The sequence below is a fragment of the Capsicum annuum genome, chromosome 3, assembly GCF_002878395.1.
Source record: "Capsicum annuum cultivar UCD-10X-F1 chromosome 3, UCD10Xv1.1, whole genome shotgun sequence".
Lineage (NCBI taxonomy): Eukaryota > Viridiplantae > Streptophyta > Magnoliopsida > Solanales > Solanaceae > Capsicum > Capsicum annuum.
Window position 1 is genome coordinate 158,300,020 of NC_061113.1, and position 72,089 is coordinate 158,372,108.

Below are 72,089 nucleotides of genomic sequence, written 5' to 3' on the forward strand. Positions count from 1 at the left end.
ATGAATCCATAAGGTTAAATTCAACATCACAATTTAAAAGTTCAAGAATAGTTCAACTCCTATATTTCTCATAACTAAAAACCAATTTCATATTATGAGGTTAGGGTCATAACCACTTCAAAAGTTACAAGTTTGGAAAAAAATAACAATTCCCTAGTTCATTCACCATACCCCTGCACCCACAAGTTCAAATCCATAATTAAAGCTTGAAAATCACATGTAAATCATTGGAAAATATTTTTTTACATTAAGCATTCAAAACTCTTAACCCTTGTTATAAAACCAACATAAATATCTCATGAAGAATAATTTAAATTATGTGGCTTTAATAAATTAATAATGAGATGTCATAACCTAAGTTTTCAAGTCATGATGGTGCCTACCAAACCCCACCAGTAGCTAAGCAAAATTGTAGTCCAGAATGGCTAGTAACGAACTACTCAATAATATAAGAAAAAGGATGCAGAATAAATCAAATAAAGATCAATACATAATAAAATATCAATACCTGGAGGTATCAGTACAAGATCTTCTAATATATAAGAGTACAAAAGTGAGATATCAAGAGAGTTACACTAATAAAACTTATCTTTATATACAATATAGAGATTAGTCTAATACATAAGAGAGATGAGTATTACTTCGAACGTTACAAATTCACTCTAAGTCTCTGAACCATGGTTGCTACACATGATGCACACATAAACGATGATAACCCATACTATGATCTGTAGGTTACAGAAGTATAGTATGACTACTAAACAAATGGTACTCAATAGGCAACTACCAACTGAGTTGTAATACCCCATACTTTTTCTAGTTCAATTTAGCCTTGAGAATGTCAAGTATTGGCTTCAACAGAGAATGACATTACATAAATGTAGAATTTTTCAAATTTAGACCCTCTATTATGTAGGAAATTGAATTAGCTTTCCAACTATATAAGATTTGCTTAATCCGATAACCGAATGAGAAATTATGGCGATTTTAAGTTCCAGTCATAAAACACTATCATTTCGGTCACTAGCACATCGTGGAGACAGTTTAAATGACAATTATCAATTATCAATAGGATTTCACAATTCCATTGCATCGCGGTGATGTACCATTTCATAATTGTCACTTTTCAGTGAGCCTCCGTGGTTGTAGATCATTACGGAGGTGGCCAAAATAGCAATCCAAAAGTATACCACGATAGCTCCACATCGTAGAGATTTTCCAAGTTCCAGTTGGCAGTTTCCAGTAGGTCACCGTGAAAACGGTGCGTCGCGCCATAGGACAATTTCAGGAATTTTTCCCAGTCTAAGTAAAATTTTAAAAGGGGCTCTTTGGTCTTTTCTCTAGACCCAAGTCATGAATAACAGATCATTTAACCCATCCTAAGCATATTATACCTACTTTTCACCAAAATACTCTTAAACAAAACCCTAGATCATCAAAGCTTACTCCCTAAGAAATCTAGTTCCTCCATTAATTCTCCAAAACAATTCAAGATTAAGGATTTCCTAATTCAAGAACTCTAGTAAATCATCTCCAAAGACATAATAGGAGTCCAAGGTTCAAGATTTTCATCTAAGATCATCAATTAAGGTATATGGGATTTTCAGCAAGTATCATCCTTTCATCCTTGTCCCCAAAAACTTATTTTAATTACAAATTCATTGAATATTTATGATTTCCCATGAAATTAGAGTTAGGGTTGTAAATATTATTATTTACAAGCTAATGAGATTTCCAGTGATTTCAAAGTTGAATTACATGATTATGTTTATATTTCCATGCATATTGTAGAAATTTTCAGATTTTAAGTTGATTTATAAATGTTTACATTACCAAGAATGAACATTATGATGTTTTAATCTGAGTTTAATTCATGGGTCACTAAACCCTAATTAAAGATTTCTATTTCAAGATTTGTTGTGCTATAAGTATCCTATGACTAGATTACTTTTCAGATTATTGATATAGATTTGACCTTTTGATCTTAGAATAGCTGTGAAATCTACTTAACAGATTCAGATTAAATATTTATCTCTACAGGTATACTGTTGGTTTTCCTTATAAGCAGTTATACTTTTTAAAGTGGATTTCCATCAAAATAAGCATATAGATTTAGTGGGAGTAGTATTTAGCATCGAGTTGGGTACGTTACTAGAATTTCATACCCTAGAACTAACATAGTATTTAGATTGTCCCCACTTCTATGTGGATAATAGATATGTGATCACTTAGATAGGTTAGACTCCCTGGAAAGAGTATGAATCCTCTCCCCAATATGAGGATTCCTCCTTACGGGAACAAGAATGTTGAACTCCATAAATGCTCACATGGTTTATGTTTGTTAGAAGAGCCTCCTATGCAGAATATGCTTTTAGATTTCTAAACCCTTAAGATAAAGTATTTTCTCTACAGCTTTAAAGGTCTTGAGATTAAAATATTTCTTTAAATAAGCCTTCAGATACAGACTTAGAGATTTCACTTAGCCTGTATATTTTGAGAATAAGAACAGAATACAGATTTCAAAACTAAGTGTAATAGCTCGCGAGTTTTATACTATATAATTTATAGCTCATGATTTATGATCTTCAGTTTTCAAATTACTCCAGCCTTTGTGAGTCATTTACCTTTAGCATGCATAATTTTATAAATTGTGATGATATTTCTTACTTATTGCATTCACCCCCATATGTTCAGTACATTCCCAAAGTACTGATCCACATATATGTCTATGTGCTACATTGTCTCATAATGTAGTTTCAGGTGCTCAGTCTGAGCAGCGTGAGTGATTTTCGAGCCTCTCATCTACAACTCTGTAGTTGGTGAGGCCTCATAGTTTAAGGACTTAGCTATTTAGATTTCTAGATTATTAGTAGCTGATTCAGTATTCATTTTAGATAGTTTGTGTCAATTGGAGCATGTCCCAGTGATTCTCTAGATTCAGTCAGTAGAGGTTTGTCTGACTATTAGATTCAGTTTTATATTTTAGTTGCAGTATTCAGATTTTTAGTATTTTCCTTGTTAGACTGATGAGATTAGTATTTTTAGATATGCTTAGATAATTTGATAGTTTTTTGCATTTATTATGATTTTATATTCGTATCCCCCTTATTTTGAGATTTAGATTTAGTAAAAGGTAGCCAGGGTTAGCTCAAACTACTTGAAGTTCGGAGCATCGTGTGGCATCTCACGAACTAGATTTCGAGATGTTACAAATTTGGTATTAGAGCCTAAGGTTTAGAGAGTCCTAGGTAGTAAGAAAATCCACGTTACATAGAGTCTTAATTATCGGTGTGAAGTACGCCGCATCTATGAGCAAGAGGCTAAGGAGCATTTTAGGAAATCATTTTTTCTTTCATGATCTATCATGCATTCAGTGTCTCTATCTGCTTCTAACTTATACTTTCGCATAACAAAATATTCCTCCTCGTTGAGCTAATGTACGTAGAAACAATAACCAGTCACCTCATCCCCTAGATCATTTGAATGAGAATGTGTCATATATAGAGTTTCGAGCTGCCTTTTAGGCGCTATCCCAAGCTATGAAAGCTAATGTTCAGGGCAACCATCAGGATGCAATCCTAATTTAACAAGACAAGGACTTAGCCGCAGCTATAATTCAAGATTTTATGCGAATGAACTCGTCAAAATTCTTTGATTAAAAGCAGGTAAGAACCCACAGTTTTATCTAGATGAAGTAAAGAATATCACCCACATTATGCATATTTTTTAAGAGGAGAGTATAGAATTGACATCCTATAGGTTGAAGGATGTTGCACATGATTGGGTAGTATATAGAAGAAAAGTAGAGGGGAAAATGTAGATCTAATGACTTGGAAGATATTTTAGGATGCGTTCTTAGACAAGTTCTTCCCATGTGAGATAAGGGAAGCTAAGATGGAAGAGTTTATAAACCTGCGGCAGGGATTAATCACATGAAGTAGTATTGCCTCAAGTACCAGTTGTCTATGTATGCCCCTGATCAGATAGCTGACCCTAGGTCAAGCATGAGTAAGTTTGTGGCTGGTGTGTCTGGGTTGGTATTTAATGAGTGTAGGACTACTATACTTATTGGATACATGGACCTACTAGATTGATGATGGATTCTCAGTAGATTGAGTTAGACAAGTTGAAGGAAAGAGAGAAAGTAAATAAGAAGACTAGAATAGGGCAGTTTAAGTATGGTCAGGCTATATCTCAAAGAGGAAATCATTTACAGTTTTAAAATTGTTAATCTATGTTTGTACCATCTTCAACTAGTTTATATACACCCAGGAATAGACAGGAGCAGTGGGGTAGGTCATCGAAGTATAGATCTTAAAATAGTGTGAGTGGAAAGCCCAATCATCCCTCATATGCTAAGTGTGGTAAGAATAATGCGGGTGACTATTTTGTGGTCAGAAAGGTTGTTATGGTTGTGTCCATATGGTTCATGGGGTTAAAGAGTGCCCACATACAAGATAGGGAAATAGAGATGATCATCCTCAGACTCAGTCTAATAGTGCACCAGCCCCTCTAGGTCACCCAGCCCCTCCTCAGGCGCATCATCTAGTACCGGTGGTGGTCAACGCCAGAATAGGTTCTATGCTTTACCATCCATCTAAGAGTAGGAAGATTTGCCATATATTGTTACTAGTATGCCTCGTGTCTTTCATCTTGATGTTTATATGTTGCTATACCCTGGGTCGAGTTTCTCTTATATGACCCCATTAGTTGCAATAAATTTTTAGATAAGTTTTGAAAAGATCCCTGAGCTGTTCTTCGTGTTTATCCTAGTGGGTGAGTCAGTTATTGATAAACATATCAATAGAAAGTGTCCTATCACCTTTCTTCATAAAGTCATGTTAGCTGACCTAATAGAGTTATATATGGTGGACTTAGATCTTATTCTTAATATGGATTGGCTCCATTCTTGTTATGCCTCTATAGATTGTCACACCTGAGTGGTAAAGTTTCAGTTTTTAGATGAGCCAATCTTTGAGTGGTAAGGTAATTCAGTGTATTCACATGGACATTCTATCAAAAACTTTGGGAGCACAACTTCATGCACATAATCATGGATAACATATAAACATGGCAACTACAATGCCCAGCTTATAATTCTGTGGGTTTAGCATGCAATTCATATAATTCCCCATAAAATACCAATATAATTTTATGAATCATATAATAATCATGGATTAAAACCCAATTAACATATTAGACACATTAATCACTTTGTAAATTCAAGGGTTTATCAAGATAATCATATATTCATCACACATGCTATTCAATTTTATGAAACTTGCACTTAAATCATGGATTGAAACCCAACTACTATCATGAACATGAAGTCAATCAAATTCAAACATAGAAATCATAAATTTGATATCTTGTATATTTAAAAAGGGATTTTTAGACTCTATGGGTGAATGAAACCCATAGATGAACACCTAACATACCTGAGAAGAAAAGTTCTTGAAGGTTCTTGGAGAGATTCTTGAGGATTGATCTTGATTCTTGAACTAGGGTTTGTTTTCTTGAGAGAGAAATACCTTTTGATTTTTGGAGAAAAGTAAATAATGAAGGGTTTAAACATTTGTAAGGCTTAAATCCCATATATGGGTGGAATAAAATCATCGAAAAAGACTATTTTAATCCTGGGCACAACTTTAATTTTTTGTGAAATTTTTCTGATCTGAACCCTGGCACGACGCTTCACTATCACGTTAGGCCACTGGAAAATGCCGACTGGGAAATTTCATGGTGGTACAATGAGATACAATCGCATTGACACTTGGACACGACCTAGAAGTTCACCACGACGCGGTGGTATCACGTCGAAACACTAGAAAAAGACAATTCAAAAATTGATTCTTTGCGCGAAGCACCAATATCATGGAGTCTCATTATTTTTTAACAATCACCATTTTGGCTAGCTCTGCGATGCACTGATGGCTCAGGTGGTACACTATCTTACAAAAATGGCTCTAACTCTTCGCTCGAGTGTTGGATTTGGGTGAAATTGTTATCGATGGAAAGCTTATTCAATTTCCCAAATAATGAAAAATCAAAACCTTGAAAATTACACATGTATAAAAGTCTATTCATCTTTAAATTAAGTCTTTAACTTTTTTGGGATGAATTTAAGCTAGGTAAAAGTACAGTTTGTTACAATATCTCCCCCTTGGACTACTAAAAGACTGAGTTTATATATTGTACATGCATTTCTGATGCAAGGAATACATGATAGAACTGATTAATAAAGTCATAAATAAATATGCAATGATAATTGATAGTAAGATTATGGTTGTAACTGAACATAAAACTGAGTAGATCTAAGAAAGACTATTACCTTAAGCTGAGAACACCGATAAGCCTAAGATTATTTATTAAACATGTATGAACGGGAATAGAAGAACATGAATGAGTCTGAAACATGATACACAAACCTAATATTGTGAACTAAACTGAGCCCTTGAGTACATAGCTTACTACTAAGATTGAAAGTAGAGGGTCAACTATGAGGACCAATTACTACAACTAGATTTGTTACATAAAGAGAAAATGAAAGGTTTAGATCATGATAGCTAGGGGTTATAGAGCATCTCCCCCTTGGGACACTATGTCCCTCGGGAAAGCTAACTTGGCTGAGATACTAAGGAAAAGCATGAGAAGATGAATGGAGCACCTATGAACTGAATCATGACTAAATATCTGTGATTTTAAACTAGGTCATGATACATAAACTGGAAGAAACCCGAAACTACTAGGATGTTCCATTTTGGGATAGGACAACTATATGGAAGCATGGGAAACCATCTAAATTTGTCTGCCTGACTACTAAACTGAATTGCTAGCTTTATGAACTAATTCATACCGAAAACATATACTTAATTGGAGTATTCATGAAACATTACTTCGAGGAAGTTCTAATGGCCTTATGGAGCAAGGGATCTTTGCATGAGCTAAGCAAAACATCTGAATAAGAAATCGCAACATGGCTAAAATCCTATAACATGAGGCGACGCCTACGCCACCTCATCTTAACATAGAGTGATGGATCCTTATGCACTATACCTATAAATTTTTCAAGCTTAGACATATTCGTCGAATACTCTCTTAATAATACACCACACCCTAGTATGGCACTTCACTTGTGAATCCTGAAAATATTTATATGGGCGTTGTGAATGAATGCTTAAACATACTAACTTATCTGATTAACTGAATGGCTAATAACGGAGTACTAGGTATATGAGAGTGAACTGTACTTAGTCTGAATAACTGGTCTAAAGCTATAGAGTATTATGAATATGAGGAAGGGATTGATTGAGTAACATGAGATAAATGAACATGAATTCATGAGAACAGTATTATTTAAAAATGCAAGACCAACCATATAACATGATTCTAAAATAGTCTATAAATGGAGGTGCTAATCTGATTACTGGGTTAAGACTATGACTGAGACTGTAATTAAGACTGTACTGGAACTTAGTACTAACTAAACTAGGACTCCTTATACTAGGAACTGTAAGCATGTATGGTTTTTGGTAATGTGCACGAATATGATCTACGATCATAGAGCTAACATATAAGGCACAAGTATTGACATTACAACTAAAATTTGAATGATCTGTGGATCACTTAATAAACTTAAAACTAAACTGTCACCACATTACTTCAAAATCTTGAAAATTCTATATTTATAAAAGTTTATTCATCTTTAAAGTAAGTCTTTGACATTTTTAGGATGAATCTAAGCTAGGTAAAAGTATGGGGTGTTACACATATACTTAGTACATCCTTAAAGTACTGATCCACATATATATATATCTATGTGTTATATTGTCTCATAATATAGGTACAAATTGTAGTATGTACAGTAAGAATTACATAGTTGCAAATTCCAGCCAACAAATGATGAGTTCTCCTACTTTGGGGACTTTAGTTAGATGTTACTTATGTATTTTACTTTCTTATTCATATGCATTGATTAGCAATAGTTGGAGTCACATCCCAACTATCTGTAGTCAGTATAGTAGAGGCTTCATAGATGTCAGTTAGAGTCAGTTATGTAATTTCAGTCCCTCTTTTTAGACTTTATCAGAATGTACAATTGTATTTGTATTCTATTTTCATATATTCTATCATTATTATGTTTTCACATAGTTAATTCAATCATTTTATACATATTTAATCAGTTGCTTAACATAATGCCAGTTCATGGGTTAGTTGGGATCATTTGGTCTTAAGCACCAAGTGATATCTCGGGACCTTATTCTGGGTGTTACAAACTTGGTATTAGAGCACAGAGTTCAAATATCCTGGGGTGTATGTGAATATGTGTCTAGTAGAGTCTTGCATAATAGTATGGAGACGTCTGTACTTTTCTTTGAGAGGCTACAGGGAATTTAAGAAAAAGTTTCCCCTCTTTCCTACTCTAGATTGTGTAGTAAAGTTGTTCTCTTAGAATCTCCTATCTATTTGTGTGTTACCCCAAAATTCCTCATTTATGACTTATTCTTAAGATAACACGATTATCAAGTTCCAATTTCCTCCCCTAATAATGCTCTTAAATTTTCTAGCAAAAGTTTCAGAAGTTACACAAAGGGCTTGAGAGGAGGTCTCTAGTGTGTCATAAGTAATTTGAAAGTTATGTACTCATCCTTATGAGTTATTTTGTTGAGAGAGAATTAGATATGTATTCAGATTTCCCATTAATCATCTTAATACAGATAGTACTCATGAGAAAAGATGGTATAAACCTAGACTGTTAAATGTAGTGTGCATTCGAGGGATATTATGAACTTCAGTATTATGATTTATGAATAGTAAAACCTTATTATAGTGGAAGTATGATTATAGAAGAGTAGTGATAAGAAAAGTAGAAATGACGATTGATAGAAAGTATAGAGATAAGGTTATGCATATTATCGAGATGTATTCAGGTGATATGAGCTTGTGTGTTCGTTTAGTTAAGGGTGAAGAAGGTGTTATTAGTTAAGGTGAATTGTTGTTTCCTTGAAGTACGGAAGGAGTAATTGATGGTTTTAATTGAGTTTGAAAGGTATAGGATATTAATAAAGTGTTTGATGGTTTAGTATCATTAATATAGGCTTTCCTTGAGGTTACAAAAAGGAGTTTTAGTTGGAACTTATGGAGCTACGATAGTAATCTATGTGTATAGAAGGGTAAATAGTTATGATGTGTAGAAGGAGGTTCTGTCAATGGATTGTAAATAAAGATAGGCCATACAATTATGATCTATTATTGTTGTTATGAAGTTTTAGTGGAATACTATTTCTTGATGTTTTATTTTATAGCTTCCAAGTGAGAATTATATATAAGGTAGGTTGCTAAATCATGGTTAGCACTAGACATTAAGTTTGAACAGTGGATGGTCATCAAGGTGGATGTAATAATTTCTTGGTTACTATGGCTAGTCGTATGAAAAATGGTCTAGTAGGCCTAAATAGTGCATATAAGAGTTTAAGTTCAAATATTCATAATTATGAATGATTTTGTAAGTATGATGTTGAAGTGTGAATGATTTTGTAAGTATGATGTTAAAGTGTGACCAAAGTGATATAGGAATTGAATTTTTTTCCAAGTTTATTAGGTGTTGAGTGGTTAGTGGTTAGTAGTACCCTTGAATTGATAAGTATGAATGAGGCTATGTGTTGTATGATGTTCTTGTCAGTTAACCTATGAGTTATAGGTTGATGATGTTGGGTATAATAGTGTAATATTAAAGGTGTGATATTAGTAGACTATGAAGGATGTTAGTATGGTTCATCAAGGGTTTGGAGATATCTATGTTAAGTGTTAGAATCTAAATAGGTGAGAGTTTAAGTTGTTATATGATGACGTTTGGGGCTATAGAAATCTAAGAGTTAAATCTCAGAAGGAGGTATTAGCATTGGGTGTTACACGTGAAGATACAGTCCCTCAGGGTAAGTTTATTTTTATGTGTGTTGATTATATGGTAGACTCTAGAGTAAAGTGATTGCATTTTAGATTAGAGTTTATTTAGTGGTTCACAAACTTAAGTGATGGATTAAAGCCAAGGGGGAGATTATAGAATAAGTAACCAAGTCAGACTTCCACATTCTAGTAGTGATACCAGTGTAGTGTAGAAAACCCAATATGGGAGGATGATGCCAGACCCAATTCTCATCTCCATTCAAAGTTTTGTATTTTAGCTATCACGATATCTACTTATGCCTACATGACGGTTCCTTGGCCATCGTTTATATTTTAGCATCTTATCGAAAAATCATGTTCATTTCCAGTTCCTAGCATAAGCAGATCCAGTTCATTCAACAGTATGAATTATGTTGCATGAAATAATGTATTCCAAACTCAGATCATGCAGATCACGACTCATGTACTCATGCTTTACACTATATTCAGTTCCAGGTACTCATGCTACACTTCGAATCATCATCAAAATTTATATTATGTCATAGGTGTCCTCAGTTTTGACCTCCTTAATGAATTCCTACATTTGACACCTTATTCCTTAGGCCTCAGAAAAATGCCAAGTTATACATAGTATCCCTTAATGTTTCAGGTCCGCATGTTCTAACTTTTAAGTAACCTTTCCTTAGTTAATATTGTGTTGTTGAATAGTTGTTTAGATAGGAGAGGGTAAATGGTTCTTGCTGATAAAAGATTATTGTATGCTAATTTTAGCTACGACAGTAAGTGTGAAGTAAGATTAAGACCAAGTCTTTGATACATGTCATGGCTAGACAGTATAATTTAAAAAGAGAATACAAGAACAACTTTTAGAACTAAATGTTATGACTTACTAGATTTATATAGCATGATTTGTGATTCATGATTTTAGATTTTAGTATTTCAGATATTCCAACTTATGTAAGTCATTTACATTTAGCACGCACTGTTTTAAAAATTATGATGATGAGATGATGTTTACTTATGCATTTTACCCCCATATACTTAGTACATCCTTAAAGTACCGATCCATATATATGTCTATGTGCTACATTATCTCATAATGTAGGTACAAGTTGTAGTATGTACAGTCAGAATCAGACAGTTACAGATTTCAGCCACAGATGATGAGTCCTCCTATTTTGGGGACTTTAGTTAGATGTTATTTATGTACTTTACTTTCTTATTCATAAGTATTGACTAGCGATAGTTAGAGTCACGTCCCAACTATCTATAGTCAGTATAGTAGAGGCTTCATAGATGTCAGTTAGAGTAAGTCATGTAATTTCAGTTCCTATTTTTAGATTTTATCAGAATGTACAATTGTATCCATATTGTATTTTCACAGATTCCATTATTATTAATTTTTCCGCACAGTAAACTCAGTCATTTTATACATATTTAATCTATTGCTTAATAGTATGCCAGTTCATGGGTTAGCTTGGGATCACTTGTGGTCCTAAGCACCGTGTGAGGTCTCGGGACCATCTTCGGGGTGTTACAAACTTAGAATTAGAGCATAGCATTCAAGTGTCCTAGGTTTTCTGTGAAGACATGTCTAGTAGAGTTTTGTAGAATGGTGAGGAGACGTCTGTACTTTTCTTAAAGAGGCTATAGGGCATTTAAGAAAAAGTTTCCCCTCTTTCCTACTCTAGATCGTGTAGTAAAGTTGGTCTCTAAGAATCTCCTCTCTATTTATTTGTTACCACAAACTTCCTCATCTATGACTTATACATGAGATAATAAGATTACAAAGTTCGAATTTCCTCCCCTGATAATACTCTCAGATATGCTAGAAGAAGTTTTAGAAGTCACACAAGGGGCTTGAGAGGAGCTCTCTAGTGTGTCATAAGTCCCTCAAGTTGAAAGTTATGTCCTCATCCTTATGAGTTTTTTAGTTGAGATAGAATTAGATATGTATTCAGATTGCCCATTAACCATTTCAATACAGATAGTGCTCGTAAAAGGAGATAGTATAAACCTAGACTGTTAAATGTAGTATGTATTCGAGGGATATTATAAACTTCAATGTTATGATTTATTAATAGTAAAACCTTATTATAGTTAGAATTATGGGTATAGAATAGTAGTAACAAGAAAAGTGGGTATGACGATTGATAGAAAGTATAGAGATAAACTTATGCATATTATTGAGATGTGTTAAGGTGATATGTCCTTGTGTGTGTGTTTAGTAGAGGGTTAAGAAGGAGTTATTAGGAAAAGTGAATTTTTGTTTGCTTGATGAACAAAAGGAGTTATTGATGGTATTTAATATGTTTGAAAGGTTTAGGATATTAATAAAGTGTTGGTGGTTTAGTATCATTAATATAGGCTTCCCTTGAGGTTACAAAGAAGAGTTCTAGTTGAAACTTATGGAGCTATGATAGTAATCAAGGTGTAAAGAAGGGTAAATAGTAATGATGTGTGGAAGAAGGGTAAATTAATGGATTATAAATAAATATAAGCCATATAATTATGATCAAGATTGTTGATATAAAGTTCTAGTAGACCAGTGTTTCTTGATGTTTTATTTTATAGCTTCCAAGTGAGAATTGTATGTAAGGTAGGTTGTTAAATCATATTTAGAACTAGACATTAAGTTTGAACAGTGGATGATCATCAAGGTAGATGTAATGATTTCTTGGTTAGTGCGGCTAGTTGTATTAAAGTGGTCTAGTAGGCCTAAACAGTGCAAATAAGAGTTTAAGTTCAGTTATTCGTAATTACATATGATTTTATAAGTATGATGTTGAGGTGTGACCAAAGTGATATAGGGATTGAATTTTTTTCCAAGGTTATTAAGTGTTGAGTGGTTAGTGTTTAGTAGTACCCTTGAATTGGTAAGTATGAATAAGGCTATGTGGTATATGATGTTCTTGTCAGTTTACTTATGAGTTATTGGTTGATGATGTTGGGTATGCTGGTGTAAGATTAAAGGTATGATATTAGTAGACAATGAAGGAAGTTAGTATGGTTTAGCAAGGGTTTTGATATATCCATGTTAAGTGTTAGAATCTAAATTTTTGAGTGTTTAAGTTGTAATATGATGACCTTTGGGGCTATAGAAATCTAAGAGTTGAATCTCATAAAGAGGTATTAGCATTGGGTATTACACGTGAAGATACAGTCCTTCAGGGTAAGTTTAGTTTTATATGTATTGATTATACGCCATACTCTAGAGTAATGTGATTGTAGTTTACATTAGAGTTTATTTAGTGATTCACAAACTTCGAGTGATGGCTTAAAACCAAGGGGAGATGATAGATTGAGTAACCAAGTCAGTCTTCCAGATTCTAGTAGTGATGCCAGTGTAGTGTAGAAAAACTAGTAAGGAAGTAGGATGCCCGACCCAATTCTTATCTAAGTACAAAGATTTGTACTTCAGTTATCACGATATCTACTCATGCCTTACAAGTCGGCTCCTTGGACATCGTTCATATTTATGCACATTAAACAAAAATCACATAGACTTCCATTTCCTAGCATAAGCAGTTCCAGTTCATTCAACAGTAAATTATGTTCCATGAAATCATGGATTCCAAACTCAGATCATGCAGATCATGACTCATGTATGCATTCTTTACAATATATTCAGTTCCAGGTACTCATGCTACACTCCTAATGATCATCGAAATTCATATTATGTCATGGGTGTCCTTATTTTCGATCTCCTTAATGAATTCCTGTATTTGATACCTTATTTCTCATGCCTCAGAAAAATGTCAAGTTATACATAGCATCCCTTCATGTTTCAGTTCCTCATGTTCTAACTTTTAAGTTACCTTTCTTTAGTCAAGATAGTGATGATGAACAATTATTAAGATGAGAGAGAGTAAACGATTCTTATTGATGAAAGATTGTTGTATGCTAATTTTTTCTAAGGCAGTAAGTGAGATTGAGACCAAGTCTGTGATACATGTCATGGTTAGTTGAAATTTTATGTATGTCTTCTTAAGAATAGTAAAAAAATCTGTTGTTGATAGAGGTTGAGAGAATATGAGAAGTATGCCTTTATGGGCATTTGCTCGGGTATTCATATGTGGTTATATGATAGGCTTGACTGTCTTGTTTGTTTATATGTGGATAGATGCATTGCGCGTTAGTGAATTCCTAGTCAAGGGTTGAATGTAGTGGTTGAAGTAGAATGTATAGTATGAGTTAACCTGTTTAGCCAGTAATTCAGTCTAGAAGCCATACAGGCAAGTTTCTATGGTTTTCAATCTTCTCGTCTAGTCTTATAGTCATAAGAGGAAATTAGTTCGCTTCATATACTTTGTGAATTCAGCCCAGTTCATGCATCATGCATCATTTTTAGATTTAGATATTAAGTCATTATTTAGTTCGTAAGTATTCTATGTATCATCTCATCTTTTCCTAGTATTTCGACCAAATCAGTATCATTCGGGGACGAACGATCCCAAGGGGGAGATATTGTAATACCCCTAGTTTTCATGTCATAAACCTCTCATATTTTCCCCATGAAATCTGATTCAGCATAAAGTAATAGTTACTCATAAGTTGACTCTATCGTTTCTATTTCAACCTTATAACCATTCTCTTGTCTATGCATGTATTCAAGAAATCAGCTCAGTCATGATATTCAGTTCATGTATCATGTTTCAAAATCAGTTAAGAAATTATATTCCTAGTCATTCATGTTCAGTATGGGATTTTAGTTCGTCAGTACTCTCATTTTGACCAGTCTCATTTGAGGAAGAATGTTCCTAAGGGGGAGATACTATAATACCCTGTTATTCTCTTAGCCTAATTTCACTCCTAAAATTTCAAAGGTTAGATTCAAAAATGAATACCTTCTTATGCAAGAGAAATTTTCCAAATTTAGACCTTCCATGGTGTGGAAAATTGAATAAGCTTACCATCGATATCAAATTCGCCCCAAAACGATACTCGGTTGAGAAGTTAAGGCATCTTTAGTGTCGACAGTGTGCCAGCTGGGCAGTCACCACGTCTCTTTGAAGGGTGATTTCCCATTCACCATTTTCAAGTGGACCTCCACGATAAGCTCACATCATGGAGAGGTCCAAATTACCAATTGTTAATTTCAGTGGCACAACACGATAGCACCGCATTGCACCAGAGTGCAAAATTGCACTCGTCCTTTTCCAGTAGCTTAATGCAATTTCACCACATCGCGGTGAAGTTGTAATTTTCCAACTCTTGATCCATAATTCGAATTCTTGTATCATGAATTTAATCCTAAGTATGTGAAGTTCTTATTAGGTGAATAATGTTCATAGAAATCACTTAGATCCAAGTGGAGCTAAGAACATTAGATTCGTCTAAAATTTGACATTCGATTCTACAAGGGTCAACTTTAAACATGTATAACTTTTTATATACATGGAATTTTTTAGGTCAAGATCCATCAAATTATACATAATAGAATTAGCTTTCCAACGATACCAATTTTTCCTTAATCCGACACCCGAGAGAAAACTTATAGACATTTTTATAGGAGGTAGTGAGCTGCCACATAGTACGGCGTCGCAGTGAAGAGCAAAATCGGGATACGAGTTACGAATTTTTGCTTTAAATGAATGAGGGGAAATGGGTATTTTCTCTCCTTAACCCAGGTCGTAATATATCAATGATAGCCACCATTGAGGTATTATTTTGCCCCCATTATCCTACTTTACTCTCAAGATCAAACCCTAATCAATTCTCTTCAAGATTCATCCGTTCCATCACCTTCTATTCAAGAAAACAATCAAGAATTAAGCTTTCTATTCCAAGAAGTTCAAGAAAATCATTCAAGAACATTCCCAAGAACATCAATTTGATTCATCTTCTTCAAGGAACAATTTTCAAGAACACAAATAGGAATTCAAGTCAAACTTATTCATCAATTCTCTCTCAAAAAAAACCCTAAATCTCAAACTTACTCTTCAAGAAATCCAATTTTCCTCCTCAATTCGCCAAGATAGTTCAAGATTAACAATTTCCAATTCAAGAACTCCAAGAACTCATCTTCAAAAAGCATCATATGGATCCAAGATTCAAGCTTTCTCATCTAAGATCATCAATTAAGGTATGCAGTGTTATGAACAAGGACAATCCTTTCTTTCTTGTTCCAAAAACTATCTTTTTAAGTTAAATTCATATGATTTGCAATTATAGCTCATACCAAAGTTTTATTATTTGAAGATCATGAAATTTCAAGTGATTGAATGTTGAATTGCATGACTATTTTCATATAATTATGTGTATAATGTAATTTTTAATATTTTTCCAATTGAGTTTAAGCATGATATTGAGATTCATGATTTTATTATTTTGATATTGTTGAAGTATTTTCAAGAAGCATATGGAGGATGATGTTTTGCTATTATTTTACATGAGTTTGAAGCATAAGTTAATAAGCCCTAATGAATATTGTTATTTCAAGATTGATTTTGCTATGAGAACTTTATGACTAGATTCTTTTCAGATTATTGATAAAGATTTAAGCTTTTGGTCTTATAATAGATATGAAATAAAATTTACAGATTCAGATTAAAGATTTAGCTTTACAAATATATAGTTGGTTTTCATTATAAATCATTATACTATTTTAAAAGTGGATTTCCAACAGAATGAGAGTAGCAAATAAAAAGAGAGTAGTATTTAGCACTGAGCGAGAAGTGTGGTTTTAGTATATTCTACTTTCATAAAAATACGTATCCAATGTAAGTACATATTATCAGATTATTCTCATTTCTATATGGATGACAAACTTAGCTTTTGATTAGTCACTTGGATAGCAGGTTATACTCCCTGGCAAGAGTATGATACCTCTCCCCAATTTGTGGTTTCTTCTTTAAAGGATGAGACGTTGGACTCCATATAGCTTGCATTGTTTATATCGGTAAAGGAAACCTCCCTAATAGTAAAGACTTTCAGAAAAAGATTAATAGAAAAAACTTTTAGAAAACTAAGTGTGAAGACTCACAAGTTTTACTCAGATTATGCTTTGCAGGAAGATATTAACTACAGATTTCAGCTTTTAGATTTGAAATTAAAGAGTGAGTCCTTTTTACACTTAGACAACATGATTTAAAGAGAGAATGGAAGCACAGATTTTAGAACTAAATGTTATGACTCACTAGACTTATAAAGCATGATTTGTTATTAATGATTTCAGATTTCAGTATTTTAGATATTCCAGTTTATGTGAGTCATTTACATTTAGCATTCATTGATTTACAAATTATGATGATGAGATAATGTTTACTTATGCATTTCACCCCTATATACTCAGTACATCCTCAAAGTACTGATCCACATATATGTCTATGTGTTACATTATCTCATAATGTAGGTACAAGTTGTAGTACGTACAATCAGAATCAGACACTTGTAGATATCATCCAACAGATGATGAGTCATCCTACTTTGTGAACTTTAGTTAGGCATTATTTATGTACTTTACTTTCTTATTCATATGCATTGATTATGATAGTTGGAGTCACATCCCAACTATATATAGTCAGTATAGTTGAGGCTTCATAGAATTCAGTTAGAGTCAGTCATGTAATTTCAGTCCCTCTTTTCAGACTTGATCAGAATGTACAATTGTATCCATATTGTATTTTCATAGATTCTATCATTATTATGAGATCTACCTTTTTAGACAAAATTTATTTGAGATCCAAATTTCTGAACAGTAATCCTCCATTATCAGAATAGTTTACAGATATAATAGAAAAATCGGGAATAAGTCTAAGCAAAAAGAAAGCTGAAATTATGAAAAACCAGATAGAATTTTTAGGAATACAAATAGATAAATGTGGAGTAAAAATGCAACAACATATAGTACAAAAAATAATAAATTCGAAAGAAGAATTCCACATAGTAAACTCAGTTATTTTATACATATTTAATCAGTTGCTTAACAGTATGCTAGTTCATGGGTTAGCTTGGGATCACTTGTGGTCCTAAGCACCATGTGACGTCTTGGGACCTTTTTTAGAGCGTTATAAAATTGGTATCAAAGAACAGAGTTAAAGTTTCCAAGGGTGTCTATGAACCCATATCTATTAGAGTCTTACAGAATGGTACAGAGACGTCTGTACTTTTTTTCGAAATGCTACAGCGCATTTAAGAAAAGTTTCTTCTCTTTCCTACTCTAGATCATGTTGTAAAGTCATTGTCTTAGAATCTCCTTTCTATTCATGTATTACCACAAAATTTATCATCTATGACTTTTTCTTGAGATAACACGATTAGCAAGTTCCAATTTTCTCCCCTGATAATGCTCTCAGATTTACTAGCAGAAGTTTCAAAAGTCACACAAAGGTCTTGAGAGGAGCTCTCTAGTGTGTCATAAGTCCCTCAAGTTAAAATTTATGTCCTCATCCTTATGAGTTCTTCAATTGAAATAGAATTAGATTTGTATTCGGATTATCCATTAACTATTTCAATACAGATAGTGCTCGTGAGAAGAGATAGTATAAACCTAAACTATTTAATGTAGTGTGCATTTAAGGGATATTCTGAACTTCAGTTTTATGATTTATTAATAGTAAAAGATTACTATAGTTAGAAGTATAGGTATAGAAGAGTAGCGACAAGAAAAGTAGGAGTGACGATTGATAGAAAGTATAGAGATAAACTTATGCATGTTATCAAGATGTGTTAAGGTGATATGTCCTTGCGTATTTCTTGTGTTTCCAAGGTATAGGAAATTAATGAAGTGTTTAATGGATTAGTATCATTAATATAGGCTTTCCTTGAGGTTTACAAAAAACAGTTTTAGTTGAAATGTTGGAGATATGATAGTAATCTAGGTGTATAGAAAGGTAAATAGTGATGACATATTGAAGAAGGGTGTTAATGGATTATAAATAAAGATAGGCCATATGATTATGATCTATTATTGTTATTATGAAGTTCTAGTGGACTAGTGTTTCTTGATATTTTATTTTATAGCTTACAAGTGAGAATTTGAGGTAAGGTGTGTTGTTAAATCATGATTAGCTTTAGACATTAAGTTTGAATAGTGGATGTTCATCAAGGTAGTTGTAATGATTTCTTGGTTAGTGTGGCTAGCTGTATGAATGTAGTCTAGTAGGCTTGAACAGTGCACAAAAGAGTTTAAGTTTAGTTATTCATAATTACGTATGATTTTGTAAGTATGATGTTGAGGTGTGACCAAGGTGATATAGGGATTGAATTTTTTTCCAAGGTTATTAAGTGTTGAGTAGTTACTGGTTAGTAGTAACCTTGAATTGATAAGTATGAATAAGGCTACGTGGTATATGATGTTCTTGTCAGTTAACTTATGAATTATAGGTTGATAAGGTTAGGTATACTGGTGTAAGATTAAAGGTATACTATTAGTAGACTATGAAGAAAGTTAGTATGGTTCAACAAAGGTTTAAAGATATCCATGTTAAGTGTTAAAATCTAAATTGGTGACCGTTTAAGTTGTTAGATAATGACCCTTGGGGATATATAAATATTAGAGTTGAATCTCAGAAGGAGGGATTGGCATTGGGTGTTACACGTGAATATGCAATCGTTCATGTAAGTTTAGTTTTATGTGTATTGATTATACAGCAGACTCTAGAGTAAAGTGATTGCAGTTTAGATAAGATCTTATTTAGTGGTTCACAAACTTAAAGAGATGGGTTAAAGCGAAGGTGGAGATGATAGAATAATTAACCAAGTTAGAATTCCAGATTCTTGAAGTGATGCCAGTGTAGTGTAGAAAAAGAAATAAGCGAGGATGATGCCTAACCCAATTCTCATCTCAGTACAAAGTTTTGTACTTCGGTTATCACGATATCTACTCATACCTATATGTCGGCTCTCTGGCCACCGTTCATATTTATATACCATATAGAAAAATCATGTACGCTTCCAGTTCCTAGCATAAGCAGTTTCAGTTCATTCAACACTACGAATTATGTTGCATTAAATCATGGATTCCAAACTAAGATCATGTAGATCATGACATGTTCTCATGCTTTACAATATATTCAGTTCCAGGTACTCATGCTACACTCCCAATCATCATTAAAATTCAGATTATGTCATGGGTGTCCTCAGTTTCGATCTCCTTAATGAATTCCTGCATTTGATACCTTATTTCTCAATCCTCAAAAAAATATCAAGATATACATAGTATCCCTTCGTAATTCATGTCCTCATGTTCTAACTTTTAAGGTACTTTTACTTAGTTAATATAGTGATGATGGACAGTTGTTTAGATAGGAGAGAGTAAATGATTCTTGCTGATAAAAGATTATCGTATGCTAATTTTAGCTAAGGCAGTAAGTGTGAAGTAAGATTGAGACCAAGTCTTTGATACATGTCATGGTTTGTTAAAATCTCCTATATGTCTTCTTAAGCATAATAAAAGAAATCTGTTATTGATACAGGTTGAGAGAATATGAGAAGTATGCCTTTATGGGTATTTGCCTCGGTATTTATATGTAGTTATATTATAGGCTTGAATGTCATGTTTCTATATATGTGGATAGATGCATTGCGCGTTAGTGAGTTCCTAGTCAAAGGTTGAATGTAGTTGTTGAAGTAGAATGTACAGTATGAATTATGTTCCATGAAATCATGGATTCCAAACTTAGATCATGCAGATCATGACTCATGCAATCATACTTTATAGTATATTCAGTTCCAGGTACTCATGCTACACTCCTAATGATCATAAAAATTCATATTATGTCATGGGTGTCCTCAATTTTGATGTCCTTAATGAATTCCAGCATTGGATACCTTATTCCTCAGGCCACAGAAAAATGTCAAGTTATACATAGTATCCTTTTATGTTTCAGGTCCTCATATTCTAACTTTTAAGTTACCTTTCCTTACTCAAGATAGTGATGATGAACAGTTGTTTAGATGGGGTAGAGTAAGCATTTCTTGCTCATGAAATATTGTTGTACGCTAATTTTAGCTAAGGCAGTAAGTGTGAAGTAAGATTGAGACCAAGTCCTAGATACATAAGATTAAGACCAAGTCTTTGATACATATCATAGTTAGTTTAAATTTTATATATGTCTTCTTAAGCATAGTAAAAGAAATCTGTTGTTGATAAAGGTTGAGAGAATATGAGAAGTATGCCTTTATGGGTGTTTGCCTGGGTGTTCATATGTTATTACATGATAGGCTTGAATGTCATGATTGTATATATATGGATAGATACATTCCGCATTAGTGAGTTCCTAGTCAAAGACTGAATATAGTTGTTGAAGTAAAATGTACAGTTTGAGTTAACCCGTTTAGCCAGTAATTCTGTCTTGAAGCCAAAAACGCAAGTTTCTATAGTTTTTAATCTTCCTATCTAGTCATATCATTCTAAGAGGAAATTTTTTCGCTTCATGTACTTTGTGAATTCAGCTCAGTTCATGCATCATGCATCATTTTTAGATTCAGGGATTAAGTCATGATTCAGTTAGTAAGTATTCTAGGTATCATCTCAGTCTTTTCCTAGTATTTCAACCAAATCAGTATCATTTGAGCACGAACGATCCGAAGGGGAGATGTTGTAATACCCCAAGTTTTTATGTCATAAACCTTTCATCTTTTTCCTACGAAATCAGATTCATCCTAAAGTAATGGTTACTCATAAGTTGACTCTCTCCTTTCTATCTTAGCCTTATAACCATTCTCATATCAGTGCATGTTCAGTATGAGATTTTAGTTCCACGGTACAGTCATTTTAACCATTCTCATTCGAGGACAAATGTTCCCAAGTGGGAGATATTGCAATACCCTGTAATTTTCTTAGCTAGTTTCTCTCCTAGAATGTCAAAAATTAGCTTAAAAAATGAATAACTTCTTATGCAAGTGAATTTTTCCTTATTTATACCTTCCATGGTATGTCAAATTGAATAAGCTTTCTATCTATACCAAATTCGCCCATATCCGATACTCGGTTGAGAAGTTAGGGCATTTTTAGTGTCGACAGTGTGCCACCTGGGTAGTCATCGCGTCGCGGTGAAGGGTGATTTCCTATTCGTTATTTCCCAATAGACCTTTGTGATAAACTCGCATTATAGAGAGGTCCAAATTACCAAATGTCAATTTCCAGTGGCGCAATGTGATAGCACAGCGTCGTGTCAGAGTACAAATTCACACTCGTCCTTTTCCATTAGCTTAACGTAATTTCACAGTCTCGTGGTAAAGGTGTAATTTCCATGTTATTGATATATAATTCGAATGCTTGTGTCATGACATTAATACTTAGTATGTGAAGTTCTTATTAGGTGAATAATGTTCATAGAAGTCACTTAGCTCCAAGTGGAGAGAAGAACATTAGATTCATAAAAAATTTGGCATTTGATTCTACAAGGGTCTACTTTAAATGTGTATAACTTTTTATATACATCGAATTTTTCAGCTCAAGAACCACCAAATTGTACATAATTGAATTAGCTTTCGGAAGATACCATTTTTGCCTTAATCCGACACCCGAGCAAAAAGTTATAGCCATTTTTGTGTGAGGCTATGAGCTGCCGCAATGGTACCTAGTCGCGGCGAAGAGCAAAATCGGGATACAGGTTATGAATTTATAATTTAAATGAATGAGGGGAAATGGGGTATTTTCCCTCCTCAACCCAGGTCGTAATATAGCAATGTATAGCCATCATTGGAGCATTATTTTACCCCCATTATCCTACTTTACTCCCAAGAACAAACCCTAATCAATTGTCTTCAAGATTCATCCATTCCGTCACCTTCTATTCAAGAAAATAATTAAGAATTAAACTTTATATTCCAAGAAGTTCAAGAAAATCATTCAAGAGAATTCCCAGGAAAATTAATTTCATTCATCTTCTTCAAGGAACAATTTTCAAGAGCAAAAATTGGAACTCAAGTCGAACTTATTCATCAATTCTCTCTCAAAAGAAAACTTTAAAGTTCAAACTTACTCTTCCTGAAATTCAATTTTCCTCATCAATTCTCCAATATAGTTCAAGATTTAGAATTTCCAATTCAACAATTCCAAGAACTCATATTCAAAAGCATCATAGGAATCCAAGATTCAGGCTTTCTCACCTAAGATCATCAATTAAGGTATGTGGGGTTATGAACAAGGACATTCCTTCCGTCTTTTTGCCCAAAACTATCTTTTTAATTTAAATTCACATGATTTGAAATTAGGGGTCATACCCAAGTTTTATTATTTAAAGATTATGAAATTTCAAGTGATTGAATGTTGAATTGCAAGACTATTTTCATATAATTATGTGTATAATGCAATTTCCAAATTTTTCCATTTGATTTTAAGCATGATATTGATATTCTTGATTTTATTATTTTGATATTGTTGATGTATTTTCAAGAAGCATACTGAGCATTATGTTTTGCTATGGTTTTACATAAGTTTGAAGCATGGGTCATTAAGCCCTAATGAGTATTGCTATTTCAAGATTGATTGTGCTATGAGCACTTTATAGATTCAGATTACAGATTTAGCTTTATAGATATATAGTTAGTTTCAATTATAAACCATAATACAATTTTAAAAGTGGATTTCCAACAGAATAAGCATAGCAAATAAAAAGGGAGTAGTATTTAGCACCGAGCGGGAAATGTGATTTTAGTGATCCTACTTCCACTGAACTACGTAGCCAACGTAGGTACAGATTACCAAATTATTTCCATTTCTATATGGATGATAGACTTAGCTTGTGATTGATCACCTGGACAGTAGGTTTGTAATACCCCAAACTTCCTTTTAATCAAATCTAGTCTCCAGAAGAGTTAGTGATGGATTCCTAAATGATTAATGTTTAAATCAAATAGAATTTCCCCAATTTTGACTTTTTATCATGTAGGAAATTAAATTAGATTTTCAATAATACCAATTTAGTTCAAATCCGATTTCGAAGTAAAAGTTATGGATATTTTACAAAGAACTGTAGGAACTGGCTAGAAGTGATGGTCTGGCTAAAGGACTGTCGGGCTAGCAACGGACCATCGCCCAAGTCATCGCGACTAAGGCAGTGAACCCGACTTCTGGTCAAGAGCGACGGTCAGTACCGATAGACCTTCAAGCTAGCAACAGACCATCGCCCAAACCATCAAAGACGAGTCAAAAAGTTCAGGTTCTGGCCAAGTGCGACGGTCAGGATTGACGGACCGTCTGCCAATGATGGACCATCGCCCAAACCATCGCCACTTCTGATCAGTGATTTTAAACCATTTTTAAAAGGGTATTGGGTCTTTTTTTCATCCGTTTTAACCCCTAATTATACCAGACCAGAGCTCATAACTTTATTATTCCTCCACAATACCAAATTAGGGTTTTTCTCAAAGATCAATCCCCAAGAGCAAAAAACTCTAGGTGTTATTTCCAAGTCAAGAATTCAACCTTTTCTCCACCAATATTCAAGAAATCATCCACCCAGGTATGTTTCGTGTTGATTCATGGGTTCCTTTCACCCATGAAGTTCAAGAATCCTATTTTAAAATCATAAATTTTAAAACCATGTTGTGGATTGATTGTAATCATATTTATGTTGGTGTGCGACTTCCAAGTTGGAAGCTTTAATATGTTTTCATGAAATTTTGTTAATGTATGGATTGAAATTGATAAAATTAAGTTGAATAATGGAACTTGATGTTTTAAATTGATGTTAATTCTTAAGCCCTAAGTTATGCATAGTAGATGTTTGATAAAATGCCTAAGAGAGCAAGATTTATGAGTATTGACTCAATAGGGCCTAAATGATGAATCTATGCTTTATCCTTATGTTTCAAAATAACTCTCATGCTATTGTGAAGCATTGAAATTATTTGATGGAATGCTCATGAGACTAGAATTATGTAACCATGATATATTTGAATGCATTCCTATTCATGTACAAGAGTATGAGAAGCAAGTGCTTCATGAAATTCCCAAGTGATTGTACTATGAATTATTGATTATGGTTATGCGTTCAAGAATTTTCATGTCTTATCAGTTTTATGCTATCGAGTCCTGGGCGTACTTGTACCCAAAAATTTAGCTGTGTGCCTAGAGCCATTGTCAATTTAATGATAATCTCAGTCAAGCCATGATCAGTAGAATTCAGTCAGTTACATGACTCAGGAAAACTCAATAAATTTAATAGTTCAGTAATCTCAATAATATCAGTAATCTTAGTCAGTTACCAAATCTTAGTAATATTTCATCAGTCAATGGAAATCAGTGAACTCAGTCTAGTATATTCAGTTCAGTGTCTATTTAGAAGGGAGTAGGATTCAGCATCGAGTGAGCCCAAGGATGGGAACTCACCTATTAGTAGAGGGTGTGATTCTTAGAAGCAATTCTTATGCTACATAACTATGTAGTCAGCATAGTTTAAGGCATCAAACCTGCTAGGTGAGGGTAGATGAGGTGTCTTAACCTATTAGATGAGGGTCCCTCCATTCTCATTAGAGCACCTACTAGATGAGGGTCACTCACAGCTTATCCTTACTAGTGGCGCGGTATTGACACCCTTTTAATTGGGGTTACAGATTGGACCTTAACTCAGATATAATAGCTTATAAGGGGCATGTCAGCTAAAGAACTACTTCCTAGTCTCAATCTCAGATCTTATTAATAGAACTCAGATAGTTCTATAGAATTCAGGACTGTTAGATACAGTCACCCGGTACAGTACAGAACTCAGCTAGTTCTATCAAAATCTAGAATGTCAGATACAGTCACTCAGTATCAGTTACATCAGTTATCAGTAACTCATGATATCAGTATTCAGACTTAGTAGTCAGTATTATCACGAATTTAGTTATACTAACTTATTCAGGCATGTATTCTCACTTTCATGTTATACAGTCAGTTAGTATTGTTCATGCATATGAACCCTTTGCATTCAACCTACCTCACTAGCATACCAGTACTTTCAATTATTCTGACATATTTTTGCTATGGTGTTTTATACCATAGGTTCAGAAGTACGAGCTCCAGAGCATCAGTAGCATTCCAGTTTCAGCAGTCAGTGTCAATAGTGAGTCCTCATCATTCGAGGATGTTATGATTTGATTACTTCACTTTTACAGTACTTAGTTTATTTCAGTAGTTGGAGCTTTTGTTTCATTAGTTGGAGTTAGTCAGGGACATGTCCCACCAACTCCATATTTAGATAGTACAGTGCTAGATTCTTTCAGACTATAGTATGCTCAGACAGTTATTTCAGTTGATTTAGTATTGATATACTGTATTTTTAGATGTTGTGTTTTATCAAATATTTGAACCTTATGGCCTTTCAGCCTTTTATTCTGTATTTATGCAGTATATTATGCTAAATTGGTGTTTTGGGTCAAAAGTAAGAAATTAAATCATGAATTCAAAGTATTCTTACCTTGAATTTGAAGATATTTGTGATAAAAGATGATAATCAAGCTCCCAAGTCACCCACTATAACCAATTTATGATTAGCACACAATATTAGGGTTTCTAGGTCTTAACGGGAGAATAAGATGGCCAATTCTCATCCAAAATGGCCTTTTAAAGACCCATCCCAAGCCCCCGATCCATACAATATCCATGACCTCACTGCAATCGCCATGGAGTGATCGTCGTCCCCCTTACCACGATAATCGTTGCACAAGAAAACATGGAAAATTTCCAAGTTTCCAACAATACCTTGTGATTCATTCAGAATCTGATTTTCGCAAATGAAATATGAAACAACATTAAATTTGATATTCTAGACATGTTCGCAAAGTTAAATTTTCAATCAGAGGTCATTTTGATCAAAAGTGAGTCCCACACCTATACCAAATGTTTATCGAGCCTAGAATTAATATTTCGGAGCTACTGGCACAGTCAGAATTTGAATTCGAGATCGTTTCACTAAAGATTTTGCCTAGGGCCATTTGGAACCAACGAAGACTTTTAAATAGAGAATCAGTTCTCAAAAATAAACGAATTGCCAGGTAACCAAACTGTCAATCCCAGTAAGTCATAAATAACTTGGGGCAGCTATGGAGAAGCCCAAATAGCAAAAATATGCATAAACATAGAAAATGACTTAAGGGGTCATTACATTATCCACTACTAAAGTACTTTAGTCCCTAAAAGTCAACGGATAGAAAGAATCCCAAAAGCTTGAATGGATAAGTTCCTGGGCCTGCATGTTCCCAACATGACTTCTCAGGTAACCTTAACAAAGTGAGAATACTTGTATGGGATTTTGCCACATGTATCCCTTTTTCAACTAGCACTCTCACTCTACTTCCAAACAGCCTAAACTAAACTTAACTACTAACTGGCCTCAAACTGAACCAACAAGGCTAATGCATACACTTCTAAAATACAACAGGCTGATACCATCTTTATATACGCATATATAAACAAAGGCTCGTCCAAGTCAATTCCAACCTAAGTCATGATTTATTCCACTAAATCCAAATCCAACTATACACTCCTTTTACCATTTTGAACCACCTATCTACTCTTTGCGAGGACGAAAATCACTTGAATTTCACCCACACAATCTCATTATGAAAAACACAAAGAACTGAAGATGACCCACTGAAATCCTATACGACAAACATGAGAAAAAGCATATTAGGCATTGTCTGGGTACACAAATAGAGATAATCAATGAATGAAATCTATGAAATGCTGCAACCAGCCCAGATAAAAATCAAATTAAAATCCCAAAATCCAAGGTATAACTACTCATCATTGAATATTCGACTCTAGGATATCTTTTCCACCAAGAATGAAGTCATACTGGATCTAACTTGAGTATATTACCCCCATTGAGTGAATCAACCAAAGTTCCCAAAGAAAACTGAAGGCTTACGGTCAAAGGTAAAAGAACCAATATCGGGTCCATAGGCTGTCATTTGAATACTTATCAACCATATCCCATCCGAAGTCGAGGAGATCGAATAGGAACTCTATGGAGTAGGATCAACTAGCCTATAAATGAAATCAGAACAAGGACATGTCTAAGTAAAAGATGAAATCTCAATACCAAGGTTGAACTGCTCGGTCTCAAGTATCTAAACCAAAACTAAAAATAGATAGACATTAATGCTCCAAATTCATTGCATTTCAAATCATCGTTCCAAAGCATCAAGTGAAAAGTTAATCAAGAAGCGTATATTGTTACCAACTATTCAAATTAACTTTAGTATCCAAATCTGACATATCAGAGACCAATCATTCTAATCCACAGTCGAGATATATCTGAAGAGAAAAATCAGAATAGGGATAACCACTGAAAGAAAACACAAAATACCAACTGTATATTAGCTAGAGGGCATGAAATATAGAAAGAAAATAGAAATCATGCAAAAGGATGAATCACTAGCTAAAAATACAATTAACCCACTCCATATTCGCTGGATGGCATAAATTATCCAAATATACTCAAGAACTTTCCAAGGCTAAAAACTGCACCAGTAATGGTAAAAACTCAAGCAACTTGGAAAAATACAACTTAGACCAAAAACTAACTAATCCAATGCTCCATCTCGGCAAGAAATATCCATAGGTACTGATAATGCTCAACTCACTCCCATGATTAAGGGGTGAGGCATTCATTGTCAATAACCCAACTAAAGTTCGAGTCGAATCCACAAAGAGCGAATTATAAATTTTAAGTCCTATGGGTGCTCTATTTACTAAAAGGTTATCCGAAATAATAATAAACAAGACATGTAAAATAAAATAGGGGGGGTTGATTTGTAATAAGTTTTGACAACCAATGCACGAATATGACACTTTTGATTTGAGATCAAGATTTGAGAAGATTTTAGGATTATATCTACTTAAAGGTTAAGCAAATGGGTTGATAATTGGTTAACATGAAACTTAGCTGTTAAGTAAATGATAGGCTAGGTATTTAATAATTATGGCCAATCTTTCAATAAAACCACAAATATTTCACCCATTGACTCTTTCGAGAACCTATTAAGTGTACCAGTTATAATCACCCAAAATCTCAATCAAGCATCCCTATTTCTAGGATGATGCTCTTGACATGGCTTACACTCTATTCACACTTATTTCTAAGATTGCAAAAGGTAGTAAACCATAGACTTAATTGTCCACCATTAACTTATCTCTCTATAACCCTCTTTCAAGGATGTTATGGATTACCATATATTCACCTGCATCCCTCCAAGGATGATAGAGGGTTTCTAGAGTTTGGGGTTTTCACCCATCAAACCCATTTGTAGATTTTGGGTTTTCACCCATCAAACTCTAACTCATTAACCCAAGCAATGGTGGAATCCATACTCAGCAACTAAAAATCATGCAAACACAACAGCACCCACACACAATTACACTTTAGTTCAACATAATCACTAAACTAAATTACTTATCTACTCATGAAGAAAGTAAAGAGAGATATACCATAAGGATTATACAAAAAATTCATTCTTCACAAATTACTAAGAAACTAAGCCTCCAAGAGTAGGTACACACTTGCCCAATTAGGGTTTCTTCCTTTTAATTAAAAATACCTATCAGGTAAGCAATACCCAAAGAAGAAAAGGTATTTTCCTATATATGATTTGGGATTCATCTATGCAATTTTACAAAACTTCCCTGGGTCACATTCCCACTGAACCGCGATTGTACAGGTTTGACCGCGATCACAGCTAGATGACTGCGGTTGTGCTCTGTAATCACATTATGCTGACCATCTTAATTGATCACAACTGTGGCCTAAGGACAGCAGTTGTGGTAACTGAGGTTGAACTGCTATAGGTCTCCAGCTGCACTCCTTTTGCTTCCATTTGACCCCTTTTTAGCTTCGATCCATATTTTTTCACCTTCTCAACTATATACCTGCAAAATATGGTTAATAGTGCATTTAAATCATGATGATGTCTCATTTTCTTATACAAATCATAGTAGTGTGCACAAATGTTTGGTGCAAAGGAGTGGTAAAATCACCACCTATCAACACCCCCAACTTAATAATTTGCTTGTCCTCAAGCAACACCACCCTTTTCTATGAGACAATTTCACATGTATGCCCTCATTCCATCACCGAATTATAAAGATGACTTAACTTGATGGCTATCACTAAAAGCTTTTTGCATATGGGAAAATGGTTTCAACAATGCCCCTTAATAAAATGGAATATTTGAAAGATGCATTAGACTTTGAGAAGGAACCATGTAACAACCACTAACACTCTAGAAATGACTCACTTGTTGACTACAACAAAGTTTTGCCCCGTTTATCTCATTGTGGGGAGGATAATAGATACACCTACCTCAACTCATTCACATGCCTTCTCACAAGAAAGAAGATTTCACACATCTTGTTACTAATAACACAACAAGGAATTTTAAGTGAAAACACACTCTTTGTCTCAATAAATTCTCCACGCTAACAAGTACCTTGCCTGCGGCTTCCCCTATTTTTCAATCACCACTACAATGGCCACACTCGGTTGGGAATCACAAAAGACTTTTTTGAGCATGTAATATAGGTTTAGGGCAAGGTAGGATATCAACTTAGGACAATAGGTCTAAGCCCTCCTTGAAATTCTACATCATACTCTCTTCACTTTTTTTCTATTAGGCCACTTCTTTTTCTTTTACTAATTTACCTATTTTGCCTTTTCTTTGTTTTCCCACTTTTCTCCTTTTCCCTCTTTTTTAATGTGCATAAATAATGTTTTTCATTCCTTTGTGGAATCTTTTCTTTCATCAAATCAAAATGCTTTATTTGCTTAAGCACGTAGGCATCTTTTTATGATTTCACGGCCCAACTACATTTCTTTCAATTTCCACCACCCCCAACTTAGACTTTTAGCCTCAACTTGTGTCCTTAAGTTCAAGGAGGATAGGGTTCAAAAGAGGACAAATAGAAAGCTCACGGCTAGTAATGTGTTTGCCAAAGAAAAGTCCAAAGGCTCAAAGAGGGTGACTAGGGCTAACTCCTATGTATTGGTAGGTTTTTCATACTAGCATGGGCTTCCAATATCACAAAATGGCCAATGGTCATTTAACCAACCAAGCACAATCAAATTTAGCTTTGAAAGACTAATGAGGCAGGTTGTAGATGATACAAGTACACATGAGATGTAGACAATTAAGCTCACACACATAGCATGCAAACTCGTCAAGGGGGTTCAATTTTTCATCCCGGTCGAGACAAATATAAAGTATTCACTATTATTCCAAAGTCAATTTTTAGAGTCATAGAAAGAGGAAAAGTATTGTCACATGGTTGCTTACGTCCATGCCCGTTTGTTTTTCATCCGTATCACACATAATTTGCTAATCACAGCAACAACCCAAGTTATTGTCTCACATTGTGGCTCTAATACTGGCGAACCACCCATATTGCTACTTAGACTTCGCCAATGGGTATGAGTGCAATCCTTAAATCATCAATGTCACAGGTACTTAGACTTCCCTTGCATTGACCTTGATGCCACGGGTACTCATACTTCCCCTACATCCATGGTTAAAAACCCAATCACGATACTTTACCTTAAGAATCTCGTCACTCGGTCTATCACGGGGAAAAACTTGTCGATTAAAATTAAACTAAAGTAGCAAACTAAGAACAAAGTAACTAATCCATGAAAATATGGACACTATCAGAATGCTCGAATATTACAACACAAATAAAACTAAGAATCATCCAAAAGAGCAGAAAAGTATGCAAAAATATCAATAATACAGGCCCAAATCAAATGAATAAGGAGACACCCCTAATTGAATGGATAGCAGTGTACCCACTGTATAAATAATCAGGGATAAAAGAGATAAGGGTGCTCTCTAAAACCGCATCAAGGGTTGCTTTCACTCTCAGATTCTGCATCATCCCTATTCTCCTCAAGATCAGTCCACTCGACTAGGGCCTTATCATCACTCTTTACACAAGAGGAAGAAATTCTATCTCGAGGTTTTTAAGACCTTTCATAAACCCTTTACCCTCTTCCATATCTTGATAAAGAACTCATCCCTCTTCTTCTCTCTTGTAACCAAATTTTATATTCAATCACGAGGTCTCGGTATGACTCTGCCAAAGAGGAGTAGGCTTTCTCAAGCTTAACAATGGTAGCCTCTTGCTTTTTTTGGTCCTCTCTATACTTCTCATAATAGGCATGTGACACATATGAATGATGGGTAGTGGAAAGCTCTTCAGGTCCTTGGGGAAAACTAGACACAAGCTCCCTAATGGTTGTAATATCAACTTCAATCTCCATAAGAGGTACAGTAGTGGTTGGCCTATGATACCCAGGCTCAATACATGCTAGTTTTTCCAAATCAATATTTTGCTTCTTTCCTTTGTCAGGTGAACCCTCTCCTTGAATCCTTAAGGGTAGATGGAGCACCAGGACACACCCACGTATCACTAGCATACTTTTTAACCCCCGCTCTCTTATAAAGCTTAGTAATCAAATAGGGAAAGAAGAGATACGCACCACCTTGGTTCTTGAAATAATCTATTTCATTGACCATAAACAGACCAACATCCATAAGGATGCCGTCTAGAATGCAAGCAACCATTCGACCATGCAGATATGGGACTGTTGTCATGTGGGTGCAAGGAGAGACTCGAATCCAACTAATGTACAGCCATATCTGAGCCTCAGAAGTGAATTCGTTCATGCAGATGTTGCTTTTAGTCGTTGCCCAAGAGATTTCCTTTCTGGGGCATAGCTGTTGTGCCAACCAACTCCCCAATTTACAACCCTTTGCTTTGAATTCACCCATGTCTGCATGTTGGAACCCATAAACATCATTGATTTGCTTAGCCCCAACTTTCACCGGTTTGCCTCGAATTTTAATAATCACATTGAATGGGTCTGAGAGGGACACTTCACTGATGTTGACATGAAACTCACGTACCCATTGTTTATTTGTAACACAGGGATCTAGAGAAAAATATTTCCACCCTATATCTTCAAGTTTAACATAAAATATCGGTAGTTTCTCTGGTATATTTTCCAAGCAAATATCTCTTTTCGAGAGAAGCTTTGTCCTCAAAAGATTTACCGTAGTAGTGAGTGTGGTACTCCAGTGCCGTGAATCAGATGTGATAATACTTGCCCATGAGGTTATCCTGAAAACACTAGGCACTCATTATATCAATGAATGACATTTTATCATCTAAATTGTACCTCATTGTTCACTAGTGCTCTTTGGAAAAGGTGTTTGATAAAACTAGGCTAAAAATTTTGTAGTGTAGGATTTTTGGCATGGCAGGGAACTGGTCCTGGTTACCGCAATTGTGGGTCAAGATTGCGATCGCATTGTCATATTTGCGTATATTGATCGGTCGCAATACCTGAGGCTGGTTTCATGCTACCTCTAAATGTTTAAATCCTTCCTAAGTTTTTAGGCTACTAGCATGATCTACAATATGGTTTTACAAGAAGACCAATTGATCAATGTGAATAATCATTTGAATATACCCTTTCAAATACAATTATCACTATTGAAATTTCATTTGGGCAATGTGTCAACCACTTGGTGTGCACATCTCCTTTGTCTACACTTTCCACACACTATTTGGTATTCAAGATTTGCCCACTTGTGTGCACACCTTATTCAAGCAGCCATCACCAAACCAACATAAAGTATGACAACAAGGAAAGCATAACAATTAAAACTTTAGGCCCTTTCTTAATCATGCATTCTAAGGCCTATTTTCCAAAATAAAAGCATAGATTCATGATACCTACCGGAGTTATGATGCTAGAGGGATGCAAGGATGTTGTTGAAGAGCTCACAAACTTGGCAGAATCTAGCCCAAATAAGAGATTACAATAATAGAAGGGAGTGTGAGAGAAATGAGGAAAATTAGGGATTAAATGGATTAAGTGACCACGACCATGGTCAGGTGTCCTCGATCACAGACACGCAGGTGACCGCAATCGTGATTGAGTACTGTAATCATGGTAACTGAGAGCAGTTCTGCTCCCCTGTTTTCCCCTATTCATCTCTTTGCTCAATTTTTACCAATTTTTCCGTTGTTTAATTTTTCAAAGAAAGATTGCACACTTCCTCCTTTCCAAGCTCGTCCAACACACTTCTATAGTTCTATAAATACATGAGTTATTCATATGCAAAAGAAAACATCTATACTACAGAAATATGATAAAAAGATGCAGGACACTTTTATTGCATTTGTGGGTTGCCTCCCACATAGCGCCTTAGTTATCATTGTGGCATGACGTCTTTCTTCTCCAATATTCAAGATGGGTTGTCAAGACCCTCCTCATTCACCCTCTCATTCTCTACATCCACCACAGAAACAACTTGGAGCTCTGCGGTTTACTTTTTTATCTTGCATATTTTGAAAGAGACCTCATCCACTTGCACTCTAAACTTTATTTTGCCCATATCTAAATCGACAATGGCCCTTTCAGTGGCCAAGAAAGGACGGCCAAGGATAATAGGAACCTCTTGGTCTATTTCACAATCCAATACCACAAAATCTGCCAGGAGTATAAACTTATCCACTTTAACAAGAACATCAAAAAAAAGGAATTAAGTGTAGGGGTATCCAATCTGAGCTTCTTATAGATGACAAAAGAAATTAAGTTGGTGCTTGCACAAGGTCACATAGAGCTATTACAAACTCATGTATCCCGATTGTGCAAAGGATGGTGAATGCTCCAGGGTCATCTTTATTTTTCGCAACCTTACTATCCATGAAATCACTACACCCATGAGTCACCTCAATGGTCTCACCTTCAACAAATGTCTTCTTGGATACGAACTTTTTCATTAGCTTAGCATATCTCGGGATTTGTTAGATCACCTCGAGCAACGGGATGTTTATCGATAGAATTCTAAGTTTTACCAAGAACTTCCTTAATTTTTCACCTTTCTTTTTATATGCAATTGTTAAGGGAACGGAGAAAGAAATTGTATTGTGGGCCTTTTTTCACTTTTTGGATTTTTAATCTCAACCACTTATTCATCACTTTCATCGGTTTCCTTCTCATCATTTCCTTCTTGACTTCGAGGTAACACCTCATTTGCCTTCTATTTGGGAATTTTCTCAATCAAGTCTCCTTTAGAGGATTCATCAAGGGTCTTTACACTCCTTGTGACAATTTCTAGAATTTAGGCATCATTCTTTGGATTAGCAATAGTGTCACTCAGGAGTCCACCTCTAGGCCTAGCATTTAGTTGTGTAGAGATTAACTTGGTTCTCCAATTTCTTAATAGAGGAAGATGAGACACCACAGATTAGGAAAGTTGAGAAAAGTGACCTTTCAACTCACAGACTATTTTTTCCGTACCTTCCATTCTATTCAACATTATTGCTAACATATTCTCGGTCTTGAATTGTTTGGGGTCAATTACACTTGACTCCTTGGCCTTAGCTCGATCATAAGAGGGAACATAATAGTCATAATCGCGTTTCTGATCTGTCCAATGTCTATCCCTCTCACGGTCCATCCAACCTTGGTTACCATATTTTCTTTGATAGGCAGGACGGGAACCCCCCGAGTAGTTATGCAAATACCAAATTTCCTCATCCAACTTCTTTGCTTCTTCATTAACTTCATTAGATTTTGATGCTATCGTATTTACTGCTTTTTCGGGTTCACCCATAACATGCTTTGTCAAGATTTCAAGTTGGGACATCATTTTTTCCATGTTTTATGGAGCTTCGGTTTCTCGGGTATGCCAAGCTCGATTTTTCTTTGACCCTTCTCCAATCAATAGAAGGCCGCAAGTGGTGTAACTTTACTAAGGAACCACCCGCCGCATTATCCACCATAATTTTTTGAATGGATCAAGGGCATAGTACATTATCTCGACAAGAATCTTCTCCGAGACTTCATGATTCGGGCATTGATCTAGCTTACCATTAAACCTCTCCCAAACTTCAAACAACGGCTCTCTTTTTATTTATCAAAAATCCACATTCTTGTCCCTCTTTTGAAGCATTTTTTACGATGGGAAATATCTATCAATAAACACCATAGTAAGCTCGTCCCAAGATGTAATTAAGCCGGGTGTAAGTGAACAGAGCCATAAAATAGTCTCACCCATTAGTGAGAATGGGAAAAAGCGAAGCCAAATGGATTCGTGAGTAATGTGTGCTATATTGAATGGCGCACACACTTCCATCAAATTCTTTAAATAGATATTTGGGTCCTTAAAGGATTGACCCCCATACAATCCTTTTATTTGCAACATGTGAAGCATAACGCTAGTCATATGTAAGACTCTGTTCCCATTAGTTGGTGGGATAAGGATCGCACTTGTTTGTCCCGCTTCATTTAGTGGGCCCTCATCAGCTTTAGGGGCTTCAAAGGGGCCCATATTGCTTGCGATATCACTCATTTCTCCATTAACACTTTGATTATCTACAACAGATCAAAAATAACAAATAAAGTAAATTACACCATCCCAGGTATTCCCTAAGTAGGAATCACACCGCACAAGTGAAATCTATATTCCACTCACCGGCAATAGCACTATTTGGATAACGCTCAACTTACCTCCATAATTGAGGAGTGAGGTGGTCATTGTCAATAATCCAACTAGAGTTCGGAGTGAATCCATAAGGAACGAATTATAAATTTTCCATCCTAGGGGTGCTCTAATTACTAAAAGGTTGCCCGAAATGATAATAAACAAGACATGTAAAAAATAATACGATTGGTTTGTATCAATTTTAGACTACCAATCCACGAATATGACACTTTTTGGTTTGAGATCAAGATTTGAGGAGATCTTGGGATTATGTCTACATAAAGGTAAAGTATGCGGGTTGTTGATGGTCTAACATGAAACTTAGTTGTTAAGTAAAGGATAGGCTAGGTCTATAGTCATTATGGACAATCTTTCAATAAAACCACAATGATTTGACCCATTGACTCTTTCGAGCACCTAACATGTGTACAAGTTACAATTACCCAAAACCTCAACAAGAATACCTATTTCAAGGATGATGCTCTTGATACGGCTTACACTTCAATCACACTTATTTCTAAGATTGCAAAATATAGTAAACCATACACTTCATTGTCCACCATTAACTTATCCCCCTATAACCCTCTTTCAAGGATGTTATGGATTACCATATATTCACTTTCATCCCACTTTCAAGGATGATGAAGGGTTTCTAGAGTTTGGGGTTTTCACCCATCAAACCCATTTGTAGATTTTGGGTTTTCACCCATCAAATTGCAACTCATTAACCCAAGCAATGGTGGAATCCATACTCAGCAACTAAAAATCATGAAAACACAACAACACCCATACACAATTACACTTTAATTCAACATAATCGCTAGACTAAATTACTTATCTACTTATGAAGAAAGTAAAGAGAGATATACCATAAGGATTATGCTAAACATTCATTCTTCACAAAATTACTAAGAAATTAAGCATCCAAGAGTAGTTACACACTTGTGTAATTAGGGTTTCTTCCTTTCAATTCAAAAATATCTATTAGGTAAGCAATACCCAAAGAAGAAAGGATTTTTGTGTATATATGATTTGGTATTCGTCTATGCAATTTTATAATACTGCCCTGGTTACATTCCTGATGAACCGTGATCGGGTAGGTTTGACCATGATCGCAGCTACGTGACCGCGATTGTGCTCCACGATCATATTATGCTGACCATCTTGACTGACCATGATGGCGGCCTAAGGACCGCGGTCGCGGCAACTGAGGCTGAACTGCTATAGGTCTCCAACTACACTTCTTTTTCTTCAATTTGACCCTTTGTTAGCTCCGATCCATATCTTTTTACCTTCTCAACTAGATACCTGCAAAATATGGTTATTAGTACATTTAAATCAAGATAATGCCTCATTTTCTTATACAAAGCATGGTAGTGTGCAAAAATGTTTTGTGCAAATGAGTGGTAAAATCACGACTCATCAGGTACATATCCCCAAAGAGAAATACTCCACTAAGCCTCATTAGGCCGAACAAACTCTGAAATGGTGATTTCCAAAATCCACCCTATAATCACATCATTGAAGAAGAAATATACCAATTTCAAAACCATGGTCTAAGTCAAAACCAACAGCAGAAACCCAACAACTCAAGATAAAGAACTTCTAATTGCTAACCCAAGAAGCGATCACAGAAAAGGCCACCTTCCTCTAGCCTTCCAATGCCACTAGCCAAAACTATATCAAAACCACAAAGGAGTATCCAATCTCTAATCTAATAATAAAGGAAAACTATCACAAGGGATTAAACCCAAAAAAATCTAAGAGCTAAACCCATGACATCTCAACATCAATATTAAAATTGCTATCGGGCAATGAAATAGCCACAAATGAAGAACGAACACAAAAATTGGTCAAGCTCAGAATGGGCTATATCAAAAAGAATAGCTAGGGTGAAAACTATCCCAAACCAGAAGGCAAGACTAAGGATCCTAAACTCAAAATAGGTGATACAATTAACTCTCCGACCCTAGAATCATATTAGAACCAAAGAAGGTCAACTTTATTTTAATAGCATAATACAATGACAAATCAATCTAATACAACTAACCAAGAGGGAAAACAATCAACCTCATTGCGCTAGGGGAAAGAAATTATCAAATCGGGAAATATTTACTAAAGACACCAAATAATATCACAAGAAAATTAAAGTGTAACTAGATAATGCTAGTCTATACAACCTCCAGCGAGGATCAAATTCATCAAGTAACAACATCAAGTTATAATATCAAGTATTATCAATAATCTCACGCAGTCGTAGTAATAGAAACAATAATATCATTATCCACATACTGAACATGCAGTACCAAAATGAACATCAATGTCATGTACCACTCAATGGACATAATAGCACTAATGTGCCAAAATAAATGGGACTCGAACCCAAAAACCACACCCATAGGGGAAAATATCAATATAGATCTACTCCATTCATTACTAAATAAAATAAACCACAAAGTAATAACATAATCAGGAATTCAATAATAAGGCACATAATGACTAATAGAAATTCATCAAGGCATATAATCATATATTGGTATGAAAACCCCAATACACATAATAAGGGATAAATGCTGGAAATAAAAGCATAAAAATTATGTTGAATCCGTAATCACATGCCTAACGGGCATAGGGATAAAATAAATCTAAATGGGTAAAACTCAGATCAACCAATTGAATCATAAATTAAGCTTCCACTCACACTATCCCTAACTGAAGATGCCACATCATCATGAGGTTGATCTAAATAAGCTGAATGACTGGAATCTCATGTCGGGGGCACTCTCTAGACTACGAGTCGCTCTCTCTATAGTCATAGCAACTTCTGAAGCATCACTATAGAGAGAACACAAACTGAGCCCAAATGGCCATCCAACTGACGCGAAGAGAAGCCATAAAATTATGTTCGTACTTCCAAAATCATAGCCTATCTCAAAAACTCTAAGCTAGTGAGGAATACGGTCTAACTCTAGCTGATCATCTATCTCATACCTAGCTATTCTCAGAACCAGTATCTCATCATGATATGTCAAAACCAAGATCCTAATACTTTGAGATACTGCTTTTCATAATCCATATTGGTAGCCATGGCCAGAAGAGCCATCCCACACTCTGCAAGTCTAATAGGGACTCTAACCACTATAATCATCATGACTAATCTGAGAACTACTTACAGTATTGAATACAATTTGCGTAGAGCTGGTGGGATGTTGGATAAGTTTTAATCTACCAGAAGAATCCTCACTCTTGGATAAAATACCAATAGCACTGTGTTGATGGTATGCCTCTTATCGCCATTTCCATAAGTTTTAATACTATTCTATCTATGGTCCTTTCATGATCAACATCCTGATGGAAGGAAGATTTAGCTATTATCCAATGCTCCTACACAAAATGTAGTGACAATACTATCCCTCTAATACATCTATGCACCAATGTCTAGCTCAAAATGATATGGCATGGGAAAATTCCTAGACCACATGATAAATACAATCTCGATCTTAAAACTAGTAAGGAACCATAATGAACACCAATATACCCAACTCAGGTTTGAGGACTGATCGATGAATCAAACATCATCCATGGATGAGATAGATTTACAAGATTACTCAAATTTCTAATTTTGAACCTCAAAGGTTAACTAGGCCTAAATTCTCTTTGGTTACCACTGAAGATCTATGATATATATTTCTGACTCTCTAGTACGACGCTGCATTGAAACACTAGAATTACATGTTGAATTCTTGCTCGCATCTATCGATAATGTTGCATCATCCTTCTAGGATAGAATAAATTCAAAGAATGTGTTTGAGGTACAAAGAAATATGGGCATATAATAAGGAGTCAAGAATTGAATTTCCTAAAATGTCATTATAGCCTCTAAAAGATAGGTTATGAATGTCTCTACACTGATCCACAGGACTCAATTAAACACTTTGTTTTTGTACTAATACACTAATGAAACCTCTCTGGTACTAATTAGTAATGACCCAATTTCTCATGTCATGATGGCGCCTACCATAATCCACCAGTAGGCAATCCAACCCGTAGTTCGGAACGGCTGGTAACAGACTACTAAATAATATAAGAAAAAGAATACAAAATAAATGAATAAAAATCAATACCTAATAAAATCCCAAAACTTAGTGTATAAGTACAAGATCTTCTAATATAATAAGAGTACAAAAGTGAAATATCATGAGAATTACACTGATACAACTTAACACTATATACAATACAGAGACTAGTCTAATACATAACAAAGAGATGAGTAATACTCCAAATGAAAGGAGTTCACTCTAAGTCTTTGAACCATGGCTGCTCTGCAGGACGCACACATCAATGATAATAACTTGTACTATTATCTGCAGGCTACAGAAGTGTAGTATGAGTACTAAACAAATGGTACTTGGTAGGCAACTGCCAACTGATCTACAAAGACAAAGCATATATATATAGCATATAAACAGAATGAAAACTACACCATAAGGTCCAAAAATCATATAACAAGTTAATGAGAATAATAAGGGACAACTATCCTATTCAAGTCCAGGAGTATAACATAAGAAGAATAACAAAGTATCAGGGTGAACTATTATATTCCAGTCACATTCAATAGGCATCAATACTATACCATACATCCTAGGCCAGTACACTATTGAAGAGCAAAAGAAAGATATATAGCAATATACAAGGTCAATAATAAATAAACAACATGAATAAATGAAGGAAGGGATATATGGTAGTGCCATGCATTCTTATAACTACATACATGTATACATATATATATATATATATGAGATTATCTCAAAACATAGCCTAGATCATCATATCCTCATTCTAAAACCTCATTATAATACTACTAGGATTTAATACTATCAAACTCAGGGTTTCTAATCCATATGACTAGAAATGAAATAATCGTACATATTAATGCTATCATAAGATAGAAGAGGCCATAGAAATATCTTGAATCTTGATACCGGATCAAAGACTAATATAATCTAGCCATAATAATCATCATAACAATGATAATTACAATATCAACAATAGCATGAATAACTGGCTACTCTAGGCAACCAAATACCTAGCCGAGCCTATACATTCCCCCACTGCCCTAAGCAAAGAAGCTTTAATCAACATACAATAATACAAGGCATATGTTTCATATATATCTATGCAACCATCCCATACTGGTTGGTAGATATAGGTGCATACTTGTGATAGGCAATGCACATGTAGGAATAAATGCAAAGTACACAATCAATATCATAATCATAACTATCATCATTATGTTCATCATTATCATAATCAACCTCCGGCCTTTTCGGGTATTAATATATCATCACAGTATCCTCTGGCCTTAATGGGTATCATAATATTATCACAGTATTATTCGGCCTTTCTGGGTATTAATACATCATTACATTATCCTCCAACTTTGTCGGGTATTAATATATCATCACATTATTCTCCAGCCTTATCGGGTATCAATATATCATCACAATATCCTCTAATCTTTTTGGGTATTTATATTATCACAGTATCCTCCAACCTTGTTGGGTATTAATATATCATCATAGTGTCATCCATCCTTGTTGAGTATTAATATAATCATAAACTTCAATACACATATATTTATAGATATATAATAGATGCATGGGCTCATGCCATGGATGAAATAAGGGTAATTCTACAAGCTTGTTAATATACTCATATTCATAATCGTATCATCATAAAATATCCAACTTATCAGTACTTCCCAACTATTCATTATTAGCTAACCAAAACTTATTATCATTCGCCATTAGTTCGCTAATCTTTACATGTCCTCTAATTATTAGCCAAACCATTATCCTTCACATAATCATTATTCATGGGACAACAACTAACCATTATTTGTTAAATAGCCACAACCTAACATCTAGTCAAGATTCATCAATAGACCATAATCACCATTTATCCACGAATCAACATTGTCAAACTAATCATCCAATATTCGTTAATCATTAGTTGTCAAAAAATTACTATTTGTCATCTAACCATCCTTTAATTACTAACATCATCCATTAACTAACCATCATTTACCACTAATCCTCATTTATTAACTATTCATCATTATTAACTAGTCGCCTCTTTTCAATAACATCTCTTATTATCTACCCTCATTAATGCACAACTCCTCGTTTAAGAACTAATCACAACCAATCTTCACCTATGTTAAACCCTACATCATCATTAACTATGAATCAACCATCGCTAGCTACTATATCTCAACTAAGCAAGGTTCATTAACTAGTACATTAGATTCCTAGCCACCAAGTGCTGTAGTCACTTAATAGAGTACTAGCTGCAACATAGCTTAACCCTAAATTAGAAAAAACAGTCATATGATCATATTTTAGATACAATCACATAAATTATTTATATAATAGTCATGAATGTACCGAATCTATGCAAAACATCACTAATATCCAAATCAACAAAGTCGTAGATGACATACCGTATTTTTTTCTATCCTATACCAGAAAGATATGTATATGAACATATATATATATATATATATATATATGCATATTTAAATATAGTAATCACATCCTTCATAATGATAAACATTTCTCAGATATCCAATCATTATCATAACACAACCCTTTGCCCAATAATATGACCGAAATAATCGCAACATCATAATCACGGCCTTAGTCCTATATACATATCAAGAGCTCATATCAATAATCATATTTATAAGTCATAGAATATCTCTAATCATCACACATATAGGAGTCATCTAACAAATAGGAGGCATAATATAAATAAGCATGTAATCATCTTTCACATAGGGGCATAATATCAATAAACATGTATTCTTCTATAAGATATCTCATATCAGTAGGTCATACATCATGACATATGAGAAATATCACCTATCTCGGCCAATTGTCATAAATAAGAGAAATATTATCTCTATAGGTCCAATAATCATAACTAAAATGAGATAGCATCTCTATAGGCTTGACATCACATCTAAGAGGGAATAGCATCACTATAGGCCCAACATCGTATCTAAGAGGAAATAGAATCTCTATAGGGCTCAATATCATATCTAAGAGTAACATTATTTCTATAGGCCTAACAATCATAATTAAGAGAAAATCATCTCTAAGGACCCAATGTTATGTATAAGAGGAAATATCATCTCTATGAGCCAAATATCAAATCTAAGAGGAAATAACATTTGTATAGGTCAAAAATCATATAAAAAGAAAGTAGTATCTCTATAGCACCAAATATCATTATCTAGGGAAAAATACATCTTCATTAATAAGACATGAAGTAACCATATACTAAGGTTTACTAGTCTCCACTATGACTAACATCTAGGTCCACAAGGCTAACACAAGTCTTGGCCTAAGTGGGTCAGACAATCCTGCTTCTAATCATCAATTTCCATATTTAGTCAAACTATGCCCTAACTAGGCTAAGGTATCTAGTTCAACTTCTAGATGTTAAGTAAGGCATAACCAATTCTAAGATAGGAACTTTTTCTAGAAACATGGGAATTTATGTTATTCCAACCCAAATTATGGATGCATGGTCAACACACTATCCCAACAAAATTAAAATATAATAATCTTCTTTCAAATGATAAAACCAAATCCCAAATATAGCATTTCATTAAGTCCATAATACAAGTTACTCTAAACTAGGGAGAAGGCAATCGAATTATAAAAGGTTATAAACATACCACCTTATAGGTCCAAAACCCTCCCCTAATCACAAAATATCAACAATCGAGACTAATCTATCCTGAACATATATCAAGCCTAGAATTCACAGTCACACACAAAGCATATCACACATCATCTATGAAGAATAGTGGATAAGAGACTACCTTGAATCCAAACCGCAAAACCTCACTTCACTAACCAATATCCATCTTCACTTCACAATCCCAAAATTCCATCACACTATCAAAACCATAGTTTATTCATTAACACAAATCTAACGATACCCGCATTGCCGTTTTATTCTTTAGGTCCAAAAACAACACCAAAAATTTAACACCCCGCAAAAACATAATCCATGTGTTAGCTTGTCGTAATATGCCTTAGAGTTAAATGACTAAGATAATGTCAAAGAGACTTAGTCTTATTTTTTGGATTCCAAAAGGAGTAAATTTTAAACCATAGAAAATTTCCCTAATTTTGACTTTTATCAAGTGGGAAATTGAATGAGCTTTGCATCAATATAAGATTCACCCAAATTCTATACCTGGGAAAAAAATTATGGCTAATTTAAGTCTTAATCATAGAACACCATTATTTTGGTGCTTGTCACATCGCGAAGTGGGTCTATTTAGAAATTGTAAACTTCCAGTAGCATAGCGCGATTGTGGCACATCACGCTAAAGCTCTAGGTCCCAACTAGTGGGACAATGCAATCGCTCTGCATCGCGGTGATCCTAAGAATCCCATTCGTCAATTTTCAGTAAGCCACCGCAATTATGGCGCATTGTGGTGGCCCATAAAATTAGGCTCCCAGTTATATTTTTATTCCATCTCATTAAGGGTTCATTAGGTAGTTTCCACCCTCTTATCAGCTTAAACATAAGATTTGAATCCCAAATGACTTCATTATTGATATTTTCATCAAAAACCATCAAGACACTCTTTAGGGTTTCAAACAAGAATCCCAAATAACTCAAGATTCAACCATGGATTTTAGAAGATAATTAGAGAGTTGGAATCCCCACGTCGTAGGCTTCATGAATCATCTATTATTTTTTGAGATTGAGGTATGCGGGGTTTTTCTAAAATCTCATGGACATAGAAATCATGATTTTAAGAATGGGGTTTTGGATTTATGAATATAATCATATTTTAGAAGTTTTGGCAGTATTGTTTTGACCTTTAGACCTTTCCCCAAATTGATTGAAAATTGTATATATATGTAAGAATGCGTTTTAGAGATTGATGATTTAATTGAGAGCATGACTCATGAAAAAATCCTCTCATGTTATGATTTTTCTTTACTCATGATATACAATGGATTGTTTTGAAATGCATCTTGAAGAGCATGATACACAATGCCTTGATTTATACTATGATTTGAATATGATTTTGAAATAAAAAAAAGAGGGTTATACATGTTTATAAATGTTGAATATACCTATAATGAAAGAGTGCATGGTTTTGCCAAAAGCACATGACCACCATGTGTTTGAAGAATTCTTGCATAGTTTTGACTTATGTGTCGGAACATGAATTCATCTCATACTATTGTAAATATTGTGTGGTCTGAATTGAGTTTTAATGAAAGAATTATGCTTGATGCATTATGGCTCAGAATTATGACTTGCAAGTACTGGTATGATAATACCAAAATAGACTGCCATATCATACCCAGACAAACATAGAAAATAGATTTTCATGACTTAAGATTTCAGAATGATACATGTTTAGAAATAGATAAAATTAGGCGTAAAGAGATGTTAGGTGGTCCCCCTAAGAAGGCATGAGTTCAGACAACTCATTGTCCAAAACCGTGATTTACCGATCCAAGTATATTATATTATATTATGTTGACTTACTGCCTTGTGGCGTATTAAACACAGACACTCCAACCCTTACGGCACACTTGGGTTGGGGTCTTCCTCGCTGAGTCAATGGCTGACTCCATATAGCCTGTGGGTTTTTAGACTTGTAGGAGCGTACCACCTAACTCAAAAGTAAAACAAAGATCAGAAATTGCACTGACAGAAAGGTTTTTATGATTATCAATATGCCCATGTGTTTTGGAATTTATATTATATGTGATGTTTTATGACTAGATCTCAACTATTTTACTTATATTAAAAGCTTTATTTTGGATTGCCCTGGGTACCAATACATCTATATTAACCCCCTCTTACCTTCTAAGTTTTGAGGCACAGTCTAGGGGTGCTGATAAGTAGTAGATTTTGTTTAGATAGAAGTGCAGGGTCTAGTCGGTGAGCCTTCTATATTTTATAAGGCTTAGTTATTTTCAGACATTTATTATCAGTTCTGGTTTTGGTCTACTGGAGTCCTTGTCATAGCTTTTCAGACAGTTATCTTTAGATTATGTAGTAGAGATTTTGCAGACTGTTCCAGTTATTGTTAGTGATTTTTGGATTTCATTCCTTATTGGTAAACTTAATCTAGATTATGACCATGTTTTTGTATTAGATTATATTTCCACATCTTTTTCTATTATGTAAATGTTGTGCATGATCACTAGATAGAGAAGGAAGTCGGGCCTTCTTGGTTTGGGATGTCCATCATGGCTAGGACCTAGTTCAGGTCATGACAAACTTTGTATCAAAGCACGGTTCATAGTCCCAATGTATCTATGAAATCACATCGAGTAGAGTCTTATTTATGGGTGTGTAGAGTGCCACACTTACAAGCAAGGGGCTACTAGGTGTTTAGTAGAGTGTTTCTCCTCTTTGTGATTTAGTTCATGCATTAGAGTCTAAATTAGAATTGTCCCCTAATCAATGATCTATTATATGTCAAAAAATAGTCATTCCTCCTCGTCGCTCCAACAATCAGAATACTCAGGGAGATGAAGTTTGCCCTACCCATGGGATGTGGACCCATAATAGCGCGCATACCCCAGAACTTGTTCCTACTCCAAAAGTACCTCCAGTCCCAACTAGTCCTCCTCATCTCCAATAATAAATATTAATTATCCCCAATTTGCTCAGAGGTACATATCTAATGTAGAATTTAGATAGTCCATTCATATTTTTGCTCAGTTGGTAGCCATACAGACTCTACGGTTGGAAGAAGTTGGGTCTGCATTGGTCACATCTGAGGCTACTAGGGTAGGTCAGTTCATGAGAATGAACCTGCCCATATTCTTAGGCACCAAAGTAGAGGGGGATCCACAGGAGTTTGTAGATGAGATGGAGAAGATCTTTATGGTGATAAATGTAGATGAGGTAGAAGGATGGAATTGGCAGCTTACCAGCTTAAAGAAGTTATGAACCAGTGGTATAATTAGTGGGAGGATTCTAAAGGTGAGAGTGTTGAGCCCACGGTATGGGGCGATTTTATGGAAGCCTTTCTTGATTAGTTGTTTCCCCTTAAGTTGAGAGGGCCCAAAGACGAGGAGTTTATGAACCTTAAGCAAGTAAAAATGAGTTTCAAGGAGTACACTCTAAATTTCAACCAACTGGATCATTATGCTCTGGAGATGGCTGGTAATATGAGAGCCCAAATGAGAAAATTTGCATACAGCCTTTTGGATGACTTAGTGCTTGAATGTAAGAGGGCTATGCTGAATAGGGACATAGACTTCTCTAGACTGTCGGTGCATATGCAGCTTGTGAAGGAGCATAAGAAGAGAATCATTGAGTCTAATGAGAAGGACAGAAAGGCAAAGAGAGCCATAATAATAGATTAGAACCACAGTCAGCTATAGAGCGGTAATTGGAGGAATAGACGACAAAAGAAGAAGTTTTGGAGTGATTCTCAGTCTAAATCTAGTGCCCCACTGCCCAGACCCCTATTTAATAGATGATATCAGAGTTTTTAGACTATCTATAAACCCAGAGATCAAGATACTCAGCCACAGGGAAAGGTGGCTCTGCAGTTTTATCCTTTTTCGCGGTGTGAGACTTGCGAAAAGTAATACCCAGGGAAGTGTCAGTTGGGCACGCTGGTGTGTTATTCATGTTGTCAGTCGGGTCACTTTCAGAGAGATTATCCCTCCTCTAGGAGGAATATTGGTGGAGCTAAGTCACAAGAAAATTCTTCGGCACCACTATCGCCCCAAAAGGGTGCCACCTCAGCTGCTGGGAGTGGTTACAACTGGCTGTATGCTTTGTCCAACCACCAGGAGGTGAAAGCCTTGCGAGAAATAGTCGTTGATATGTTCCAAATCTTTTTGATGATGCTTACGTATTACTTAATCCCGATTCTACCTTATCGTATGTGACCCCTTATGTAGCTGTCAGTTTTAGGCTTGAGCCCTATAAAATTTCAGAACCTTTCTCTGTTTCCACTCTGATAGGTGATTCTGTTGTGGCTAGGAAAGTTTATAGAAAAATGGTCTCATTGACTTAGATATGATTAATTTTGATTCTATTCTAGGGATGGACTGGCTTCATTCATGTTATGCCACATTAAATTAGAGAACTCGAAGAGTCACCTTTTATTTTTACAATGAACCATTGATAGAATAGGAGGGGCATTCTTTAGCACCTAGAGGGAACTTTATATCTTATCTTAAAGCCTGTAAAATTATCTCCAAAGGTTGTTTGTATTAACTTATTCGAGTAAAAGATTCTAATGCCGAAAGTCTTCCTCTCCAGTTAGTCCCTGTGGTAAATAAGTTTCCGTAAGTCTTTCTAGATGATTTCCCAGGAATACCACCCGATAGAGAGATAGATTTTGGTATTAGTTTGTTGCCAAACACTTGTCACATTTCTATTCCGCTATGTAGAATGGCTCCTGCAGAACTGAAAGAGTTGAAAGAACAGCTAGCAGACCTTCTAGACAAAGGTTTTATATATCCCAGTGTTTCTCCCTGTGGTTTACTTATACTCTTCGTGCGAAAGAAAAATGGTTCCCTGTGAATGTGCATAGATTACAGCCAGCTAAATAAGGTCACTGTTAAAAATAAACATCCTCTTCCTAGGATTGATGATCTCTTTGACCAACTTCAGGGTGCTAAATATTTTTCAAAGATATACCTTCATTCAGGATACCATCTGTTGAAAGTTAGAGAGTCAGACATTCACAAAATAGCTTTTCAAAGCTGATATACTTAGTACGAATTCCTCGTCATATCCTTTGGGTTGACTAACACCCCTGCAGCCTTCATGGATCTTATGAATAGGGTGTTCCATCAGCTTTTAGATCTATTTGTTATAGTTTTCATTGATGATATTCTAATTTATTCCAAGAGTGAGGAGGACCATGCTAATCACCTTCGAATCATACTTCATACTCTCAAAGATCATAAGTTATATGCAAAATTTTCTAAATATGAATTCTGGCTAAGTGCTATTGCTTTTTTGGGGCATATTGTGTCTAGTGATGGGATTAGGGTGGATCCCCAAAAGGTTGAGGCAGTGAGAAAATGGCCCAGACCCATGACTCCAACTGACATTCAAAGCTTATTGGGTTTCACAGTGTATTATAGAAGATTCATAGAAAGATTTTCTTCCATAGCTGCTCCACTTACTAAGTTAACCCAGAAAAAGGTGAAGTTTGTGTGGTCTGACTCCTACGAGAATAGTTTTGAGAAGTTGAAAGAAAAATTGACTATAATACTTATTCTGACTTTTTCAGAAGGAATAGAGGGTTTTATTATTTACTGTGATGCTTCTCGTGTGGGACTTAGGTGTGTACTTATGCAGCACAGTAAGGTTGTGTCTTATGCATCCAGGCAGTTGAAGGTGCATGAGCCAAATTATCCCACCCATGACTTGGAGTTAGCGGTTATGGTGTTTGCGCTTAAAATCTGGTGGCATTATCTTTATGGGGTGCATATTGATATTTTCAGTGACCATAAGAGTTTACAGTATGATTTCTCGCAGAAAGAATTGAACCTCCGACAAAGGTGCTGGATGGAATTGCTAAAGGATTATGACATAAACCTGCACTATCATCCGGGTAAGGAAAATGTGGTAACCAATACCCTTATCAAGTTGTCAATGGGCAGCCTTTCTCATGTGGAAGAAAGGAAAAGAGAGATAGTGAAGGATATTCACCGACTTGCGAATCATGCAGTGCGACTCTTAGATTCTGAAGATGGAGGGGTAATTGTTCATGAGATAGCTAAATCATTCCTTTGTGCGGAAGTTAAAGAGAAGCAGATCGAAGATCCCATCATGATGCAGATCAAGAAAGATGTGGGTCAACATAAGGTGATGTCCTTTGAAATTGGTGGTGATGGTATTTTGAGATATTAGGGTAGATTATGTGTGCCAAATATAGATGGTCTGTGGAAGAGAAACCTTGACGATGCTCACACTTCGAGGCATGTTGTTCACCTAGTCTCTACTAAGATGTATCATAATCTGAAAACTATTTATTGGTGGAATAATATGAAGCGCGATGTGGCAAACTATATTACCAAGTGTTTGAACTATCAACAAGTTAAGGTAGAGCATATGAGGCCTGGTGGTACTTCCCAAGAGATTTCTTTACCTTTATAGAAATGGGAAATGATCAATATGGATTCCATAACGGGACTTCCGAGGTCCTGAAATTGGTATGATTCTGTTTGGGTAATTGTTGATTGGCTAACCAAGTCAGCTCACTTTCTGCCTATGAGGACCAACTTTTTGGGAGATGATTATGCCAAGCTATAATTGAGGAGATAGTCTGTTTGCACGGCGCACCTGTATGCATCATATCTGACAGAGATATGTAATTCTCTTCAAAGTTTTAGAGGTCTTTTCAGAGAGGTTTAGGTACCCAAGTGAACCTAGGTACTGCTTTTCACCCTAAGACTGATGGGCAAGCTGACTGCACCATTCAGACCCTTGATGATATGTTGAGGGCTTGTGTAATTAACTTGAAAGGTAACTGGATAGATCACATGCCGTTAATAGAGTTTGCTTATAATAACAGCTACCATGCCAGTATTAAGATGGCTTCGTTTGAATTTTCGTATGGGACAAGATGTAGATCACTGCTAGGGTGGTTTGAAGTAGGTGAGACTCAGTTATTCGGGCCGAATCTTGTTCATCTGGCGATGGAGGATGTGAAAATTATTAGAGAACGACTTAAAATAGCCCAGAGTAGAAAAAAATCCTACACCGATGTTAGGATAAGAGACTTAGAGTTTGAGGTTGGTGATTGGGTATTTCTCAAAGTCTCCCCTATGAAGGGAATTATGCGGTTCGGGAAGAAAGGTAAGCTGAGTCCTCCCTATATAGGGCCATACTAGATTTTGAGAAGGATAGGTGGGGTTGCGTATGAGATAGAGTTGCCATCAAGTTTGGGTTCTATTCATCCAGTATTTCACATATCCATGTTGAAGAAATATATTGGAGACCATTCATTAGTGTTGCCTGTAGAGGAGGTCAAAGTAACAGACTCCTTATCCTATGAAAAAGAGCCCGAGGCAGTCTTGGATCGCCAAGTTAGGAAACTGAGGAGCAAAGAAATAGCCTCGGTCAAAGTGTTATGGAAAAATCAAAAATTTGAGGAAGCAACTTGGGAATCAAAAAATGACATGAGATATAGATACCCAGACTTATTTGATCCGGTGAATGACGAAATGGAAGGTACAATCCTTGTCTTATTCTTTTATGGCCTTAGTATACTTTAAATTGTTCTTGTTTGTATTCCGCGTCATTATTCAGGGTCGAATGATCCCAAAGGGGGATAATGTAACACCCCATAAAAAAAATTGTCCATGTGTTAGCTCGTGGTAATATGCTCTTAGAGTTAAATGACTAGAATAGTGTCAAAGAGACTTAGTCTCATTTTTTACTTCCAAAATAAGTAAAGTTTAAATCATATATAATTTTCCTAATTTTGACTTTTTATCATGTGGGAAATTTAATGAACTTTCCATCGATATAAGATTCACCTAAATCCGATACCCAGGCAATAATTTATGGCTAATTAAAGTCCTAATCGTAAAACACCATCATTTTGGTGCTTGGCGCGTCGCAGAGTGGATCTATTTAGAAATTGTCAAATTCTAGTAGCCTAGTCCAATTGTGGCACATCGCGATGAAGCTCCAAGTCCCAACCAGTGGGAAAATGCAATGGCTCCGCATCGCGGTGACCCTAAGAATCCCATTCGTCAATTTTCAGTGAGCCACCGCTATTGTGGTGGTCGCGGTGGCCCAAAAAATCAGGCTCCTAGTTATATTTTTATTATATCTCATTAAGGGTACATTAGGTATTTTCCACCCTCTTATCAGCTTAAACATGGGATTTTAATCCCAAATGACCTCATTATTGATATTTTCATCAAAAACCATCAAGAACACTCTCTAGGGTTTCAAACAAGAATCCCAAATAACTCAAGATTCAACCATGGATTTTAGAAGATAATTAGAGAGTTGGAATCCCCATGTCGTAGTCCTCACAAATCATCTATTATTTTCCGAGATTGAGGTATGCAGGGTTTTCCTAAAATCTCATGGGCATAGAAAACATGATTTTAAGAATGGGGTTTTGGATTTATGAATATAATCATGTTTTAGAAGTTTTGACGGTATTGTTTTGGTTTTTAGACCTTCCCCCAAATTGATTGGAAATTGTATATATATGTAAGCACGCTTTTTAAGGATTGATGATTGAATTGAGAGAATGACTAATGAAAAAATCCCTCTCTTGTTATGATTTTTCTTTACTCATGATATATTATGGATTGTTTTGAAATACATCTTAAAGAGCATGATACGAAATTTCTTGATTTATACTATGACTTGAATATGTTTTTGAAATAAAAAGAGAGGGTTATGCATGTTGATAAATGCTAAATATACATATAATAAAAGAGTGCATAGTTTTGCCAAAAGCACATGACCACCATGTGTTTGAATAATTCTTACATAATTTTGACTTATGTTTCAGAACATGAATTCATCTCATACTATTGCAACTGTTGGGTGGTCTGAATTGAGTTTTAATGAAAGAATTATGCTTAATGCATTATAGCTCAGAATTACAACTTGCAAGTCTTGGTATGACGATACCAAAATAGACAATGCCATAACAGACCCAGACAAACATAGAAACCAGATTTTCATGACTTAAGATTTTAGAATGATACATGTTTAGGAATAGATAAAATTGGGCATAAAGAGATGTTAGGTGGTCCCCTAAAGAAGGCACGAGTTTAGACAACTCATTGCACAAAATTGTTATTTCCCGATCTGGGTATATTATATTATGCTGGTTAGTGCCCTGTGGCATATTAGACTCTAACACTCCAACCCTTGCGGCACACTTGGGTTGGGGGCTTTCCCACCGAGTCAATGGCGGACTTGATATAGCCCGTGGGGTTTTAGACTTGTAAGGGCATACCACCTAACTCAGAAGTAATACGAAGATCAGAAATTGTACTGACAGAAAAGTTTTATGATTATCAAAATGCCCATGTGTTTTGGAATTTATATCGTATGTGATGTATTATGACTAGCTCTCAACTATTTTATTTCTATTAAAAGCTTTATTTTGGATTTCTCTCCATATCAGTATATCTGTATTGACCCCCTCTGCACCTTCCAGGTTCTGAGGCACAGTCTAGGGGTCCTGATAAGCTGTAGATTTCTTTAGTCAGAAATATAGGGTCTAGTCGGTGAGCCTTCTATATTTCAAAAGGCCTAGTTATTTTCAGACATTTATTATCACTTCTGCTTTTGCTCTACTGGGGGCCTTGTTCCTTCTTTTCAGATAGTTATCTTTAGATCATATAGTAAAGATTTCGCAAATTGTTCCAGATATTGTTAGTGATTTTCAAATTTTATTCCTTATTGTTAAACTTAATCCAGAGTATGACCATGTTTCTGTATCAAATTATATTCCTGCATCTTCTTTTATTATGTGAATGTTGTGCATGATTACCAGATAGAGTAGGATACCCGGGCCTTCTTGGTTTGGGATGTCTGTCATGGCTAGGCCCTAGTTCAGGTCATGACAAAAAACCCCAAGCAGGTCCCATTTATGGAAAATACATTTTCGAGGCAAACCCAATCTTCACACATAAACAAGGAATCATAACCCTCAAGAAATAGGTGAGAACTAGGCATACTTTAGGATAAATCAAGCCTTGAGCTAAATTGGAGTTTTGGGTCCAAACTAAGAAATTCAAGAATGAATTCAAAGGATTCTTACCTTAAATTCAAATATATTTTCGATAAAAGATGATAATCAAGATCCCATTGAACCCATCACGATTAATTTATGATTATAACACCATATTAGGGTTTCTAGGTCTTAATGGGAGAAGAAGATGGCCAATTCTTGTCCAAAATGGCCTTTTAAAGACCTTTCACAGGTCCCCAATCGCTGTAATCACGAACACGCAGGCCGCAATCATGGTGCCACAATCATAATGACCTCACTATGATCGCTACGTTGCAATCTTTATCCCTCTTACTGTGATTGTCTTCGCACTAGAATCAGCAAAACTTGGAAAATTTCCAAGTTTCCAATGATGCCTCTAGATCTATTTGGATTTTGATTTTCAAAAAAAAATATGCAACCACATTAAATTTGATGTTCTAGATGGGTTGGCAAAGTCAGATTTTCAATCCGATGTTGTTTTGACCAAATGTACGTCCCACACCTAAACTTTTAAATTTTCAACTTTTCAATCGAAAGGTCAAAATAAACTTTGGTGCATCAGGACCCGAACCAGAGGTCTACCAAGCATAAATCAATACTCGAGAGTTGCTAGCATAGTTTAAATTTGTATTTGAGATCATTTCACAAATGTTTTTGCCCGATGGCCATTTGTAACCAGTGAAGACTTCTAAATAAAGAATTGGTTCTAAAAACAAAAAACCTACTCGGTAACCGAATCGTCAATCCTAGTAAGTAATAAATAACTTGGGGTAGCTATGGAAAAGGTCAAACAACGAAAATAAGTGTAAAAATAGAAAATAACCTAAAGGGTCATTACATGAGGGAAGAGTAACATGCCTTAAACGTCAAGAAATTTGGAAAGAAATTGACCCTTGAGCCTTTAAATGACAAACTTGATGAAACCCTAACTTGACTTACTTAAGGGAAATTAAAGAGCCTTTTATAGTGTTTATGAAGTTACTTTGATTTTTTTCTACGCGTTAATGATACCCTAAATCGATTATAAGACATGTAATTTAGGTAAGAGGGAAAATGTCCAGAATGTCCTTAACTTAAAAGTTGAAAAGTGTCGCCATTGACTACAAGTCAACCTTTGAATCGTATTCACTCCTTATAACTCATCACCATGATTCATAACCAAGACACTCTCTAGGACCCCCATACATTGTTGACCTTATGATTCAATTGGTACCACTCGTAATAAGACCCTATGACTCATAGGGTCTAGTCGTAGTCAAAACAGAACCCAGTTGGGTAAACACTAGAAATCCTATGATTTGCAACCAAAAAATCCTAATAAGTCCTTATGAATCATAGGAAAACACTCATACTATCACGACTCGAACTAGGGCCTGGCCGTGATGGACATCCCTAAACTTGAAGGCTCGAACGTCCTACTCTATCCGGTAATCATGCACAACATTCATATAAATAAAGAAGATACAGAAATATAACTTGATACAGAAACATGGTCAAACTCTAGATTTAGTTTAACAAGAAGGAATGAAATCTAAAATCAACTAAACAACATCTGGAACAGTCTGCGAAATCTCTACTACATAATCTAAAGGCAACTGTCTGAAAAGCTGGGACGAGGCCCCCAATTGATTGAAACAAAGGAATAACATAATCTGAAATTACAGGATTTCTAGAATAAAGAAGGCTCACCACTGCCCAGATCACTTCTCTCTAGATACTCTACTGAATAGTCGAACCCCTAGACTTAGCCTCCGTACCAAAGAGAAAAGGGGTCAATACAATTGTACTGGTATGTAGAGCAAATCCAAAATAATAATTCATATTCAACATATATGAGAGCAATTTAGAATAGTTCATAAACATATCATATGGAAAGAAATCACATGGGTATTTTCAAAAGAAACTAATAAATCATCTAAACTCTGTGACGCTCTTTGTTTTACTTCTGCGCTAGGTGGTATACCCTACAACTCTGAAATTCCACGGGCTCTAAGAAATCTGCCATTGACTCGGTGGGGTAGCCCCCAACCCAAGTGTGCCACAAGGGTTGAATTCTCTAACTCAACTACGCCATACGGCTATCGCCAGTGTAAAAACAATATATTCGGATTGGCAAAGCATGATTTTAGGCTAAGAGTCACTTGAACTCAAGCCTTCTTTGGGTAACCACCTAACCCTATTTATGCCCAGTTTTCACTCTTTAAAACATGTATTCTTTAAAAACAAACTCCAAAAACATACTCTGTTATGGGATACATGCTTATGGTATCGTCATACCATTGACTTGCAATTCACATTCTTTGAGCCATTTATAGCAAATTAAGTCTTTGTTCTCAAATCAAGGAATTTAGAACCACCATATCAATAAATCATTTCAAAGAACTCTTTCTTGGAAACCCATAACCATGTAAACAATTCTCTTTATCAATGAATCAATAATAGAGGTGGTCATCTCAAAAGTCTCAATGTCATATAACTCTTTCTCTTTAACACAAAATACATTTATATCAAGAAACACCCTCTCATCATCTCTAAATTATTTATTAACACTATAACATTAGAAAACTATTTTCAATAATGAAACATGCATGTCGACTCTTTTTCCAACAAAACCATAGCTTTAATTCAATACAAGAGAGGGAGTTCCTAGTTTATGCTCTCAAACAATCTTCAATCTCAAATTCCATACATATAAATATACAAGAAAAACAATTTAGGGGATAGACCACAAGGTCAAAGCAATAATAACATTGAAGCATTCAAAATACGTAATTTAAAATGTAGATTCCAAAAACCCCTTCGAAATTCATGCATAAAAATCTTAAAATCATTCTCTAATGTTTTTAAGCCCATGTAGTTTTTAGAATGAGCCCCCCGTACCTTGAATTATGAACTTAGTAACTGATTCTTGAAGCCTACAGTTTGGGGATTCCAAATCTTCAGTCAATTTTTAAAACGCATGGTTGAATCTTGAGATTCTTGGAAAAGGTTTTTGAGATGCTTAGGGTTTTTGCCTTATAGAGAAGGACGATTTAGGCATAAAGTGATTTGTTATGCCATTGATTGTATGTTTATGGATGGATTGGGGGTAAGGTAATTGCCCAAAATACCCCCCTTTTAACCCCTAACGTAACTGGAAAAATTATAACTGGGAGCCCAATTTTATGGGCCACCGCGACGCGCCACTATCGCGGTGGCTTACTAAAAATTGATGAATGGGATTCTAAGTGTCATCGCGATGAGGAGCCATCACGTTGTCCCACTGGTTGGGACCTGGCACTTCAGCGTGATGCAGCACAATCACGCTAGGCTACTGAAATTTGACAATTATTAAATAGACCTTCTCCGCAATGTGCCAAGCACCAAAATGATGGTGTTTTACGACTAGGACTTAAATTTAGCCATAACTTCTTGGCTAGGTATTGGATTTAGGTAAATCTTATATTGACGTAAAGATCCCACTTGATAGAAAGTCAAAATTAAGGAAATTCTATATGGCTTAAACTTTACTCACTTAGGAATTCAAAATAAATGAGACTTACGCATGGATGATTTGGCGGGGTGTTACATTATCCCCCCTTGGGATCATTCATCCCCAAATGATGGCGCGGGGCATAGACAAATACGATTACAAGCATATTAAGGACATGGATAGAGTAAGACAAGGATCGTACCTTCCATCTCATCATTCAACGGATCAAATAGATTTGGGTACCTTGCTCTCATGTCCTCTTCTGGTTACCAAGTTGCTTCTTCAACTTTCTGATTTCTCCACAACACCTTAACTGAAATTATCTCTTTGCTCCTCAACTTCCGGACTTGATGATCCAAGATTGCAATAGGCTTTTCTTTATAAGATAGGGAGTCTGATGCTCCGATCTCTTCTACGGGTAACACTAAAGAGTGGTTCCCAATACATTTCTTCAACATGGATATATGAAAAACTGGGTGAACAGAACCCATATTTGCAGGAAACTCTAACTCATATGCAACTTCACCTATTCTTCTCACAATATGGTATGGTCCTATATAGCAAGGACTCAACTTCTCTTTATTTCTGAAATACATGACTCCCTTCATAAGAGAAACTTTAAGAAACACCTAATCACCAACCCCAAATACTAGCTCCCTTCTTCTAACATCAGCATAGGATTTTTTTTCTACTTTGGACTGTCTTAAGTTGTTCTATAATGATCTTCACATCCTACATTTCCTAGTGAAAAAGGTAAGGACCATACACCTGAGTCTCGCCAACTTTATACCACCCTACTGGTGACCTACATCTCCTCTCATACAATGCCACAAAAAGAGCCATCTTAATACTGGTATGGTAGATATTATTATACTCAAACTCTATCAGAGGCAAGTGATCTACCCAACTACCTTTGAAGTCAATCAACATTCCAGCAATATATCCTCAAGGGTTTGAATAGTATGCTCAGCTTTATCATCGGTCTGGGGGTGAAAAGTTGTACTTAGGTTCACTTGAGTACCTAAACCCTTTGAAAAGATCTCCAAAATTATGAAGATAATTGCATACCTTGGTCAGATATGATAGACACAGGTGCTCTATGCAGATGGACTATCTTTTCAATGTAAATCTTGGAATAGAAATCTCCCAAATAATTAGAGTCCTCACAGGCAGAAAGTGAGCTGACTTAGTCATCCTCTCAACAATCACCCTAATAGAGTCATACTGGTGTCGAAACCTTAGAATTCCCATGATGAAGTCCATATTTATCATCTTCTATTTCCAAAAGGGAAAACCTATCTCTTGGGAAGTACCACCTGGCCTCATATGCTCTACTTTCACTTATTGACAATTCAAACACTTAGCAACATAGTTAGCCACATCATGCTTCATATTATTCCATCAATATATAGTTTTTAAGTCATGGTACATCTTAGTAGAGCCTGGGTAAACAACATACCTTGATGTGTGAGCTTTCTCAAGGATTATCCCCCTCAGAACTTCTATATCTGGCACACACAATTTACCCTATTATCTCAAAATACCATCACCACCAATTTCGAAGGACATCGTCGTCTATTGACCCACATCTTTCTTGATCTACATCATTATGGGATCTTCAACCTACTTTTCCTTAACCTCTGCACAAAGGGATGATTTAGTTATCTCATGAACAACCACCCCTCCATCGTTAGAATCAAAGAGTCACACTCCAAGATTAGCAAGTAAGTGAATATCCTTTACCATCTCTCTTTTCCCACCTTCAACTTGAGAAAAGTTGCCCATAGACAACCTGTTGAGGGCATCGGCTACCATATTCGCCTTGCTCGAATGATAGTGCAGGCTCATTTCATAATCCTTTAGCAATTCTAACCACCATCTCTGCTTGAGATTAAGTTCTTTCTGTGAGAAAGCACACTGCAAACTTTTGTGGTTAGTAAATATATCAACGTGAACTTTTTAAAGATAATTCCTTTAGATTTTAAGTAAGAACACCACAGCCGCTAACTGCAAGTTATGGATGGGTTAATTTCACTTGTGCACCTTTAGCTGCCTAGATGCATAAGCTACCACTCTACCATGCTGCATAAGCACACATCTGAGTCCCACTTGGGATGTATCAGGGTACACAACAAAAACCTTTGTACCTTTTGGAAGAGTCAAAATAGGAGCAGTGGTCAACTTGTCTTTCAATTTCTCGAAACTATTCTCACAGGAATCAGGCCACACAAACTTCACCTTCTTCTAAGTCAGCTTGGTAAGTGGAGAAGCTATGAAAGAAAATCTTTCTATAAATCTCCTGTAATACCCTGCCAAACCCAAGAAGCTCCGAATAATGGTTGAAGTCGTGGGTCTAGGCCATTTCCTCACTGCCTCAACCTTTTGGAGATCAACCTTAATTCCTTCACTAGATACAACATGCCCCAAGAAAGCAATATCATCAAGCCAGAATTCACACTTGGAAAATTTTGCATACAGCTAATGATCTCTAAGAGTCTAAAGAATAATTCAAAGATGATTGGCATGGTCCTCCTCAGTATTAGAATACACCAAGATGTCATCAATGAAAACTATGACAAATAGGTCTAGAAACTGACAAAACACCCTATTCATAAGGTCCATGAAGGCTTCAGGGGCATTATTCAACCCAAAGGACATGACTAAGAACTCATAATAATCATATCTAGTTTAAAAAGCTATTTTGGGAATGTCAGACTCTCTAACTTTCAACTGATGGTATCCCGAACAAAGGTCTACCTTTGAAAAACATCTATCACCCTGAAGCTGGTTAAAAAGATCATCAATTCTAGGAAGAGGATATTTATTTCTAATAGTGACCTTATTTAACTGGCGGTAATCTATGTACAAATGCAGGGAACCATCTTTATTTTGCATGAAGAGTACAGGTGCACCATAGGGAGAAACACTAGGGCAAATAAAACCTTTGTCTAGAAGATCTGATAGCTGCTCTTTCAACTCTTTTAGCTCTGTAGGAGCCATTCTATATGGCGTAATAGAGATGGGATAGATGTTCGACAATAAATCAATACCAAAATCTATCTCTCTATCAGGTGGTATTCCTGAGAGATCATCTGGAAAAACATCTGGGAATTTATTCACTATAGGGATGGATTAAAGAGAAAGGTTCTTGGTATTTGAATCTTTAACCTGAATAAGATAATACAAACAGCCCCTAGAAATAATTTTATGAGCTCTAAGGTAAGATATAAATTGCCATCTAGGTGCTAAAGAATATCCCTCCCACTCTACTACTGGTTCATTCGGGAAAGAAAAAGTGAATTTTTGGGTTCTACAATTTAGGGTGGCATAGCACGAATGGAGCCAATCCATCGCTAAGATAGCATCAAAGTCAATCATTTCAAGTATTATGAGATCTTCCACAGTATGCCACCCACAAATAGTCACCACAAAATTTCTATACACCCTCCTACCCATAGTAGAATCTCCTACCAAAGTGGAAATAAAAAAAATCTCAACAATCACATCGGGTTCAAACCCAAAACCAACAGCCATATAAGGGGTCAATATGGTAGGGTAGACCCAGATTAAGTAATAAATATCACGAATAAAGATTTACAATGTACCAGTAACTACATTCGGTGAGGCCTCTGCCTCTTAGCAGTTGGTCAAGGTATACAACCGGTTGTGTCCATTTCTGGCGGCTGAAGTGGCACCCTTCTGAGACGGTGGTGGTGTAGAAGAATTAGCCTGTGACTTTTTTCCACCAACATTACCCTTTGTTGCCAGACAGTCTTTCTGGATATGACCTAGCTGGCCACAGGAATTACACACCATAGCACCAAACTGACATCTCCCTGAGTATTCCTCCCACATGTCTCACAGCGTGGGTATATCTAAGAGGTCTGAGCTACACTTTCTTGAGACTGCAAACCCTTCATCCTCATCTCTTGCCTATACTAAAAATCCTAAGTGTGCTGTCCGGCTGGGGGTCTAATCACCGGAGCACTGGCTGGAGACTGTGCATTACCCCTATTCTTTTTCTTCTGCTATTTATTACTCTAATTCCCACTCTGCTGCTGACTATAGCTCTGGTTTGCTATTTTGGCTCTCTTTCCCTCTCTGTTTTTCTCCTTAGATTCCATGATTTTCTTTTTCTTCTACTCAACTTGCTGCATATGGACTGATAGTCTAGAAGAATCCATGTCACAGTTCAACATTGCTCCCTAACATTCAAGTACTAAGTCATATGAAAGGCTAAATTCAAATTTCCTCATTCGGGCTCTCATGTTACTAGTAATCTCTAGAGCATAACGGGCTAGTTGGTTGAACTTTAGAGTGTACTCCTAGAGACTCATCTTTCCCTACTTTAGGTTTATAAACTCCTTAGTTTTAGCCTCTCTCAGCTCGAGAGGAAAGAACCGATCAAGGAAGGCTTCCACAAACTCGGCCCAAACTGTGGGTTCAGCATGCTCACTCTTTGAAACTTCCAACTCATTATACCATTGGTTCACTAAATCCTTAAGCTGGTAAGCTTCCAACTCAACCCTCTCAACCTCATCTACATACATTACCTTAAAGATCTTCTCCATCTCATCCACAAACTCCTGTAGATCCTCTTCTACCTTGGTACCAGTAAACTTAGGCAGGTTCATCCTCATGAATTGACCCACCTAGTAGCCTCAAACGTAGTAGATGCAGACCCAATATCTTTCAACCGCTGAGTCTGTGTGGCCACCAGTTGCACTAGCATCTGAATGGACTATCTAAATTTTGCATTAGATATATCCCTATGAGAAGACTGGGGATGGTTAACATTTATCTTTGGGTCTCGATGAGGACTGGTAACATTCAAGTACTAAGTCATCTAAATGGCTGAATGGAAATTTCCTCATTCGGGCTCTCATGTTACTAGTCATCTCTGGAGCATAACAGGCTAGTTGGTTGAACCTCAGAGTGTACTCCTGGAGACTTATCTTTCCCTACTTTAGATTTATAAACTCCTCAGATTTAGCCTCCCTCGGCTCAAGAGGAAAGAACAGATCAAGGAATGCTTCCACAAACTCGGCCCAAACTATGGGTTCAGCGTGCTCACTCTTTAAATCTTCTCTCTCATTATACCATTGGCTTGCTACATCCTTAAGCTGGTAAGCTTCCAACTCAACCCTCTCTACCTTATATATATGCATTACCTTAAAGATCTTCTCCATTTCATCAACAAACTCCTGTGGATACTCTTCTACCTTGGTACCAGTAAACTTGGGAGGGTTCATCCTCATGAACTGACCCACCCTAGTAGCCTCAAACATAGCAGATGCAGACCCAATATCTTTCAACCACTGAGTCTATGTGGCCACCAGTTGCACCAGTATGTGAATAGACTATCTAAATTCTACAGTAGATATATCCCTCTGAGAAGACAGGTGATGGTTAACATTTGTCCTTGGGGCTCGATGAGGACTAGTAACATTCAAGTACTGAGTCATCTAAAAGACTGAATGCGAATTTCCTTATTCGGGCTATCATGTTACTAGTCATCTTTGGAGCATAACGGGCTAGTTGGTTGAACCTCAAAGTGTACTCCTGAAGACTCATCTTTCCCTACTTTAGATTCATAAACTTCACAACTTTAGCCTCCCTTAACTCGAGAGGAAACAACCGATCAAGGAAGGCTTCCAACAACTCGGCCCAAACTGTGGGTTCAGCATACTTACTCTTTGAATATTCCCACTCATTATACCATTGGTTCGCTACATACTTAAGCTGGTAAGCTTCCAAATCAACCCTCTTTACCTCATCTACAAGCATTACCTTAAAGATCTTCTCTATCTCATCCACAAACTCCTGTAGATCTTTTTCTACCTTGGTACCAGTAAACTTGGGTGGGTTCATCCTTATGAACTGACCCACCTTAGAAGCCTCAAACGTAGCAGATGCAGACCTAATATCTTTCAACCGCTGAGTCTGTGTGGCCTCCAGTTACACCAGCATGTGAATGGACTATCTAAATTCTGCATTAGATATATCACTCTGAGAAGACTGGGGATGGTTAACATTTGACCTTGGGGCTCGATGAGGACTGGTAACATTCAAGTACTAAGTCATCTGAAAGGCTGAATGCAAATTTCTTTATTCGGGCTCTCATGTTACTAGTTATCTCTGGAGCATAACGAGATAGTTGGTTGAACCTCAGAGTGTACTCCTGGAGACTCATCTTTCCTTACTTTAGATTCATATACTTCTCAACTTTAGCCTCCCTCAGCTCGAGAGGAAAGAACCGATCAAGAAAGGCTTCTAAAAACTCGGCCCAAACTGTGGGTTTAGCATGCTGACTCTTTGAATCTTCCCACTCATTATACCATTGGTTCGCTACATCCTTAAGATGGTAAGCTTTCAACTCAACCCTCACTACCCCATCTACATTCATTACCTTAAAGATCTTCACCATATCATCCACAAACTCCTGTGGATCCTCTTCTACCTTGGTACCAGTAAACTTGGGCGGGTTCATCCTCATAAACTGACCCACCCTAGTAGCCTCAAACATAGCAGATGCAGACCCAATATCTTTCAACTGCTGAGTCTATGTGGCCACCAGTTGCACCAGTATATAAATAGACTAGCTAAATTTCGCATTAGCTATATCCCTCTAAGAAGACTGGGGATGGTTAAAATTTGTCCTTGGGGCTCGATGAGGACTAGTAACATTCAAGTACTAAGTCATCTGAAAGGCTGAATGTTAATTTCCTCATTCGTGCTCTCATGTTACTACTCATCTTTGTAGCATAACGGGCTAGTTGGTTGTACCTTAGAGTGTACTCCTGGAGACTCATCTTTCCCTACTTTAGATTTATAAACTCCTCAGCTTTAGCCTCCCTCAGCTCAAGAGAAAAGAACCAATCAAATAAGTCTTCCACAAACTCGGCCCAAACTGTGGGTTCAGCATGCTCACTCTTTGAATCTTCCAATTAATTATACCAGTGGTTTGCTACATCCTTAAGCTGGTAAGGTTCCAACACAACCCTCTCTACCTCATTTACATGTATTACCTTAAAGATCTTCTCTATCTCATCCACAAAATCTTGTGGATCCTCTTCTACCTTGATACCGGTAAACTTTGGCGGGTTTATCCTCATGAACTCACGCACCCTAGTAGCCTCAAACGTAGCAGATGCAGACCCAATATCTTTCAACTGCTGAGTCTTTGTGGCCACCAGCTGCACCAGCATGTGAATGGACTATCAAAATTCTGCATTAGATATATCCCTCTGAGAAGACTGGGGATGGTTAACATTTGTCTTTGGGGCTCGATGCGGTCTGGTAATACTCAAGTACTTAGTCATCTGAAAGGCTGAATGCAAATTTCCTCATTCAGGCTCTCATATTACTTATTATCTCTGGAGCATAACGGGCTAGTTGGTTAAACCTTAGATTGTACTCCTGGAGACTCATCTTTCCCAACTTTAGATTCATAATCTCCTCAGCTTTAGCCTCCCTCATCTCAAGAGGAAAGAAATAATCAAGAAAGGCTTCCACAAACTTGGCCCAAACTGTGGGTTCAGCATGCTCACTCTTTGAATCATCCAACTCATTATACCATTGGTTCGCTACATCCTTAAGCTGGTAAGCTTCCAACTCAACCCTCTCTACCTTATCTATATGCATTACCTTAAAGATCATCTCCATCTCATCCATAAACTCCTGTGGATCCTTTTCTACCTTGGTACCCATAAACTTGGAAGGGTTCATCCTTATACAATAACCCACCCTTGTAGCCTCAAACATAGCAGATGTGGACCCAATATCTTTCAACTGCTGAGTCTGTGTGGCCACCAGTTGCACCAGCATCTGAATGGACTATCTAAATTCTGCATTAGATATATCCCTCTGAGTAGACTGAGGACGGTTAACATATATTTTTGGGGCTCGATCAGGATGGGTAACATTCAAGTACTAAGTCATCTGAAAGGCTAAGTGCAAATTTCCTCATTCGGGCTCTCATGTTACTAGTCATCTCTGGAGCATAACGGGCTAGTTAGTTGAACTTCAGAGTGTACTCCTGGAGACTCATCTTTCCCTAATTTAGTTTCATAAACTCCTCAGCTTTAGCCTCCCTTAGCTCGAGAGGAAAGAACTGATCAAGAAAGGCTTCCACAAACTCGGCCTAAATGGTGGGTTCAGCATGCTCACTCTTTGAATCTTCCCACTCATTATACCATTGGTTCGCTATATCCTTATTCTGGTAAGCTTCCAACTCAACCCTCTCTACCTCATCTACATGCATTACTTTAAAGATCTTCTCTATCTCATGCATAAACTCCTGTGGATCCTCTTCTACCTTGGTACGAGTAAACTTGGGCGGTTTCATCCTCATGAAATGACCCACCCTAGTAGCCTCAAACGTAGCAGATGCAAACCTAATATCTTTCAACCACTAAGTCTGTGTAGCCACCAGTTACACTAGCATATGAATGGACTATCTAAATTTTGCATTAGATATAACCCTCTGAGAAGACTGAGGATGGTTAATATTTGACCTTGGGGCTTGATGAGGATTGGTAACATTCAAGTACTGAGTCATCGAAAAAGATGATTGCAAATTTCCTCATTTGGGCTATCTTGTTACTAGTTATCTTTAGAGCATAACGGGCTAGTTGCTTGAACCTTAGAGTGCACTCCTGGAGACTCATCTTTCCCTACTTTAGATTCATAAAATCCTCAGCTTTAGCCTCTCTTAGCTCGAGAGGAAAGAACCGATCAAGGAAGGCTTCTACAAACTCGGCCTAAATTGTGGGTTCAGCATGCTCACTCTTGGAATCCTCCCACACATTATACCATTCGTTCGCTACATCTTGAAGCTGGTAAGTTTCCAGCTCAACCCTCTCTACCTCATCTACATGTATTACCTTAAAGATCTTCTCTATCTCATCCACAAACTCCTATGGATCCTCTTTTACCTTGGTACCAGTAAACTTGGGAGGGTTTATCTCATAAACTGACCCACCCTAGTAGCCTCAAACATAGCAGTTGCAGACCCAATATCTTTTAATCTCTGAGTCTGTGTGGCCACCAGTTGCACCAGCATGTAAATGAACTTTCTAAATTCTTCATTAGATATATTCCCATAAGAATACTGGGGATGGTTAACATTTGTCCTTGGGGCCCGATGATGACTGGTAACATTCAAGTACTAAGTCATCTGAAAGGCTGAATATAAATTTCCTTATTCTAGCTCTCATGTTATTAGTCATCTTTGGATCATAACGGGATAGTTGGTTGAACCTCAGAGTGTACTCCTGAAGACTCATCTTTCCCTACTTTAGATTCATAAACTTCTCAACTTTAGCCTTCCTCAACTCGAGAGGAAAGAACCGATCAAGAAAGGATTCCACAAAGTCGGCCCAAACTGTGGGTTCAGCATGCTCACTCTTTGAATCTTCCCACTAATTATACCATTGGTTCACTACATCCTTAAGCTGGTAAGCTTCCAACTCAACCCTCTCTACCTCATCTACATACATTACCTTAAAGATCTTCTCCATCTCATCAACAAACTTCTGTGGATCCTCTTCTACCTTGGTACCAGTAAACTTGGGTGGGTTTATCATCAAGAACTGACCCACCCTAGTAGCCTCAAATGTAGCAGATATAGACTGAATATCTTTCAACCACTGAGTCTGTGTGGCCACCAGTTACACCAGCATGTGAATGGACTTTCTAAATTCTACATTGGATATATCCCTCTGAGAAGACTGGGGATGGTTAACATTTGTCCTTAGGGCCCGATGAGGACCGCTAACATTCAAGTACTAAGTCATCTGAAAGGCTGAATGCAAATTTCCTCATTTGAGCTCTCATGTTACTAGTCATATCTGGAGCATAACGGGATAGTTGGTTGAACCTCAGAGTGTACTCCTAGAGACTCATCTTTCTCTACTTTAGATTCATAAACTTCTCAGGTTTAGCCTCTCTCCACTCGAGAGGAAAGAACTGATCAAGAAAGGCTTCCACAAACTCAGCCCAAAATGTGGGTTCAGCATGCTCACTCTTTAAATCTTCCCACTCAACCCTCTCTACCTCATCTACAAGTATTATGTTACAGATATTCTCTATCTCATCCACAAACTCCTATAGATCCTCTTCTACCTTGGTACCAGTAAACTTTGATGGGTTTATTCTCATGAATTGACCCACCCTAGTAGCCTCAAACGTAGTAGATGCAGTCCCAATATCTTTCAACCGCTGAGTCTGTGTGTCCACCAGTTACACCACCATGTGAATGGACTATCTAAATTCTGCATTAGATATATCCCTTTGGGAAAATTGGGGATGGTTAACATTTGCCCTTGGGGCTCGATGAGGACTGGTCAGGTCTGGAGGTACTCTCGAAGTAAGAACAGGTTCTGGGGTGTGAGCTTTGTTATGGGTCCTTTTCCCATGGGTGCGATGGACTTCATTATCTTGAGTATTCTTATTATTATAGTGATGAAAAGGCATGGCTATTAGTTTAACTATAAGGAATGAAATCCAAAATCAACTAAACAACATCTAGAACAGTTTGCGAAATCTCTACTACATGATCTAAAGGAAACTGTCTGAAAAGCTGGGATGAGGCCCCTAGTAGACTGAAACAAATGAATAACATAATCTGAAATTACAGGCCTTCTAGACCAAAGAAGGCTCACCACTACCCAGATCACTTCTCTCTTGATACTCTACTGAATAGCGAGACCCTTAGACTGAGCCTCCATACCTGGGAGGAAGAGGGTCAATACAATTATACTGGTATGAAGAGAAAATCCAAAATAATAATTTATATTAAACATATATGAGAGCAATTTAGAACAGTGCATAAACATATCATATAGTAAGAAAGTACCTAGGCATTTTCGAAAGACTCTGATAAATCAGCTGAACTATGTGACACTCTTTGTTTAACTTCTGCACTAGGTGGTATACCCTACAACTCTAAAATTCCATGGGCTATATGGAATCAGCCAATGACTCGGTGGGGAAGCCCCCAACCCGTGTGCTACAAGGGTTGGAGTCTCTAACTTTACTATGCCACACGGCCATCGCAAGCGTAAAAATAATATACCCGAATTGGCAAATCACGATTTTAGGCTAAAAGTCACTTGAACTCAAGGCTTCTTCTGGTAACCACCTAACCCTATTTAAGCCCAGTTTTAATTCTTTAAAACATGCATTCTCTGAAAACACACTCTGAAAATATACTCGGTTATGGCATACATGCTTATAGTATCATCATAGCATTGACTTGCAATTCATATTCTCTAAGCCATTTATACCAAATTAAGTCTCTGTTCTCAAATCAAGGAATTCAGAACTGCCATATCAATAAATAATTTCAAATAACTCTTTCTTTGAAACCCATGTAAAACCATGCAAATAATTATTTTTATCAACAATTCAATAACAAAGGTAGTCATCTCAAAAGTCTCAATATCATATAACTCTTTCTCTTTAACAGAAACACATTTATATCAAGAAATACCCTCTCATCATCTCTAAATCATGTTCATATACTAATGCATTTAGAAAACTATTTTCAATCATGAAACATCCAGGTCAACTCTTTTTCCAACAAAACCATAGCTTTAATTAAATACAAGAGAGGGATTTCATAGTTTATGCTCTCAAAAAATCTTCAATATCAAATTCCATACATATACATATGCATGCAAAACAATTTAGGAGATAGGACCATAAGGTCAAAGCAATAATAACATTGAAACATTCAAAATACATAATTTAAAACGTAGATTCCAAAAACCCCCTTTGAAATTCATGCATAAAACACTTAAAATCATACTCTAATATTTTCAAACCCATGTAATTTTTAGGATAAACCCCACGTACCATGAATTATAAACTTAGTGACTGATTTTTGAAGCCTATGATTTGGAAATTTCAAATCTTTAGTCAATTTCGAAAACCCATGATTGAATCATAAGATTCTTGGAAAAAGTTTTTGAGATACTTAGGGTTTTTGCTTTATAGAGATGGAAGATTTGGGCATATAGTGCTTTGTTATGCCATTGATTGTATGTTTATGGACAGATTAGGGGTAGGGTATACCCCCGTTTTAACCCTTAACGTAACTGGAAAAAATATAACTAGGATCTCAATTTTTTGGGCTACCGCGATGCGCCACTATCACGGTGGGTTACTAGAAATTGACGAATGGGATTCTTGGGGTCACCGTGATGTGGAGCTATTGCATTGTCCCACTGGTTGGGACCTGGAACTTCAGCACAACATGCCGTAATCGCGCTAGGGTACTATAATTTGATAATTGTTAAATAGAACCCCTCTGCGACGTGCCAAGCACCAAAATTATGGTGTTTTATGATTAGGACTTAAATTTATCTATCACTTCTTGCCCGGGTATCGGATTTGGGAAAATATTATATTGATGAAAAGCTCATTTAATTTCTTACTTGATAGGGAGTCAAAATTAAGGAAATTCTATATAGTTTAAACTTTATTCACCTAGGAAGTCAAAATAAATGAGACTAATGCATGGACGATTTGGCAGGGTGTTACACATACTCAGAGTAGAACTAAACCACTTAATTTCTAATTTGGTTACGATTCCATCCCAATGACTCGTCATACATCTTTATGACTGGTATCTCCAAGTTGTACCCAAGATAGAAAATCAAGCACTATTCCATGGATACCTTACGACTAGAGCCATCTGGCCCATTAAAACATATTAGGACTCATAGGTAGGTCATTTCTAGGGAAGAAATCTAAAAATTTGGAAAGTTTTCATAGGCTAAAAACACAGGTCTTTTCACCTTAGTGGTTAGGCCCCATGGAACTATCTTACTTCAAGAGTTGTTGGATAGATTCCAGGTGATCCATGATAAACTGAAGGCAACCTAGAGAAGGTAAAAGTATTATTTATATCGCAAAATTCATGCCTTGAGGTTTAAATTTATATATTAGGTATTTCCTAGAGTATTACTTATGAAGGGAGTAATGAGGTTTGGAAGGAAGGAGAAGCTCGACTCCAGATTTATTGAGCCTTTTGATATACGTTGCACTATTGGAGAGGCGGCTTATGAGTTATCCTTGCCCCCATATTTTATAATAGCTTATCCACTTATTCATGTTTCTATTTTATGGCTTTATATCCTCAAAAATTCATATGTCCTTCAATAGAACTCCATTCAGTTTAATGAGAGGCTGACCTTTGTAGAGAACTCAGTTCTCATATTAGCTAGGAATGTCAGATGGTTTCACTCTAGGGATATTTTTTTAGTTAAGGTTCAATGGAGGCACCACCCAGTATAAGAGGCTATATTATATATTGATAGTGAGATAAGGGCCCAATATACCCACTTGTTCAAACCTTTAGGTACATCCTAACCCATTGCTTTTGCGGATAAAAGTCCTTTATTGTAATAACCCTCTAGGTCATTTTTACTTTTCCATACTATTTCATCATTTAGAATATTTTTATAACTATCCCAAGTCATTTATGTCTTATTGGAGCTGATAACTCAATACCAGGCATTTTGTTTGGTTTTTAGAGCCAATTTCTTATTTTGATGTCTTTGTTTGTAAAAATTGTCTATTAGGCCTAAACTTCTGGTTAACAACCTCGTATGCTAATTATGGTCATTCCATCAGCTCTGGAATATCTAGTATAGGCTAGGGGGACCTTTGGTTTAGCTCCTAAGGCTTTTGAACTCATTTTGAGCTATGGGTTAGATTTGGTAAAACTAGCCCTTGTGTATGGATCTCACATTTCATCGAAACAACTCTAGATTGAAATTTCAATAGTGCCCTTGAGTCCTAAATGTGGAATGTGATAGGTACCATAATCTTTTTTTGTGTTCATGGAATTCCAAATAAATCTTGAGGGTTAATTAAAACTTGGCAAAAACCAAGTTCAGGTGGTTCATAGACTCGGCTGGTGCAATCGCTCAAATACACCTTTAATAACTTAAGTAGTGGTCACGTTAGCGGTCAAAGGGTTGCTTTAGCAGCCAAGGATGGTCCATGGCCTTTTTGCTTTGGTAAAGACCTGACCACTTAATCAAACGTCACTTAAGATATATGTTGTCTACTAAAGTAGAGTCCGACTAGGTGCGAATATCGTTTAAGAGATCATATGCCGCTTTAATGGTGACTGATCAAGCGGTCAAGTTACTGCTTAAGCAAAAACTGTTGGGCATTAAATTCCCCTCTTCACTAAATTTTCTCCCATTTTCTCCATGTCTGAAGAGACATAAATCCCTACAAAGTTTAGAGACTTTAGAGATTAATGATTTGGTCATTGAAGGGTGTTGGTGACCTTGGGAAAGTTGTTTCCTCATCATAATCCTTGTAAGTTTATGTTTAATTCTTTAATATAGTCATAAATCCCTAGCTTCTTGATGTGTTTAATTGAGTGTCATTTGACCTTGGGATTTACTCATTCTTAGGGGTAAAAGATTCTTGAGCATAGAGGGACATATTGGTAGTTTTAAAAGTGTTATTCTGCTAGC